This window comes from Ambystoma mexicanum, chromosome 6p, assembly GCF_040938575.1.
Source record: "Ambystoma mexicanum isolate Mex_15411 chromosome 6p, UKY_AmexF1_1, whole genome shotgun sequence".
Taxonomy (NCBI): Eukaryota; Metazoa; Chordata; class Amphibia; order Caudata; family Ambystomatidae; genus Ambystoma; species Ambystoma mexicanum.
Window position 1 is genome coordinate 393,819,800 of NC_090935.1, and position 72,089 is coordinate 393,891,888.

Below are 72,089 nucleotides of genomic sequence, written 5' to 3' on the forward strand. Positions count from 1 at the left end.
ACTGAGTTGGTATCTGATAATGGAGTGCAATTTGTGTCGGAAGTGATGAGGACATTTTTAGTTGGCTATGGCATTGTGCATACCAGGACGGCATTATATCATCCTAAGGCAAACTGCTTGGTAGAAAGGGTAAACAGGTATTTGAAAGGGGGAATCCAAATGGCAATGCGCATGGGACAACCGTGGAGAGAAGTTTTAAACCATCTAACTTGGAGTTATGTGACTATACCACACTCCATTACAGGGGTTTCTCCTTTTGTTTCTCTCAAAGGGAGGGAAACTGGGACAAAACTTTGCCCATGGTGGTTAGGTATGGCGAAAGCATACCTAACCACCTAACCATCTATTGTGGAGACAGGAAGGAGATTATGAGATTGATCAGAGAAGGACAAGAAAGGAATAAGGAACAGTTTGATAGAAGAGAAAGTGTGAAAGTACCTGAGTGGAGTGTAGGGGAATTTGTTTATATCAGAAATCCCAGATCTGTAAACAAATGTACCGAAAGTAGATTTCTTGGTCCTAAGAAGATTGCTGCTGAAAGGAATGGTTTTGTCATTCTTGAGGGCGGTGAGGTATGGTCCAAAGGCAGGTTGGCTAAGGTTACTGAGGTGCAAGGAATGCAGGTAGAAAACCAACTAATGGGAGGTGGAGGTGAGAATGAGAATGATGTGCAGGAAGAAGTGGATGGGGGAGCTAGTGCAAGTGACTCGGTGGTCACCACAAGAGGGAGAATTACCAAACAACCTGCATGGTTGAGAGATTACATACGTTAAATATATATTGCTTTAAATTTATTGTAGTTTTTAGGCATTGTTAATTAGTGGTTTTCATAGTCTTATGTTATCTTGTGTTTTCTGGGTGGGGGAGATATGTATAGAAGTTATGAAGTGCTATTGGAATGTTGTTGTGGTTCTCTGTCCTGCGACTCTGTTGTTCTTTGATGGCCGAGTCGCGAGACAGAGACGAGAGCGAGAGAACCCTTAGTGAGATGGAAGCTGATCGGGCTCCGAGCGGGCCTCCTTGGAATAAAACTTTACACTTACCCATCGCCTCCTTGGATTCTTTGCAAGGCTTGGAGCCAATGTGTGTGCATCGGAATTAGATGTGGGCAGCAATGCTGGCATTGCAGGAAAAAGACGTGGAGCAGATGTTATGCTCTGGCATCTAACTTTGTCCAGGATGTGTATCTGAAAAGTCGCTAATGTTTTTTCTGTCATTTACTCCCTGTTTTAAAACTGGTTCATTTATGTTAATTGGTTGGGGATTGCACACTGATTTGGGGCCTGCTGGCAAATTGTTACTGTTTGGTGTAGTTTTCCAGACTTGCTGTTGGTGTGTATAAGACCTGGATGTGTCACGTTGACACAGTAGTTCCGGGGTATGAGGGAGGCGGGAGGCGGGGACGGGAAGTGACACAGGAGGGCAGGGTAAAAGTAGTAGGTGCTGGAAGTTAAATAAAGATAGACGCTTGTTGCATGAGCTCCCGGCTCCATCTATTTGTTACCGCACAGCAACCTGCGCGATTAAGGGCCCACTGTCGGTGGTCCACCATTTACAATGGTGATGAGGAGGTACACTTCGAGTGCGAGAACCTGGTGGCAGCGGTGGCAAGGAGAGGTTGCCTGCCATATTCCCGGGGCATGACGGTGACCGAGGTGCCCCACCCAGCAGGAGAAAACCGACACAGTGCAGAGTGTTGGGGAGACCAGCCAGGACCGCAACTGAAGAAGCAGTGTCACACCTCAATGGAACGTTCTTATTAAAGCCATCTGAAGAGACTGGCCACAGCGGTGCAGGGAAAGAAGCATCAGGTACGTCAGAAGATGTCACGTGATGGTGCTTGTGCCCAGAGGCGGCCATCCACACACACGCTCACTTACCTGGGGCCCTACTTAATACAAGGAGCAACCACGGTGATCGTGCCTTTAGGTGGCCGTCTAGATTGGATAAAGGAGGTCACATCCTTCATTAAAGGGCTATGAGGAAGCAGGACACCATTTCTTGACAGGATGAGCCCCAGGTGGCAGCCCAAGACGTGCAGGGGCAAGACATAAATGCTTCACAGGTGCAGGCACCGTACAGATCACCTGACTCTCTGGCATTACAAATGCCAGGGGCTTCTAATGTTATGGACACAAGGGGTAGAGGTGGGCCAGACGGATAAGAGACTTTGACCTATAGATGGGGATCATAGGGCCCATAGATGAAAAGAGGCAGAAGTGCCAACTGAAACTGCTAATAGGGCCCACCACACGAGATATCATTGATGAGATGCCTGCCATGACCATTGATGTTATTGAAGACCTAAAAGGGGCACTAGCAGCATATTTCACCCTTCATACCAAAGTGGACTATGAGCGCCACCTCTTCCACAGCACAAAACAAGCGAAGGGCGAGACAATGGACGTCTACATCATGAGACTAAGGATCAAAATGAAACACTGTGACTTTGCAAACTACTCTAACACAGAGGGATTGCATTCCCAAATCATCGCAGGGTGCGAGTCTCAAACATTCCAGTGGAAGTTACTACAAAAAGCCTGCACTCTAGATGAGATCCTGACGCTCGCAAGGGCGGAAAGGGCAGTGGACTTCCAGGTTGAAAGCTTCAATTCAACGGCACCCACAGACTCTGTACACTGCTACAACAAGAAAGATGACTGGAAGAGCCTTTCTGCTTCAGATGCGGGAATGAATATCCCCACAATGGTGCATGTCCCCAGATCAGCCAGAGGTGCTCTTCATGCAGTGAGGATGGACACTTTAAATCAGTGCGCCGAATGACCTGAGAGAGAGAGACATGTACAGAAGAGAATGATGAAAGAGGAGGAGATATGTCACTCGTGTGAGACCCGAGCGCAGATCCATTTGGCACATGCGTTACCTGGTAGAGCAGTGCACTTCGGAATCTGAAGTCAGCTCCTCAGGAAGCGACCAACGAAAAATGGGCTATGTTTATGCCTTGGGCAACTCAGTGACCACTGAGCACAGCCCAACTTTGATAATGAGACTGAATGAAAGACCCACAGAGTTTCTGATACACACTGAAGCTACCGTAAACGTAATTAGTGAGCAAGTATACAAAGAACTGCTGCAAGCCTCAAAGCTGAATCCCGCAATGGTCGACATCTACCCATATAGAGCCACAACGCCTCTCAAGTGCCTCTCAACAATGCCGCTACAAGGGACAAGCAAAGAAAGTGCTACTACATGTGCTGGGGACAGGGAGCTAGAGTGGCCGTCTAATCAGCTTTAAAACAGCCATAGACAAGGGCCTAATATGATATGATATGATATGATATGGTATTTGTAACGCGCCTATACACAAGTGTTTCAAGGCGCGACGAGGCAGGGAGGGAGGGAAACAAGGGGAAGACAGACAAACGATCCTACCAGGCCAGGTGTCATTCAGATCGCGCAAGTGCAGAGGTAGGGGGAAAAGGAGAAAGTGCAGGGGGAGGAGGTGGGGGGGAAAGTGCAGTACACGGTAAGTAGCGTAATAAAATAATAAATAATAAATAATAAATAAAAGGGCCAGCTGGTGGCAAGTGCGAGGTAAGTGCAGAGCAAGTGCTAGGAAGGGGGCTGTAGGGATACAGTGACAGTCCCACAGTGCAGGGGGAGCCAGGGAGGCAGTGCAAGTGGAGAGTGGCTGGGCCCTGGACCGAGGTCGCTGAGAGTGGCCAAGATGCAGGTTTAGTGCAGAATTTCAGTGGGGAGTTAAGCAGGTTTAGCAGGGGAGAGGGAGAGAAAAGGCAGAAGCGAAGAGGAAGGTTTTGAGGTGCTTCCGGAACCGGAGATGGTTCTCCTCAAGTTTCAGGGAGGCAGGAAGGCTGTTCCAGAGGGAGGCCCCTGCTGCGGAGAGAGATCTACCCCCAGCTCGTTGCTTCGAGAAGCGGCTGACCATGAGGGAGTTGGAGACGGATGAGCGAAGGGCTTGTGAAGGAAGATATTTAGGAAGAGAGAGTTGAAGGTATTTAGGCCCCTTTGGCTTATTTAATACACATGCTCTATAAGCTCATGGTACACAAGTACATTGATCCAGTGCACATGATAAAGGAACTATACCCAAACCTATTCAAGGGAATAGGGAAACTCCGAAACAGGCAAGTTAAACGGCACATCGACAAGGGAATTTGCCCAATAGTACAACGCTGCAGGGGCATACCAGTAAATATACAGAAGAAGGTTGAGGATGAGCTACACAAGCCCATGGAAACAGGACATAATTGAACCAGTCATGGGCCATACCACATGGGTTTCACCCATCTTCCCGGTGCCCAAGAAATGGTTCAAAGCAATCAGACTTTGAGTGGCTTGAGGAGACCAAATCAAGCCATCAGAAGGGAAAGGCACATGGCACCATGTATCACTGATATGATTCCCACATTGATATGATTTGTAGCCTACATAGCCCTTTCCAAACATTTACACATTTGTGGCACAACTTTTTTTTAATATGAGCACATGTCCCTGACGAATTTCCCTTGATTATGTGTGTTTAAAATGAGTGAGCAATGAAACATGTTGGGTTGAGTGTGAGTGAAGAAGTGTGAGTTTGGGTGGTGAATCCTGACCTTTTGACATTTTTTGAATTTGGTTTACTATAGGTTGATAACAGACAGTTAATTTATACACATTCATTCAGTTTCCCTCTCTGTCTTTTGTAGTTGTGCCCTACTGTTCTTTTTTTTTTTTTGCAGTTTGTGTAATTTTTTATCATAGTGTGCTGGACTTTTGTAATTCATGTGGAAGGTGCATTGTTGTGCTTTATTAGTAAATTGTTATCATTGTCTTCATATTAACAAAATGAATATGCTTATATTTTGTTTGCTGCATATTAATTTCCAGCAGACTTGGCCACCAGCCCTTCACATGTGCGAGTTTGTCTTCTTCTTAGGTTTCCTCTAGGGGAAGGTGGATTTCCCTCCTGTGAGAATAACTGTTTACTAAACCCATAGTCTATTTTGTTCAGGTGTTCCTAAGGTAGGGGGTTAGTTTGGTCAAGCAGTATAAATCTATTTCTCCTTCACCTCCTTGTTGGTTGGATTGAGAATGAGCTACACAAGCTCATGGAAGGGGACATAATCGAACCAGCCACGGGCCATACCACATGGGTTTCACTCATCTTCCCGGTGCCCAAGAAATGGTTTGATGCAATCAGACTTTGCGTGGATATGAGGAGACCAAATCAAGCTATCAGAAGGGAAAGGCACATGGCTCCATGTATCACTGATATGATTCCCATGCTGAATGGAGCCAAGGTATTCTCCAAACTGGACTTGCAAAAAGGTTATCACCAATTAGTCGTAATTCCCGAGAGCCAGAACATCACAACCTTGGTCATCCACATGGGATTGTGCAGGTATAAGAGGTTGAGCTTCGCGGTATCTTCCGTGGTGGAGATATTTCAGGCGGAATTCCACAATGTCATCAAGCACATTCCAAACTGTATGAACTACAGCAATGTCATTTTGTTGTTCAGGACTGACATGGGAAAATATGATGAGACACTAGCAAGGGTGTGCATGGCCTTGGAGGCTGCCAACCTCACCCTCAACCAGGTGAAGTGTGAGTTCCGAAAAGACAAACTAACATTCTTTGCCCATGGCTTCTTTGAAAACGGCATGACTCCGGACCCCGACAAGGTCACTGCGCTCAACCAGATACCACCACCAACTAACGTTTTGGAACTCAGATCATTCCTGGTGCTCACCAGTTATTGCTCAAGGTGTATCAAAGACTTTGCAACAGTCAATGAGCCACTCAGGGTGCTGACCAAGCAGAATACTGTGTTCAAATGGTCAGAGGACTGCCAACGTGCCTTCACAACCATTCACGAAATAGTGGCGCGAGCTGAAAACATGTCATATGACAACTCCGAAAGGAAAACGGAACTGACCGTGGACGCACGCCCGGTGGGGCTGGGCACCATTCTAGGTCAGATAAATCCTTTGGATCCAACGCAAACCCACATTTTTGCATACGCAAAACGAAGCCTGTCAGACACCGAACAGGCATATTCTCAGGAGGACAAGGAAAGTCTCACAGTGGTGTGGGCGTGTGAACACTTTCACCTCTTTCTGTACGGCAAACCGTTCAAGGTAGTGACTTACCACCAGGCTCGCTTATTCCTCTATGGCAATCCCCAGGTCAAAATGCTGCCCCGCATCGCGAGGTGGGGGCTCCAGCTACAGGACTACTCATTCGAGTGCACAGGCCAGGGAAAGAGGAAAATCCTGCTGGCTTTTTGTCCAGGCATCCAAGGAGTGGATGCGCCCCTGAACCATCAATGGCCAACCATTACCCCAGGTACCTCATCCAGCAGGCAGTATCTGAAGACTTCGAACCAGTACATCTAGCCCAGGAGAAGGAAGCAGACCAGGCTTGCCAGATCCTATGCAAAGCACTCTGATCAGGCCAATGAAGGAGAGCCAATGAAAAGGGTCACCTTGTACTGGAGGTGATACGAAAGGAGGTTATGTTATGTTATGTTATTTTGCACTTATATAGCGCCTTATATACCATTGGTATGGTCTGAAGGCGCTGGTAGGTTGAACGCCCTTGGGAACCGAAGTTCTGGTCAGTAGAGGGAGAAGAGAGGGTCAAACGGTGCGTGTGCGCAACTGGTATGTGTTCAGCTGGTGCGAAATTCCTGTGATAGCTGCTTCCTAGCGGTAGGTGTGGTGGGTGAGGGGTCAGGAGTATGTGTTCAATCTGGCCGGAATTATCCAGACGAGAGTGGCAGCGTTATGCCTGAGGAGGACGCCTGGCTGGGGGTGCGAGACCAGCGATGATTACTTAGAGTGATGGGGAGGGAGCGCAAGATGTTGATATGAGAACAGTTATACCGAATGGTGTCATAGTATCTCTGTGTTCTAGTTGAGTGGTGGTGTAAGGAGAGAGTAAGCGTGGGGTGTGATATGAGGTGTGCTCTTATAAAGGATCCGTGCATTCCAAGGCATAATACGGACGTCATGCAATTCTGCAATTCGTCCGCTCTCCACATTCATCGGCCCTCCACACTCATCCGCCAAGCGCATTAATCCACTCCATTTGTCCCCACTCGTCCGCTCTCCACACTCATCCGCTCTCCACACTCATCCGCTCTCCACACTCATCCGCTCTCCACACTCATCCGCTCTCCACACTCATGGGTCCTTAGCATTCATCCGTTAACCACATTAATCCTCTACGCCCTTCACAATCATTCCCTCTCCACGCTTGTCCGCTCTTCATACTCATCCGTTCTCCAGACTCATCCATTCTCCTCATCCGTTCTCCACACTCACCCGCTCTCCACACTCACCCGCTCTCAGGTGCACAGACTTTTGCAGGTGAAAGAGGAGCTAGCCCTCTTGGAGGATAATCTGTTGTTAAAAGGTCACAAAATGGTGATCCCAGCCTCTTTCAGACAGAAGGTGTTTAAGTTGGCCCATGAAGGACATCGAGGAGTGGGGTCCACGAGGCGCAGGCTGTGCCAAAAAGTATAATTTCTGCAGCTAGATACCATGGTGGAGGAACTACTAAAACAGTGCCCCATGTGCTACCTCATTACACCCAACCGGCATCCAGAACCACTGCGGATGTCTGAGTTACCGCAAGGCATTTGGGACAACATAGCAGCAGATTTCTTTGGACCTATTGAAGGGGGAGATTTGTGTTGGCCGTCATTGATGAATTTTCCAGATGCCCGGAAGCCCAGATCATACCATCAACAGTGGCCCAAACCGTTATCCTGGTATTGGACCGCATATTCACGGCATACGGCATCCCCACGAAAGAGAAGACAGACAATAGCCCTCCATTCAATGGACAAGATATTGCAAAATTTAGCGAATACAAGGGGTTCCACAACCACAAAATTATGCCACTCTGGCCGCAGGCCAATGGCATGATTGAACGCTTTATTGCCATCCTGCAGAGGGCCAGTCAAGTAGCATGGCTCACAGGACAACCCTATGAGCAAGTACTTCACCAGGTATTAAGGGACTATAGAAGTACGCCACACAGCTCCACAGGGTAGAGCCCGGCAGAGGTCATGTTTGGGAGAGACATCAGGACTAGGCTGCCGCAGCCCAGCCCACAAGAAGGTCATTAGGCACCCGATGATGAACTATGGGAACAAGATAAAGCGGCCAAGAGTTGGATGAAGGAATACATGGACACTCGCAGGAAAGCCTGAGACCCCCAACTAGAATTGGGTGACATAGTAGCTGTAAGGCAACCTCAGATGTACCAGCACACTGCAGCTTTTCATGAGGAACTCCTCATCATCACGAAAAAGAATGGCTCCATGATTACAGCTCAAGGGGACAATCGACAGACCACAGGCAATTTGTTGCACATCAAGAAGATTCCTCTCTCGGGATGAAGCAGGTTAAGCGGAAGAATTGAAATACCCGACGATTACATGTCTGATGACTCCTATCATGGCGATCAAGAAGACTCGGATGCTTCTGGTCTGGAGGACCCCGGTGAAAGACCTGAGGCCAGAAGATTCACAGAATGCTTCAACTCCAGGCCCCAGAGAGCCAGGAACAAGCCTTGTTGTCTCATCGAAGAAATTAGTTAATGGACCCCGTGCATGTTGTGCACCACCCCTGTTGGGTAACTATTTAAATTGGGGGGGATGTCACATTCACACAGTAGTTCCAGGATATGAGGAAGGCAGAAGGCTGGGTGGGTAGTGACACAGGAGTGCGGGGTAAAAGTAGTATGTGCTAGAAGTTAAAGAAAGATAGATGTTTGTTGCTTGATCTCCCGGCTCTGTTTATTTGTTTCCACGCAGCGACCTGCGTGATTGAGGGCCTGCTGTTGGCAGTCCACCCTTTTCAGACTGTGGAACTCACTTATGAGGGCAGATTTTGATGCTTGCCAATTACAAACATTGTTTGCTGCAAAAAGAAAAAGATCAAGACTATGGAACCTCCTCAGTGTCAGCATCATACTTGCGTCCATGCTCCTAAAATTCAGAAAATAACTCAAGGAATCTCTCTGCCTCAACACCTAGACCATCACATCGCCCCTCGGGCCACCTGACTGGCTAAACCCTGCCTGCCCCTCTCCTCCACACCAACAGGTGCAGCTCTACCCTCATCTGTATGCAGCCCCCCACTGTACATCTGTTCTGTTGTTACCTCCGAAAATCGTCCATTATGCACCTGTATTGTTTTATACCTCTGAAAAGCGCTGCGTTATGCATCTGTACTGTTGTATACCTTTGTAAAGTGCTCTGTTATGTATCTGTACTGTTGCATGTAAATGCTCCGTTATGTATTTGTACTGTTGCATACCTCTGCAAAGCGCTCCGTTATGTATCTGTATTGTTGTATACCTCTGTAATGCACTCTGTTGCTTCTCGAAGCTAGGGGCACGCTCAATAAATACCATCAAATTTACAATGTTAATAATAAAAATGTGTATTGCTAGCGAAAATCCACTTTAAAGCAGCCTTTAAACGCATCCAGCTTATTGATGTTTTTTGCCCATGTCTTTAGACATGTGCCAGGTGCCACTCATTCCGTAATGAATTCCTGAAAGAAGAACCCCCATATCAATGGGCCTCATTACGACCCAGGCGTTAAGGGGTTAACAGTGCTGCAAAAGGTTGCAGCGCCGTTAACTGCTTAACACCTTACTACAAGGTCCCTTTGCGGCTCCCGACCTTAACGGCTGGTCTGTACCAGCCGTTAAGGTAGGGACCCGCAAAGGGACCTTGAAGGTAAAAACGGTACCGCAATTTGCAGTACCGTAATTACCGCCTTCCTCTTTCCCAGTGAGCCCTATGGGGCAAAAATGGGAATGGAGAAGGGCCAATGGTAAATGGGGAATTACCGCCCTGCCAACCTTGGAATGGGGTTTTAATTCTCCATTTCACCATGGCGGAATCGGTAAGTTAATGGCGTGAACTATGGCGCTAATAGCACCTTTGGTTAACCCCAGGGTCGTAATGAGGCCCAATGTTATTGTTATTGTTATTGTTATTTTGCATTTATATAGCGCCTTATATACCATTGGTATGGTCTGAAGGCGCTGGTAGGTTGAACGCCCTTGGGAACCGAAGTTCATATCAGTAGAGAGAGTAGAGAGAGTCAAAAAGTGCGTGTGAGCACCAGGTATGTGTACAGCTCGTGCAGTATCAGTGTAATAGCTGCTTTCTAGCGGTAGGTGTGGTGGTTGAGAGGTCAGGAGTATGTGTTCGTTCTGGCAGGATTAATGTCTGTAAATGTGATCCAATTTGTACCCTTATATTACTATCCAAGTTGTTTCAGAATAGACAATTTGTCACTTATGTCCGTTTAAGTTACAAGACATACTAATCGCATGAGACATTGGGCCTCATTCCGAATAGGGCGGTAAGGGTTAAGGGTCACCGGTAACGGGACCGGTGCCATGAAACCCTTACCGCCCTACTACGAGTTCCCTTTACGGGTCTTTCCTTAACGCCTGCTTTTAGCAGGCGTTAAGGACAGGACCCGCAAAGGGACTTTAGTGCTAATAACGGTACCGTAGCCCCCTATGGGGGTTCAAATGGGAATGGGGAAGGGCCCTGGTGAATGGGGAATTACCGGTCCCTCCAACCTTGGAATGGACCGGTAATTACTCCATTCACCAGGGCGGAGTCGGAACGATTTTGGAGGCGGCCATGCCGCAAATAGCAGCGTGGTTACCACCAAAGTCGGAATGAGACCCATTATATTCGTATTGTATTCATGTTTCTCAAAGTTACAAGTGTTGAGCTTCAAAACACACAGGGCCTCATTACACGGTAGGCGGTGAGCCATGGCGCTATTAGCGCCATGGCTCATGCCGGTAAAATACCGGCACCGCCTTGGCGGAAAGGGGATTTACCGCCCCATTCCAAGGTTGGATGGGCGGTAAATCCCCCTTCCGCCATTGCCCTTCCCCATTCCCATTTCTGCCCCATAGGGCTCTATGGGAATGGGGAAGGCGCTAATTACGGCACCGCAATTTTGCGGTGCCGTAATTAGCTCCGAGGTCCCTTAGCGGGTTGGTTTTTAACGCCTGCAAAAAGCAGGCGTTAAAGCACCAACCCGCTAAGGGACCTCGTAGTAAGGCGGTAGGGATTTACCGGTACCGGTATTTTACCGGTACCGGTAAATCCCTACCGCCATCCGTGTAATGAGGCCCACAGTTTTCCACTTAGTATTAAAAAGAATTCCTTGTGATGAATCCCACAAAACCGCAAACACTATGTGCCCGCATAGCATTACTTGAATGTCCATCGGTAAACAAGAGTATTAAGGAAGGATGCAGGCACTGAATTGTCGCCATTGCACTTCCCGGGGCACCAAACTTTAACAGTAAAAGGTGGTGGTAAGGGTGAGGCTGAAACATGTCTGTGGATGCTTGTGGTCTCGTTCAGACGGCTTGTGGCCTAGCATTTCGGGCTGGCCTGCCCATTTTGGGGGTGGGACCAAGCCTGATTTGCGCATGGTCTTTCCCTTTCTGTGATGGCTTGGCAGGTGAAGAACGATGGTCTGGAGGGTTGCTCAGAGTAGTGCCAGAGATTAAGATTCATTCTGAACCTTCTAGTCAGTATCACCTGTGTTTTGCTAAAGTCACCCATAGTGGTACAGAAATATCATTTATGGGGATGGAGTGATTGTGGCAAACAATATTTTACACGTATGGTGTGCTCACTGCACCTCAGTGTGGATTTCTCCTAGAGGTAGGGATGCATCTTGTTTGTATCTGCATCTGCATATCCTTGGAAGGAATGCTCAGTCCATATCTCTACTGAGCTAACTGCGGCACTATTAAGGGTCAGTCGGGGTCAGCTGTTCCATAGTGTCACTGAACGTGGAGCTCTACTCTTAGGCCAGGGCTTCTGATTTTCTGTGTACTTTTCACAAGCTGGTCAGATAGCACAATGAGCCTAGCGCTCACCCCTGATATGTGTGCGTAGCCTGCTGTGGGTGGTTTGAATCTGGGCAGTGTCAACTCAGCCTTTCATCCTTTGAATTCGATAAATTGAGTACCACTCTGTGGGATAATAATGCCTTCTGTTATTTCAGCGCTCTGAGACCTATGGGTTTGTAGCGCTATATTATAAATTCATTATCATTGTTATTATTGTAGTCTGTTTGAGCCAGCCCATTGAGCTCCTAAGAGCAGTGAGTTCTTTCGTCCTGGATATGACCTTGACTCTCAAAAGAACTCTTGACAAATCACTCTTCAGGAGGATGGATCATCAATAAAAATGTTTTACCATTCAAACAAATTTTCTAGACAACCCAGCGTCGGCATGGTATTGAATTCTAGAATTACGCATTTAATTAGAGCTCCCTATATGAAAAAATATCTTGCTAAAACTAGAAGGCATAATTCTGAAACTTTATATAATGCAATTATTTCACTTTCCTTATTTCCAGATCGGATATAAGTTCTTGCAGTGACACATGGAAATGAAAGAAACATCAGCACACATTCCCCTTCCAGAAACAGAGCAACGCACACTTCTCATCTCATCACTCGTAGGATAAGCACTGTTTCACACAGATAACCTTGGCTCTAAGGTGCAAAACGTGTGAGCTGAATTTATACTGATGAATACGAGAGCAAAACCTGTGCTCTCGTATTGAAATGATGCTGGAATGTACCCTGCTGGAAAAGCTCAGATGCGTACACTAGCTAAAATGTCACAGTCTTTCCTCCAAGTATGGTACGCTTTCTGCAAGTAAATTCCCCTTAGATGGATGGATCCAGATCCTAAAATGAGCACTTTCTCAAATAGAACAATCAAGAATTGCTGGGATTGGTTGGCCAATATAGCCAAGTGCAATAGTTGTCACAATGGAAGCAGTGATGTCAAAAAATTGCCCTGAACACGTAGTGCTGATGTCCCATCTTATTGATGGTCAGCTGCACAGCCAATAATCATCTGAAATTTCCCGGGCTAACATAATGTGACCTTGCTGTCTCGTGGAGAAAGAGTCTTCTTTTTTAGGCATCTCCCATCATGAGCAAACAGCAGTGAAGGACAACGTCTCAAAAGAAGCAAACATCTATACTTCAAGACAATATTCCATGTCCCAATTGAGCTGAAAGCAAATTTTAATATCATTGAGAGATGAACTTGATCTTCTTATTTCATTTCCAGATGCTGAGCTTCCCCCACATTGATTCAGTCTACATGCTCAATTTACAGACAACCAGCCGTTATTATTTTTCAAAAAATGAAATGTATAACGCATTAATAGCCAATCTTCTCTAACGGTATGGGCACCAGTGTTTCACTGCAAACATTACATCTTCTTTCCTGGTCAATGTAGGCAATTCTCCTCACATGTGTAACCACAGTAGAGGCTATTCTCAAAAGACTATAGGGTTCATTACGAGTTTGGAGGCAGCCATGGTGCTATTAGTCTTTTCCGGGTTCCCTGAATGGGGACTTACCGGGTCATTCCCCATTCCCATTCGAGCCCCCATAGGGCTCAATGGGAATGGGGAGGGAGCTAATAACGAGCCCGTCAATTAAGAGCCAGTTATTAGCTCCCTGGTCCCTTAGCGGCTCCCGCTAAGGACAGCTGGTTTTACCAGCCGGCCTTAGTCGGACCCGCTAAGGGACCTTGTAATGCGGCGGTAAGGGGTTAAGGGCACCGGCCTTCTTACCGCCAGGGTCGGAATGAGGCCCTATGTTCCTCATATTAATTTCATCAAGTCAAGAGGATGCCATGTCTGCAGCGTCAATAGCATCCCACTCACACATCTAAACAGTAACACTAGGTCACTACAAATAAAAATACTCAATACAACATTGTCTTTGCAAGAATATGTTCACTCAAGAAGAGCGCACCCACCTTTGAATTCCTATTTTCCAGCTGCATTACTGTGGAGGGCCCTTCTGCTGATTGGCTGGCCTCCTGGTCTCCAGGAAGGGCGTCCTCAAGCCGTGAAACGTAGTCGGACCTGACGCAAAGCCATGACTTAAGGCCACATAGCATCTATGCCAGTCTCTGCAGGAGAAGCTGCAATACTGCGGCACCACCCTGCTTCCCACAAGATCAACCAAAATGTAAAGGTAAACCTACCGTTATGCCTCACTTCTACGAGAAGGCTATCATCTTTTCCTTCCCGTCCCCAAAACTGCCCAAATTGTTTGATGTCCTCCCACGCCCGACTCCTTTCCTCCCTCTATTACACCTCCTCGGCTCCCACAGCGGCTCCCACAGCCACCTGCACCCCACAACCACCCCTTCCTGCATCTCCATTACCACACCCCCATCCCATCCTTATCCATGCCGCTGGTTCCTTGCAGGCACTCTCTGGCTTCCCACAGAGCCTTGCATTCTCTCATCCGAGCAGGCCCCCGCCCACCTCATCCCGTCATGCTCTGCCAGTACTCCCATGCCAGTCAAATCCCTGCCTCTGCTCAAACCTATGCGGCCTATATCTGCAACTATGAACACCCCTCTCCCACAAGCAATGTTGTTCCTTCCTGGCCTATGACTCACACATCCCCCTAAAGCTATCCCTCCAGCTCCCACTCTGCACCTGAACAACCAGTTGCCTCAGAATTCCGTGCCCACGAACACTCCCACTGTGAACCTACCGCACCTGCCTCCATTGCTGCCCTGCAGCACCCAGCACCCACCCCAACAAACTCCACGCCCACCCACAGCTAACACCACCTCCACTATATGTAACATCACCCATGCTGTACTTAAAATGCCCTTAGCGCCACCCCCTACCACCAGAAGCCACCAACCCACCTATCACGCACATCACCCTGCGCTCATCAGGACCCCCAACTGCCCACCAGCCACAGTGGGCCAAAAATCCATCATCCATTCGCACCACCACCACACCAACATTGAGCAAGTCACCCTCTTGGCCTCACGCATCCCCCATCTCACCATTGATACCTGGCAACCCACTACTTGAGACGCAACATCTGTCTCCGATATCATGCTAGCCCAGGCAATATCCCACTCCTTGACACACCCACCCTCAACACCACATCCCTCTAACTGACACAGCCCTCTGCCTACCCCCCTCTGCTGTGCCCTGCTAAACACCAGATCTCTAACTTCCCATGCCCACAAAATCCTCGACCTTATCACACCAGAACACCTCACTCTCTTGGCCCTAACTGAAACTTGGCTCACCCCAGCTTGTGGTCCTCTTCTATCTATAGGCATCCCTGCTGCGTACACCATAGTTCGCTGTGATAGGACATCCAAAAAAGTTGGCAGAGTCGCCATCATCCACATGGACTCTCTCCCACTGCACACCATCCAACCCAACCCCCTTCCAAATTGTGAACTACTCTCTGCCAATCTGAAATGCTTGCCTACCGCTTTAACCAGCCTTCACCTCATCTACCACCCACCAGGCCCTATTCTCACCTTTGAGGATGACCTGACTTGGATAATCTCATCTAACCTCAAACCTTCCACACAACCTCCTCATAGGCGTTCTCATCCTGGGCTTTAATGACCCAGTTGACACCGTTGCCACCTCATTATCTGTCACATGCCTGCCTTCCTGGCGCTTATGGTCTTCCTAGAGATTGTGCCACCATTGAACATTCCAGCACGTTTTCCTACACTTTCATGTTAACGGTCTAGTGTTTTGTTTTCCCCTTTCTTACTTCCTACTTTAGCTCCGCCTTTTTTTCTTTCTGTGCGTTGCAACCCTGTTGTGTTCGCTTTTCGCTTTGGGTTAACGCTTCCTAGTTTTCTGCTTGCAGTTGCTGCTTCCCTATTTCCTTGCCTTTCCCTCCTTTCTGTCTTTTGTCCTCTGTTGTTTTTCCTTCCACGTTTTTGGTACGCCTGCCTTTTCCTTACCATTTTTGCCTGCCTCGGTACTTCTTGTTTCTATTTTGTCTCCCTCTCTTATCCTCTCTCCCCTTCCTTTCTGGTTGTGCTCACCTGTTATTATTTAGGCTGCCCTATCCACTTCGTACCCTTTGCAGCATTTCCTTTTGACACTCCTCTTTGTTTGCCCTTCTGCTGTTACGTGTGTTCCCCTCGGATTGCTCCTTGCCTCTATTTCACGATGCCTGTTTCTACTAAGACTCAGTGTTTTTCATCGGTCCTACCTCGATATCCAGTGGATCCTCACCGGTCTCATCCAAGAGGTTTTTTTAATCCGTTGGCTTTTTTCCTCTTGCCCCTGGCATTCTTGGAAGGGGGTCCTGTGTTCTCCGACTTTGTCCGGTGACACAGTGGCTTCCTTCCAGGAACGGCCTCACCTCTACAAAAAAAAAAAAGACCAACAGAAGGAAAAGAGACAAGGATCCTGATGTCATGTTAAAAGGATCAGGTGAGGAGGAGGGGGAGTTAACAGATTCAGAGGATATCATTGTCAACAAACTCAACACAGTTGACAGTAAACCCAACACAGTTGCATTATCCAAGACACTAAAAGCACCAGGCTGCACTCAACTCATCAAACAACCTACCCACTCCCATGGTCATATCATTGACTGGCTTGTGAACTGCAACAGCAACATCATTACCATCTTCAACCGCCTATGCCCCTGGTCAGACCACCATTCCATTTCCTATTCCATTCATGTTTCCTTCACACAATCCAAGCCTTTAGCAAACCCAGTCATCATCATTGCTTGTAGGTGTTGAAATCTCACCTGTGAACAGATGATTCCCCCTCCTCGATAGAACCACCCAAACCACACAAGACACCAAAGCCTTTGTGGAGCCCTACAATACCCTGCTACAAAACAACATCAACCACCTAGCCCCGCTCAAAGCCAAGAAAGCCAACAACTTGAAACACCTGAACTCTTGGTTCACCCACAGCTTCTGCTCCATCAGAGCATCCAAAAGAGCAGCAGAATTGGTTTGGCGCAAAGGGCCCTTGGCCGCCAACAACACCCTCCTCTCTAGTGCCTCCTGCCATTACCATCCTGACCTCCAAAGCATGCATATACAATGAACAAATCTCCAAAGCCACTTCTGGCTCCCCAAAACACTTTGCCATACTCAAGGAACTTGAGTCCCCCACTGACCCTCCTGTTTCTATCACAAAAGATGATGCATGGTGTAACAGCATCCAAGATACCCTCTCGGGAAGATCACACCTTTACAAGCAAAAATCAGAGTCAAACAGGTATCTGTACCTGCCCCACCCCCTCCACTCACACCCACAAGACCGCACCGCCATCCCCCCTTCTTGTTCGAACCCGTCACTACCTCCACCCTTGCCAACAATATTAATGGCCTCAAGCCCTCTCTCTGCAAGGGAGATGCTTGCCCAGCCTTGCTGGTCAAAGAATGTGCAGAAATCCTTCTCCCCCTCATAGCCGCCATCATTAATATCTCCTTCACCTCCCGCATGGTCTCATCCTCCCTCAAAGAATCCTGGATTGCCCCTCTGTTAATAAAACACTCTCAACCCAGCAATTCCAACCAATTACCGACCCATCACAACAGTACCCTTTAATCCTAAAAATCATGGACAATCAGGCTTCCGGTCCAAAAATGGGACAGAAACATACCTCCTTGACCTCAAGAACCAGTCGGACATCTCCAATGATCAGGGCTCCAATTGTAATAAAGACGCCATCAATTGACTTTGTTCAATGTAAATTCGTAAGTGCAAAAATGGCAGACAATAAAAACAAGAGTAACCTTTGAAGAAATGATGGGTGCAGGATTTTTCAGGCTTGTCAGTGGGGACCTGGTCCTGCATGTAAACACATGCCATACACGGAAAACCGGAGCCTGTACATGCTTAGGGACGTTGGCATGCAGCAGCCCTTAGCATGCCAATGTCCATAATCATGCATAGCCATAGTCTTTACTGTAGCAGGATTCAATGTCTACATGCAACTGAAATGGCGTGGATGCAGATCAAACGTTATTTGAAGCATGTTCACAAAGCCTTGAGGGTTAAGCTGTTGGATGGCATCGCATTTTCTTGTCAGAGGTATATTCTTAGGGAATTGGCAATGTGAAAAAAAGGGTTTTCAGGGGTCACTAAATAGAAAATGGCTGTGCTTAATATGTGAGACTGTATCCCCATGACTGCACCGTACCATCCAATTGATCTATGTGTACTGTTCACGTGCCTTTTGGATCTTTGTTGAGCAAATATGCTCGCCTCCTGCCTCTTACAGGGCCTTCCACATCCCGAGCCATTTCCGCCTCCTTCAAGCTTTACCTGCCCAGCCTACTCATTCATATTTGCTTTCCTTTTCATCTATTAACTAAACTGCGATTTTTATTTCACGGATTTGTTGCTATATTTGGGTAAAGGTTTTCAAATAGACTGGGCGCATTACCCATCTACCCTTTTGCCTTCAAACAAATGCAGTACACATACTGTAACGGATCTGAACTCCAAATATTTAATTCTCACCCAATATTTTGCCAACTATAAATATAGGGTAAACACAGCAATATGTTGGGCCTTCAGTCAGTAGTAATCATTTAACGTGTCCTTCTCCCTGCCTCCATCAAAGAACAAGAGGATACATGAAACAAATTGGATCCACTAGAAACAAATAGCCATAACCTTACAGCTTACACCTAGAGTCACAGAATAGCTAAAATCACCCATTTCCAAAAGGCAAAGAAAGCAAAGCTTTGGGCTTTCAGCATCCCTGTCTCCTCCTCTAACCTCACAATTACCCCCATGATTAGGCAAAGCGAGATATCAGGGTTATATTTGGGACAGAATAGTGGTGATGTATTTCAATATATGTCGACACATGAACAGTGACTACTGATCGTTGATGGATTACACGAGGTTTCCACTTTGATGTCTGTGAGTTTGGCATGCTGAGGCCATGGTGTGGGATATTGTACATGGTTTATGGGCTGCTGCATATTGTTCCCCCTCATACACACAAGCCAGTCTGTCTGGGAAAAGAGAACTGCACATTATGCAATCTCCCTTTTCTTCACCCTGCCCCCATTCACCAAACTTAAAAAGCTCACGCCACATTGCCCCTAATCTGTGACATCACCCCTATGGTGAATGGCATAAATATGGCCTCATTACGAGTAGGGCGGTAAGGGATACCAGGCACTGTTAAGGAGACCATGCCGGTAATCCCTTGCCGCCCTACTACGAGCTCCCTTAGCTAGTCCCTCCTTCAACGCCTGGTTTTACCAGGCGTTATGGACGAGACCCGCTAAGGGACTTCAGAGCTAATAACGGTACCGCAAATTGCGGTACCATTATTAGCTACTTCCACATTGCCATTGAGCCCTATGGGGGCTCCAAGTGGGAATGGGGAATGGTTTTTTCAATGGGGATTTACCGGTCCCGCAAAGGTCAGACTACACCGGTAAGTCCCCATTGAACGAGACCGGTGCCGGTACCGTTATTGGAGGCAGTCATGGCGCAAATAGTGCCATGACTACCTCCAAACTCGGAATGAGGCCCATAGTCTTTTATGTCTCCTAGAATAGTATTTCTAACACAGTTCCAGGTGTTAAATGACCTTTACCAGGGGCTGCCCTCCCCATTTCACATGAATGCCTTGGATTTCTTTCCCAACCACATCATCCCCCTCTCCCTCCATTCTCCTACTCCCACCCTTACAATCTGCACATTTTTGCCAGTCCAATAAAAGTGTTTTCACCTTCACAGAGTTAACCTTGTTGTATTAATTAACTCACAATAAAAAGGTGCTTAACCGGTTGATGTTCCATTATATATGTATAAAGTGATTGAGGTCTATTTGACAGGTTTTGTGGTTATAAAAGACCAGTGGCCGATAGGTGATTTGGTATGTAAAGGACAGACATATTATCACCAACTATGCCCTGGTGACCGAGCATAGCGTGTCACCCAAACCTATCGAGCAGTTTGCGGGAGTTCTCCTTCCGAGAAACATTTTTACATAATAGGTTAAAATGTTGCATTTTAGAGCACACGTTTCTTGATATAATGGGTTAAAAGTCAAACTGTTTGCAATTGGTTTGTAGGATAACACATGAACAAATCCAATAGATGCAGGTCACCAACACATTTTCAAGAGGTGCCAGTATAAAAACATTTTTTCGCTGGCTGTGCCCATACTTTTCCATGCTGGCTGCACCAATAATAACACTTATCATGTTTGTTGTATCATATATGCACAGTAAAAACCATTACATGCCTACCTCTCTCACACATAAGCACATTCAATATGAATGTGATTATGTGTGTGCACGAGGCACTGTGGGGGCTAGGAGGCAGATACTGTGTTTGAGGTACTGGGTGCCAGGCTACAGCCATGCATTGCTTTACAAGGCATCTGTTGTAGATGACGTTAAAAATGGCATGCCTTCCCCCTTCAATTATGTGTGCAGGTGAGGTGCTACCAAAATGTTTGCCCATGGAACTCCTACGTTATGAGTTAGGTTTGTCCTCCTTAAAGTGTACAGTACATTGGAAAAAATTATCTCTACTTCGTAAGTGTATGATGTCTGAGGATAACACATTGTATTACTTCTAAGGAGTTGACACGCTTGGGGATTTCATTTGTGAGTTAAAAAGAGATTGTGTGAAAATTCTAAGTGACTTAGGCCTCACATTAGAAATTCTAAAAAGGAATCCTCTTAAAGTGAAAGAATTATTAAAAGCCTCAGACTGGCTGGAGAACAATGTGGTAATACTAAACTCCTCGCTATATTCACAAGCTATATCATTTTGGAAATGGAAACCTTATCCTGAGAAATACCTAGAAAAATATCCATCCAGAGTATATAGAAATCAATTCATGAGATTTCGTTTTAACGTCTTAAATACTCATGAAATTCAGAATATAAGGTGCAGGAATATGGTAAAGCAATCCTGCAGACACTGTGCTGGTACCAGGGTTAATGAATCATTAATGCATTTGTTGCTGGTCTGTCCCGCTTTACTGACACAAAGAATAGAATACTTTGCTATGTTTGTTCATGACATATCGAATGTAAATAGATACAACTTGTGGTTCGAAATGCTTCATGGTAATTCGACGGTTTTAAAAATACGTATTAATGAATTTTTGCGAATTATCTGTGAATTATCATGAATTTGATAACGATTGTCTGAGTGTTTAAATACTCAGGAAGCTTTTAAGAAACATCGAGTTGAAGTCTCAGATTACTAATAATGTCTTAGCTACTTGGCACAATTATTATATATACTAAGAAGTACTAGACTCTAAGAGTTTTATTATGTATTGTCTGTTTTTAGCCGTTTATAATGAATTGTTGATTCGTAATTGTATTAGACAAATGTGTTTTAAAAAGTGCTCTTTTTTTCGTTTTTGTATCTTTTTGTAAACTTTTAAAATATTCGATTGTATTATGAAAAGAATTCATTTTGTAAAGGTTTGTATAAACCAAAAACAATAAAGATAATAAAAAAAAAACTAGGCATCTATCAAAGATCCCATATAAAAGGAATGCCATGCTTTCTCTTGTGCCAGCCAGGATTCTCTTATACATCGACACAATGAATGGAATTGTGTGTGTATGCGAGGCTCTGGGGGGCACTAGGGGCAGACATGGCATTTTTTACTGGACATCTTTCATATCCTGTCTCCTGGACCACCCAGCACCTCTGAATGGGAGCTTATTGTGGCCAGTAGGAATGGGCTATGCAAGGCTGGAGAAGCAAAATGGCACAGCCTTGCATGGCTCGTTGCATGCGTGGCTGAGGAACATGACGGTCAAAGGAAGACCATGGTTTCCTTTGCAATTTCAGCCAGCCCAGAAACTCCCTCCAATGCCAAAAGCAGCCAAGACAGCGTTCAGTGTTTACCCTGGGCTGTCTCCAACTTAATGGCCAGGGAATGCTGATGTTTTGGGTGCCGCATCACCCATTAACGAGGAGCCGCCACTGTGAAAGACTACCCAATCTAAGCAGCAAGGGCATTATGGGCATCTGTAGACCTCTCCTTAAGTTATTAATTAAGTTCTTTACTTTAGAAACACCCATGTCTTGAAGTGTCTACAAGGGATGAAATGCCCATCTCTGTTAGAACATTCCATACATCTCTGCAACTGAGAAAGTGCAATCTCCTTCAACATTTGAAATGCCTAGTTGCAACCCTAGTGCATATTTCAATTGTCTGATTGTGGTGGAGGAACTGGGGGTTAACCCAGATCAAAGTCATGGTACAGTCATTCTGCAGCACCAAGCACATATTGTGATCACTGTCATTCTGATTACAACACAGTGAGAGCCTGATTTTCTGTGGCAGGAACTTTAAGTAGTACTTTAGCATATTATAATAATACCTAGACATAATATGGCCAAGGCTAGTGCTGCATGGCTATTAGGTGGAAAAGCTGGGATTGGTGTGGGTACCATGGTATATGGCATCAATGCCTGGCAAATCGCAATTCAATACCTATTCAAAGTCCAGATCTGTTGACTTTGCCAATGTTTCTTACATGTGGTAGGGGTAATGCATTACTTAATGTGTGCGATCACACCACTACACCATTTAGTACTTTGTATTTTGATAGTTCTGAAGCAACATTTTCTTCACTTTTGTAGATATGAAAAATAAAAGCAAAAGTGGTACAGTGCAAAAAGCATACACCACAAAGCAAGTTGTAATTCTTTCAAAAGATTGTTTCCAGCAATCCAAAAAGAAACTCTTCTAAAGACTGGCTTTGCAATTTTAATTTGTACAGACAGGCACATGCAATAGTTCCTCCCTCTTAACTCTGGCAGTGGCCAAAATAAGCTCACTCCAGGAAGAGATTGAAGCAGATAGGCTTCACTACTACATGCTCATATAAGGGGTGCATCAGAGACACCACAAAAGTGTATGTCCCAGTAGAGGCTAGACATACAAACGTTCATGAGTCTTTTAAATGCAAAACGTATATTATATCATTGCAAATGTAAGGGTACAATAAAAACTGAGGAGAGCAGAAGTAATGGACAATGCATTTCTGTTAGCCGAGCATTCTTCATGAGAGTGCATCTAGATAAAAAGAATATAAAAATCGAGAGGGGAAGAGAGGACAATGGAAAAAAAGTAGAGAAATTATCTGGAGAAAAGAAATATATGCATATTGGTACGGTAAAAAAAAAATTATCTACTAATTGTGAAGGCATCATGAAGTAAGACAGACAACAGATTTACATTTTCTAAATAAAATTCCCTGCCTAAAGAAACTATAGTTTGTGTCAGTAAGTTTAAATCAAAAGTCTGTCTGTGTTCAAAACCTATACTTTCCCTCACAACTAATGATATACAATGTGTAGGGGTGTCTGCAACAAAAGAAACAATGTTCCAAATAAAGTTCCAAGCTTCTTCCAGCTCCTGGCTTACGTTCCAGCTTCACTTTTTCCCACAAGTTCAAAACATTTCCAAATGGCATCAGTGTTCACTTCCCCAAGAGTTCAACTTATCTCACCCAGTCTCTGGGTTTCCCTTCCCCAGGAGTTCAACACTGTTAACAAAGTCTCAGGGTTCCCTTCTCGAAAAATTCAACACATTAAACTATTTCAATTCAACTTTGTAATCATTCAGGCTTTTCAATAGGTAGCCAGGCAGGAGGGGTCGGAAGAAGGGTTTTTTAGGAGAGGGTGCACAATGGAGTGCCTGAGAAGAGAGGGTAAAGATCCAGTGACAAAGGAATGATTACAGAAATCAGGCAAGGCTGGAGCAAGGGAAACAATGTTGTACTTAATGGTTCTGGAGGATCAGGGGAATCACCTGATTGGATGGACCTTTCATCGAACGGACCTGTCTAGAAACATCAACAGATGTTAAAGACAAGACACAGGAGACTATGAGGGGAGCAGTAGGGAGGCCAAAAGGGGCTGATAGGCGGGGGGAGAGAGATAAGGAGCATTGTTAAGTGAGGACAGGATGTCCTGGGTTTTAGTAGTGACTTGAGAAGCCATAGCCATGCAGAGAGCCTGGGAGGGTATAGGAGAGGTGGAGAATGCAGTAGGATTGGCCAGTACCTTGCAGATTTTGAAACGTTCACCCGTATTGTTAATGGTCGCAGAAATGCAGGCTTGCATATGGACTCTCCTCTACTAGAAGATGGAGAGTCTGTATAGCCTTCACAGTAGGTGGCAGGCCAGTTTGTCAGAGGATGTACCAGAGCCTGTCCTCTTCCACTCAGCTACTCTGCACTTGCGTTTCAGAGTGGCCAGGTCGGAGTCAAACCAAGAGTTGTACTTGGAGGCCGGTTTCAGACAGATCCTCCTAACAGGGGCAAGGATATCCAGAGTGTTGGAGATAGAAAGATGAAGGTTAGAGAGGGCTTAGTCAAGTACACAGCAATGGTGCAGCCATTGTATCTTCTCCCACTGTTATAGGTGGCTCTTCTGTGAATGCAACCTTTGTCATAGCCCCAGAGAACTCTTATGCATCCATAGATATTTGTGATAATGGACACCCTCCTTTCCTGCCACAAGATCTTGTTGCCCCTCTGTCAACCAAAAGAGAAAATATACTATCCCTTATTGTCACCCCCACCCAGGTTCCTCTTCTGGGTCGGGAGCTACTGATAGCACTGGACACATCAAGCTTCCCTGTGGGCTGTCCTATTGGGGGAACATCTCCTCCCTGTTCCTGTAAAGGGATTCCCTCCCATCACTGTCATACCCCCTGTCGTGGGTACTGGAGTTTGTGGCAATATATTCATGTCCCAGTGTCTGGACTGTTGTATTTGCTTTTGTAATGAATTCAATGATTGTTTTGGTTTCGTAGCTGCTGTATCTTGGGATTCTTCTGCTGTGGTGTCTGGTGCATCTGCAACTTTGTCTGTGGCTGTGTCTATGGCTGCACATTATGTTGTGGGAATGGTTGTTGATGCATGTATTGAAATGTGCCCTGCTCTTGCTTTGTCTTGTGGGCAAAATACAAGCCCCTATCTCAGGTGGGGTTGTTGCCATCCTTCGTCCATTGCCCCTCTGCTACTACACACACGTACATAATGCCCGATCTTCCCACATGTCCAACACTGTGCTCCAAAACCTCCAAGTCGTGGTCCAAAACCTCCTCCATATCCACCTCCAAGCCTGTACCATCTTCCCCTCGGTACATATCCCTTCCCCCTGGGGTAATAGTACCTTCTCCTCTTCCTCCCAAATGTCCGCTCGACCCCTGTTGTTTTCATTGCTCACTCTACTGATATCTTGGACAATTTCTTTTGCACCAACTTAGCCTCCTCTCTTTGCCTGTCTTCTACCTTCATTCGACAATAATGGACAATATCTAACTTTCCTCGGACCATTGTTTTCATCTGAATTCCTAAAAGCTGTGTCTGCACTTCTTTGGAAAGACCCTGGCATAAAATGTGATAAAACACAGATATGTATGTGTCCCAACTCTCCCTTGTTTCTTAATAACACTTCTCTTGTATTTCTGGTATATATTGAAATAATGTAAGTTGGTACACACTTCAGGTGTCACACAAGTCAATTCTTTTTTGCTTTTTGTCAGGTTACATTATGTTATCTCATAGGAGCCCACCGGCACCCATCACCCAGGCTTGTATCCTTCTAACAGCCTAGAGTATAGAACTTCCAACTCTAACATTCGCTCACTCAAGCATCAACATTCTCACTACATTCTCTCTTGCATTATGGGTTCCACACATACAATCCAAACACTATACAACACATCTCCTCTCCTTCACAGTCCACACCACAACCCGTGCCACATTGCTACACATTTAACACACACACATGCACCTGTCACAATTTCACCCATGCACACATATATTTTCTTGCAATGCATCTGTTTAAATAGGGTGCCGCTCTGGAAACACTGTTGGTGGGTACCCCTCTACCAATATGCAACCCTCTAGCGAAGGGAATACATTCCACACCTTTTCTATTGACTACCCCACACCCCAGGAGGGTAGTCCCATACTCTCACCATACAGGCATTTGAGGAGCACGGTGTTACAATTTACCAATCACTGTTCCACTGTGCCACACAATTGAAGCATCAGGCCCTTACTTTCACTATTCACAAGCTCTTTAAAAAGAGTGCAGTGTCGCTGTATACCACTGACTGTGCCACACAGCGGAAGCATCAGTCCCATACTCTCACCATTCACACATTTGCCAATGACTGTCACACACACCAGAAGAATTAGTCCCATACTCTCACCATTCACACATGTACCAATGCCTGTGTCACACACTGGAAGCATCAGTACCATACTCTCACCATTCACAAGATATCCAAAAGTCACTGTGTCGCTCCGTACCACACCCAGTCCTGATAAAATTGCATACACATCAACAACAAATGTCGTTACTTGCACACACATGTTCTCCATATTCAATATACTAATCACAAGTTTCCCAAAGTACCTGAACAATGACATTTTAATGTTAATTGTCCATAGCCATCTCTGCAGCTCTATGCCTTCAAGTCCTCAAAAATGGTTTACTATTTCCCAACTTATTTCACTTTAAATGCCTCATCTTTGCCAGGGATCTGAAAATCCTACTAAGGTTATTATATGTTTTTTTAAAATTGCATTTTTAGTGTTGCGTATTTTGGTAAACATGATACCTTACAGAACATCACCATCAATACAAAAGTACAATAAATATTCTTAATACATTTATATTTTAACAACAACTAAAACCTTAAGTACAAACTATCAAACACCTTATTTCATTCATCTTCATTCTAAAATCAAACTTATATAAAACACCAAATTGAGAATGGAGAAACACAGGAGATGCGGAAAAATACATTAACTATGCAGTACCATCTACAAATGATTCAGACCTTCATGTGATGAGTCATTGGTAATGCAGTCCTTTCTTCAACCCATTCGGCATTCATTTATAACACCTTTCAGGTCTTCATCCTAGGAAAGTTCATACTTTCTCAAGATAGCAAAGGGAAAAAGAAAATAATGAAATATTTTTTTCGTTTGCTACCTAAACTCAATTCAAGAACATATTTCCAATAAGAGTACTCTCTCTTGGATTACCTTAAATAATTGATCAAATATTACCATTAAAAAGTGGACTGTGTTGATAAAAGTAGTGAAATCTGCAACCCTGTCATCAATCTGTTTCACAAATACTCACTTAACCCTCTATTTCAGTCACTCATTACACTCTAATACCAAGTGGTGTCATTTCTCTGGAGATTGTGACTTACAAAATCGGCATTTCCATAACTCCAGGGGAATATTTAATTGAGGACCCAAAATTTCCAAGGGAATTTTTATCATATTTGTTGTCATTTTTTTGTGTGGTGTATACAAATATAGAAAACGTTTCTTTTGCATTTTTCTAACCTTTGGAGGTCTTGGGTATCCCATATCATATCCCATTTCTTAATCGTAGATTTTAAGACTGCTGAATTCACTGTGGTCAAGATCCATCAACTTTCTTCAAATCCATTCATCTTCTTTTGAAGTTTGTAATATATTTATTTGAATTTGATGTCATTACAAGGTTGAGATACTGTAAGATACCACTCTGTCCGCCTTCCAAGATTTCACCCTGCAACGCAATACTTTTATGTTGGTACTATGGCCACCAGGATTGTAGCCGAAGCTCCAATATTAGGATACTAATGGATACATACCTTGGCAGCCCCAACACTTTTCTAGGAACCTTCTATTTTTCAGCTCCCTACAATCAATACCATAAAGAATGATTGGAGTTACCTTCAGCCTATACAATTCCATCAATGGACTAAGCCAGTATTCACAAAATTGGGTCGTAACTCTCTTCATTATGGGTGTACAAGTTCTGACTTTTTCATACATTATCAAATCCTGCTGTTCTTGCATCTTAGAGATTGTGAACAAGAAAGACAAAAAGATAAAGTGTGGGATGTATTTACCCATGCATCCTAGCCCTACCTCAAAACTGTGCAGTACTGACATGGAAAACATCATGATGGCCAGAGCTTCCCAGAAAATGCACAGGGAAATGCATGAAGAATAGGCTGCCACTCATTTTTGCCGATGTTATGGGCACAGAAGGAAACTGCCTAAAACCACCATTGGACTACCCGCACAGTAGTCTGAAACCATTGGGAATGGCAATGCTGATTGCCAAATGCAACCTAGAATTGTGGGGAATTCATTTTCTTAAATCCCAAAAATGGGTGCAGTACCAGTACTCACCACTATCCAAAAGCCGGAAGTTTAAAACCACCCTGTGTTTCTCTGAAGGCAAGCCAAAGTGCCTATTTCAAACATTGCAATATGTGCAAAATATTCACTGAACACCAGCAGACATTTGGTAGAATGGAGTTTTGTGTGCCTACAAAATCTGGGAAATGAAGAGCCCAGAACAATGCTTATAACAAAACTGGCTGAGCTATGGAGTCAGCAGTTTAAGTTGCACTGGATTTAAAGACACTAAAATCGAAAATGTTTAGATTAAATGAGTGACCTATGTTTGGGGTCACATGCCTTTGTAACTGTTTAAATGTCATAGTTTTAAACTTAGAATCAGCCTTCTAGCTGCATATGTGAAAATGTTTAGTTTTATTTGAATGCAGGAACTGGGGAACAAAAAGTAACATTTTATCTGAAACCTGGCTTAAGGAACTGAATTCTGCCTGGCAACTACCCCCATCAGGAGTGAAACTTGAGTCACAGCTGTGTTCCCAGGCCTAGCTGCCCTTTTGCTGCTCACACTAAGGATATGCCATCTATCTGATAATTGAATTACCTGTGCTCTGCAGGAAAGTGAACAAAGCCCTGTCCTGGCTCAGGCAAAGGTTTTATTGGCAGGAGTCGTAAATGGTCGTAAAAAGTGGCTTCCTCCTGAGGAAAGGGGAGGAGCACTGCCTGTGAGAGCAAGCTGGCTTGGCAGAACTGGAAAGACCAGTATTTCTACCTTGTGCTGAGAGGAAACCACACCCCTTTGTAGCCAGAATATTGTTTAGAAAAAGATGAATAACTCATAGTACGGACATGTGAAAATTTTATAAATGACACCATAATTCTTGTGATTTTTCTGCCCACAGTTTAAGAGGTTTTTCGACCCGGTGGCATGTTCAGGGGGGTTTTAGCGGAAAAGTGGGGATAACTCTAAATGTATGCATGTTAAAAATATGAAACTTCATCAGTGAATGTCCGTACTCCCTGCGCACATGTATGTAAAGTTGGGTCAATGTCAGAAATTGCAAAATCAGTTAAAAAGTGAAATATGTGCCATTTCTGAATGCAAGCTCCCAGGAAGAGCAGAGTTTGAACAGGGGATACCTCCTGTAATGCATGATGGGTGCATATGATTTTAAAACAATATGTACCTCTGCAAACATGTATTTGTTTCAAATCTAGATTTGTGTGTAAGTTGACAGGAGGAGTGGACTTTCTGCAGGCTGTAAAATGACATCACTCTGACTCACAGTTCATTCCCCAATCAAATGATAAATGGAAGTTTGACCAATTAGAAGCTGAGAGAGAGGTAGGGTCAGTGATGCTAGAACACACCCACATTCTAAACACATAAAAGCAGACAGACAGGACAGATAGGGACCTTCAATTCCATTTGCTGCAACGCGCTCTGCCGGACCATACAACATCCAGAGATCCAGACTTCAAATTCATCAACCTCCAGAGAGCCAAACTAGAGACTTCAATCTATCCAGAACTAGAGACCAGACCAGAGGGAGAAAGCAGTGCTGTACCCAGAGAGAAAGCAGTGCTGTGCCCAGAGAGAGACCCGAGCCCAGTCCAAAACCCTGACCAGATCCATGGCGAGGCCCATTTCACTCAAGAATATAGTGTGAGTACCTAGAAAACTGTGCAGAACCAATCTCTTAGTTAAAATAATATAATTCAATCTATTTAATCTAAGTAGAACTGCCTCCTAACTGTCACCTGTCATTTGTAAAGCTGTCACTTGTCATTTTCTAGTCGCAAGCTGCACTTGTCTTTTTGAACTTTAAAATTTCAAATCTGAAAAACGACCTTCACAAAATCGCTCATATCTCCGCAACCGTTTGTGCTAGAGACTTGCAATAACTTTTATTTGAAAGCTTAGAATCTTAGCTTTGAATCGCACCTAGAACCGCATTCCTACCCCTTATAGTTTTACCGCAATCGCGGAACACGCATCCGCGAATTTTGCCGCGATTTGCAAATTTCTTCACATGTAAAAACTGCTGCTGCTTGCCTTCCATTTGCCAGAAATTCGTTTATCCTGCTAACTATCCCTGCCTCATTGCTAGTGTGAGCCTGGACTAATATTAACTAGATACCACTCACCCTGAACCTCTGAAAGGGAATTAAAAGTATTTTAGCATATTTTTCAATTCATTGCCAGCACATATCAAAGCAATTTGGGCCTGTGTTTTCAAACTTATGTAGTCTAAGCTTGCTGGATTGAACTGAATTACAGTTGATTGCATTTCTGAGAACTGTGTGCTTCCTTCCATTTCCTTGCCTTGCATCAAGGGGGGAAGGGGATTGCCAGAGAAAAGTGATTACATTGTTTTGCTGAAATCATATCAAGTTGTTTTCTATACTGCATTTCATTCATTCAACCTTGCATTTCCTTGAACCCTATAAAGCATTCTCTACCACATTATACTTCTGTACCTATTTACCAGTGTGCTACCTTATCCATTTCATCTCAACGCCTTAGTAATTATAAAGAAGTGTGCTAGTGCCAGATTCTCTGTTGTTAATCTTCATCATATCAGATTAAGTGTGATATTCAATTATTAATTTATTATAAAGTGTCGTATATATATCTATTGTTTAAATTATCAAATAAACCTTTTAAACTTGCAAAACAGAACTACTTCTTGGCTCAGTGGGGTCAGGGGGATTCCAAGAGAGGGGTGTTATATAGGGGTAGTCATCCAGAACGCATGAACTGGACCTAAAGATATATCAATAAGGGTTTTCATTCAGTATTATAGACTAGGCGTGGACTTAGCTGTAGTGTTGAATTGAATCCCCTTACAAAATAGATTAACCTGATTGATTCTTTTGTCTGAAATTGACCTCAAGTAACATTTCCTCTTCCTTTTATTTGCGAACATTACAATTTTAGATTTAGAGGCCGATTCATGGAATAATTAGCGCGGCGCAAGTGGGCAAAAACGTGCGAATCGCAGTGGAATAGCGAAAATCGCAGTGCAAGTGCGAAAATCGCACGAAAAGCAGCGCACGTCGATTCATGGAAGGCCGTGCGTGAGAAAACCAGCGGATGTGCGATAAAAAAGTGCGCGGCGAACGTTGGCGCACGTTGGCGCACAGGCCATCTAACAGCATGCGCCAGGTCACAGCGAAAATCGCACAGGCCACAGCGAAATTCGCACATAGCGCGGCGCACGCAACAAAAGTAGGCGGAACACGGGCCTAACACTCGGAATGGGGAACAACTTGCCAAAACGTGGGCGTCACGGGGGAAGTACAGGGCACAAGTGCGCGGAACGCCCACACGCTCACCTACAACACGTATTCATGGAATAGAATAGGGGAAAAAAGCGCACGCTCAAACCAGCGCACAGGCACAAACACGACCGGCACAAGAAAGGAGGCGGTAGCGTCTCTGCGGCTGTAAGAAATGTGCGCCAAAAGGTGCGCCAACAAATAGCACCTATATACTGCCATGATGAATGTCCCATACTGTGGCCCTCCAGGAAAAATGACGTGCAAAGGGGTACCCACAAACACGGACACCCGCTGACAAAAAATACGTGTGCATGTATACCGGGGTGCGCGGGAAGTGTCACACGCGATTTGCAGGGTACGTGCATCACAGGGGTTTGCGTGAAGTTATTCACGCGATCGGGCCTGGGGGAGCGGGCTACGTGTATTTCAGGGGTTTGCGTGAAGTTCTTCACGCGATCGGGCCTGGGGGAGCGGGCTACTTGTATTACAGGGGTTCGCGTGAAGTTCCTCACGCGATCGGGCCTGGGGGAGCGTGCTACGTGTATTTCAGGGGTTCGCGTGAAGTTTCACACGCGATCGGGCCTGGGGGAGCGGGCTACGTGTATTACAGGGGTTCGCGTGAAGTTCCTCACGCGATCGGGCCTGGGGGAGCGGGCTACGTGTATTACAGGGGTGCGCGGGAAGTTCCACATGCGAATAGCCTGGGCGCGTGAATTTGAGGGGTGCGCGGGAAGTTCCACACGCGAATAGCCTGGGCGCGTGTATTTCAGGGGTGCGCGGGAAGTTCCACACGCGAATAGCCTGGGCGCGTGTATTTCAGGGGTGCGCGGGGAGTTCCACACGCGAATAGCCTGGGTGCGTGTATTTCAGGGGTGCGCGGGAAGTTCCACACGCGAATAGCCTGGGCGCGTGTATTTCTGGGGTGCGCGGGAAGTTCCACACGCGAATAGCCTGGGCGCGTGTATTTCAGGGGTGCGCAGGAAGTTCCACACGCGAATAGCCTGGGCGCGTGTATTTCAGGGGTGCGCGGGAAGTTCCACACGCGAATAGCCTGGGCGCGTGTATTTCAGGGGTGCGCGGGAAGTTTTGCACCCGAATAGCCTGGGTGCGTGTATTTCAGGGGTGCGCGGGAAGTTTTACACGCGATTTCTGCACGGTACGTGTATTTCAGGGGTGCCGGGGAGTCCCACATGTGATTTGACAGTGTGGGTCCTCCCAGGTGTACCCTGCACAACCTCCACGGCCCCTGCAGGCAGCCCACACCACAGGGGACTACCCTGCATCCCTGGTCATGTCCCGCAGGCAGCCCACCCAACATGGGCATGCCCCCCAACAAAGGCACATGTCTCCTTGAACTAATGAACACCAACTCATGTCCCCTTGCACCCCCACCCCCCAGCTCTGTGGGGCACCTGCCAGCAGGCCCCCACCCATGTCCAACTCATGTCCCCCACCACCCCCACCCCCCAGCACTGTGGGGCACCTGCCAGCAGGCCTCCACCCATGTCCAACTCATGTCTCCCACCACCCCCACCCCCTAGCCACCAGGGTCACCCTCCACCAGGCCCCCACCCATGTCCCCTATCACCCCCATCCCCCAGCCACCAGGGGCACCCTCCACCAGGCCCCCACTCATGTCAACCCAGCCACCAGGGTCACCCTCCACCAGGCCCCCACTCATGTCTCCCACCACCCCCACACCCCAGCAGTGCAGGGGCACCCTCCACCAGGCCCCCACTCATGTCTCCCACCACCCCCACACCCCAGCAGTGCAGGGGCACCCTCCACCAGGCCCCCACTCATGTCTACCACCACCCCCACACCCCAGCAGTGCAGGGGCACCCTCCACCAGGCCCCCACTCATGTCTCCCACCACCCCCACACCCCAGCAGTGCAGGGGCAGCCTCCACCAGGCCCCCACTCATGTCACCCACCACCCCCACCCCCCAGCCACCAGGGGCACCCTCCACCAGGCCCCCACTCATGTCTCCCACCACCCCCACACCCCAGCAGTGCAGGGGCACCCTCCACCAGGCCCCCACTCATGTCTCCCACCACCCCCACACCCCAGCAGTGCAGGGGCACCCTCCACCAGGCCCCCACTCATGACTCCCACCACCCCCACACCCCAGCAGTGCAGGGGCACCCTCCACCAGGCCCCCACTCATGTCTCCCACCACCCCCACACCCCAGCAGTGCAAGGTCACCCTCCACCAGGCCCCCACTCATGTCTCCCACCACCCCCACACCCCAGCAGTGCAGGGGCAGCCTCCACCAGGCCCCCACTCATGTCACCCACCACCCTCACCCCCCAGCCACCAGGGGCACCCTCCACCAGGCCCCCACTCATGTCTCCCACCACCCCCACACCCCAGCCACCAGGGGCACCCTCCACCAGGCCCCCACTCATGTCTCCCACCACCCCCACACCCCAGCAGTGCAGGGGCACCCTCCACCAGGCCCCCACTCATGTCTCCCACCACCCCCACACCCCAGCAGTGCAGGGGCACCCTCCACCAGGCCCCCACTCATGTCTCCCACCAACCCCACACCCCAGCAGTGCAGGGTCACCCTCCACCAGGCCCCCACTCATGTCTCCCACCACCCCCACACCCCAGCAGTGCAGGGGCAGCCTCCACCTGGCCCCCACTCATGTCACCCACCACCCCCACCCCCCAGCCACCAGGGGCACCCTCCACCAGGCCCCCACTCATGTCTCCCACCACCCCCACACCCCAGCCACCAGGGGCACCCTCCACCAGGCCCCCACTCATGTCTCCAACCACCCCCACACCCCAGCAGTGCAGGGGCACCCTCCACCAGGCCCCCACTCATGTCTCCCACCACCCCCACACCCCAGCAGTGCAGGGGCACCCTCCACCAGGCCCCCACTCATGTCTCCCACCACCCCCACACCCCAGCAGTGCAGGGGCACCCTCCACCAGGCCCCCACTCATGTCTCCCACCACCCCCACACCCCAGCAGTGCAGGGGCACCCTCCACCAGGCCCCCACTCATGTCTCCCACCACCCCCACACCCCAGCAGTGCAGGGGCACCCTCCACCAGGCCCCCACTCATGTCTCCCACCACCCCCACACCCCAGCAGTGCAGGGGCAGCCTCCACCAGGCCCCCACTCATGTCACCCACCACCCCCACCCCCCAGCCACCAGGGGCACCCTCCACCAGGCCCCCACTCATGTCTCCCACCACCCCCACACCCCAGCAGTGCAGGGGCACCCTCCACCAGGCCCCCACTCATGTCTCCCACCACCCCCACACCCCAGCAGTGCAGGGGCACCCTCCACCAGGCCCCCACTCATGACTCCCACCACCCCCACACCCCAGCAGTGCAGGGGCACCCTCCACCAGGCCCCCACTCATGTCTCCCACCACCCCCACACCCCAGCAGTGCAGGGTCACCCTCCACCAGGCCCCCACTCATGTCTCCCACCACCCCCACACCCCAGCAGTGCAGGGGCAGCCTCCACCAGGCCCCCACTCATGTCACCCACCACCCTCACCCCCCAGCCACCAGGGGCACCCTCCACCAGGCCCCCACTCATGTCTCCCACCACCCCCACACCCCAGCCACCAGGGGCACCCTCCACCAGGCCCCCACTCATGTCTCCCACCACCCCCACACCCCAGCAGTGCAGGGGCACCCTCCACCAGGCCCCCACTCATGTCTTCCACCACCCCCACACCCCAGCAGTGCAGGGGCACCCACCACCAGGCCCCCACTCATGTCTCCCACCAACCCCACACCCCAGCAGTGCAGGGTCACCCTCCACCAGGCCCCCACTCATGTCTCCCACCACCCCCACACCCCAGCAGTGCAGGGGCAGCCTCCACCTGGCCCCCACTCATGTCACCCACCACCCCCACCCCCCAGCCACCAGGGGCACCCTCCACCAGGCCCCCACTCATGTCTCCCACCACCCCCACACCCCAGCCACCAGGGGCACCCTCCACCAGGCCCCCACTCATGTCTCCAACCACCCCCACACCCCAGCAGTGCAGGGGCACCCTCCACCAGGCCCCCACTCATGTCTCCCACCACCCCCACACCCCAGCAGTGCAGGGGCACCCTCCACCAGGCCCCCACTCATGTCTACCACCACCCCCACACCCCAGCAGTGCAGGGGCACCCTCCACCAGGCCCCCACCCATGTGTCCCACCACCCCGACACCCCAGCCACCAGGGGCACCCTCCACCAGGCCCCCACTCATGTCTCCCACCACCCCACACCCCAGCAGTGCAGGGGCAGCCTCCACCAGGCCCCCACTCATGTCACCCACCACCCCCACCCCCCAGCGACCATGGGCACCCTCCACCAGGCCCCCACTCATGTCTCCCACCACCCCCACACCCCAGCAGTGCAGGGGCACCTTCCACCAGGCCCCCACTCATGTCTCCCACCAACCCCACACCCCAGCAGTGCAGGGGCAGCCTCCACCAGGCCCCCACTCATGTCACCCACCACCCCCACCCCCCAGCCACCAGGGGCACACTCCACCAGGCCCCCACTCATGTCTCCCACCACCCCCACACCCCAGCAGTGCAGGGGCACCCTCCACCAGGCCCCCACTCATGTCTCCCACCACCCCCACCCCCCAGCCACCAGGGGCACCCTCCACCAGGCCCCCACTCATGTCTCCCACCACCCCCACACCCCAGCCACCAGGGGCACCCTCCACCAGGCCCCCACTCATGTCTCCCACCACCCCCACACCCCAGCAGTGCAGGGGCAGCCTCCACCAGGCACCCACACATGTCCCCCTGCCCCCAGGTCCTGACTATACTCAATCATGGCAGTAATGGGCAGCATACCCAGCACAAACACCCAGGCAAGGATTGCATCCACCCACATAGTGAATGCAATTACATGATACAACCCCAATGGCAAGTCTGTAAATGAACACATGTCCGTCACACACACATACACAATGGGTGCAAGTCAATGTCAAAACCCATATCATGACATGTATGAAACCAATGAGAAAATACCACAAGTGAAAGTTAAAAAGAACATGTATTAAAGATGAAAAATAAGTAAAAAAATTCAAACATACAACAATGGCGATAACAAAATAAATGGTCCATATCCGAGAACAAATGTAAAAATAAAATAAACAAAGTAATCCAAAAACAAATGTTGTCCAAAGCAAAATCATGTGGAAGTAAAATAATGAAAAACCATTTCCTCATGGTGAACACAATAATTAATAAAAAAAAAATTTCTTCAAAAAGCAAACTATATACACGAAAATTCCAGGGTCCATGAGCCCAACACCATAAATGAAACCTACTACTACCTAATGAAAATAATATATACAAAAAGTGGCCATTGTCCGAGCGGTCCAAAAAAAAAAATTAATAAAGGAAACCTAACACTAAATAACTAAATAACTATATACAAAGGCAGCGGGCAAGTCCTGCGGCTCACTCGGTGAGGTTGCTGGCCAGGGCATCATCGAACTCCATGTCGATGTCCTGGAGGCGGGACTCTGTCCTGGCCCCGAGGTCTCGCAGGGATAACCCCATGTCCAGCTCAAACTCCCTGCGAGCTTCCTCGAGGCACTCAGCCCGCCTCAACGCCCGACGCATGGAGAACTCCGCCCTGACCATGGTGAGCCGCTCCTCTTCCGCCCGCTGCCGCTCCGCACCTATCCGCTGGACCAACTGCTCCCACACGGAAGACACCACCATCCCAGGGTTGCCCTGCCCTCCGGCCGATGCCTGCCCCTCTGATCTTCAAGGCCCCGAGCCATGATGCCTCCCACGTCGAGCCTGCTGCTGCCTCCGACGCCACTGCCTCTGCCAGCACGACGGCATCCAGGCTGATGGAAACCACCGACGCCGTCGTGCACGTGCCCTGCCTGATGATGCTGTCACATCTTCCACCTGCTGGGGTCCAGTTTTGAAATGCCTAGTTGCAACTCTAGTGCATATTTCAATTGTCTGATTTTGGTGGAGGAACTGGGGGTTAACGCAGATCAAAGTCATGGTACAGTCATTCTGCAGCACCAAGCACATATTGTGATCACTGTCATTCTGATTACAACACAGTGAGAGCCTGATTTTCTGTGGCAGGAACTTTAAATAGTACTTTAGCATATTATAATAATACCTAGACATAATATGGCCAAGGCTAGTGCTGCATGGCTATTAGGTGGAAAAGCTGGGATTGGTGTGGGTACCATGGTATATGGCATCAATGCCTGGCAAATCGCAATTCGATACCTATTCAAAGTCCAGAACTGTTGACTTTGCCAATGTTTCTTACATGTGGTAGGGGTAATGCATTACTTAATGTGTGCGATCACACCACTACACCCTTTAGTACTTTGTATTTTGATAGTTCTGAAGCAACATTTTCTTCACTTTTGTAGATATGAAAAATAAAAGCAAAAGTGGTACAGTGCAAAAAGAATACACCACAAAGCAAGTTGTAATTCTTTCAAAAGATTGTTTCCAGCAATCTAAAAAGAAACTCTTCTAAAGACTGGCTTTGCAATTTTAATTTGTACAGACAGGCACATGCAATAGTTCCTCCCTCTTAACTCTGGCAGTGGCCAAAATAAGCTCACTCCAGGAAGAGATTGAAGCAGATAGGCTTCACTACTACATGCTCATATAAGGGGTGCATCAGAGACACCACAAAAGTGTATGTCCCAGTAGAGGCTAGACATACAAACGTTCATGAGTCTTTTAAATGCAAAACGTATATTATATCATTGCAAATGTAAGGGTACAATAAAAACTGAGGAGAGCAGAAGTAATGGACAATGCATTTCTGTTAGCCGAGCATTCTTCATGAGAGTGCATCTAGATAAAAAGAATATAAAAATCGAGAGGGGAAGAGAGGACAATGGAAAAAAAGTAGAGAAATTATCTGGAGAAAAGAAATATATGCATATTGGTACGGTAAAAAAAAAATTATCTACTAATTGTGAAGGCATCATGAAGTAAGACAGACAACAGATTTACATTTTCTAAATAAAATTCCCTGCCTAAAGAAACTATAGTTTGTGTCAGTAAGTTTAAATCAAAAGTCTGTCTGTGTTCAAAACCTATACTTTCCCTCACAACTAATGATATACAATGTGTAGGGGTGTCTGCAACAAAAGAAACAATGTTCCAAATAAAGTTCCAAGCTTCTTCCAGCTCCTGGCTTACGTTCCAGCTTCACTTTTTCCCACAAGTTCAAAACATTTCCAAATGGCATCAGTGTTCACTTCCCCAAGAGTTCAACTTATCTCACCCAGTCTCTGGGTTTCCCTTCCCCAGGAGTTCAACACTGTTAACAAAGTCTCAGGGTTCCCTTCTCGAAAAATTCAACACATTAAACTATTTCAATTCAACTTTGTAATCATTCAGGCTTTTCAATAGGTAGCCAGGCAGGAGGGGTCGGAAGAAGGGTTTTTTAGGAGAGGGTGCACAATGGAGTGCCTGAGAAGAGAGGGTAAAGATCCAGTGACAAAGGAATGATTACAGAAATCAGGCAAGGCTGGAGCAAGGGAAACAATGTTGTACTTAATGGTTCTGGAGGATCAGGGGAATCACCTGATTGGATGGACCTTTCATCGAACGGACCTGTCTAGAAACATCATCAGATGTTAAAGACAAGACACAGGAGACTATGAGGGGAGCAGTAGGGAGGCCAAAAGGGGCTGATAGGCGGGGGGAGAGAGATAAGGAGCATTGTTAAGTGAGGACAGGATGTCCTGGGTTTTAGTAGTGACTTGAGAAGCCATAGCCATGCAGAGAGCCTGGGAGGGTATAGGAGAGGTGCAGAATGCAGTAGGATTGGCCAGTACTTTGCAGATTTTGAAACGTTCACCCGTATTGTTAATGGTCGCAGAAATGCAGGCTTGCATATGGACTCTCCTCTACTAGAAGATGGAGAGTCTGTATAGCCTTCACAGTAGGTGGCAGGCCAGTTTGTCAGAGGATGTGCCAGAGCCTGTCCTCTTCCACTCAGCTACTCTGCACTTGCGTTTCAGAGTGGCCAGGTCGGAGTCAAACCAAGAGTTGTACTTGGAGGCCGGTTTCAGACAGATCCTCCTAACAGGGGCAAGGATATCCAGAGTGTTGGAGATAGAAAGATGAAGGTTAGAGAGGGCTTAGTCAAGTACACAGCAATGGTGCAGCCATTGTATCTTCTCCCACTGTTATAGGTGGCTCTTCTGTGAATGCAACCTTTGTCATAGCCCCAGAGAACTCTTATGCATCCATAGATATTTGTGATAATGGACACCCTCCTTTCCTGCCACAAGATCTTGTTGCCCCTCTGTCAACCAAAAGAGAAAATATACTATCCCTTATTGTCACCCCCACCCAGGTTCCTCTTCTGGGTCGGGAGCTACTGATAGCACTGGACACATCAAGCTTCCCTGTGGGCTGTCCTATTGGGGGAACATCTCCTCCCTGTTCCTGTAAAGGGATTCCCTCCCATCACTGTCATACCCCCTGTCGTGGGTACTGGAGTTTGTGGCAATATATTCATGTCCCAGTGTCTGGACTGTTGTATTTGCTTTTGTAATGAATTCAATGATTGTTTTGGTTTCGTAGCTGCTGTATCTTGGGATTCTTCTGCTGTGGGGTCTGGTGCATCTGCAACTTTGTCTGTGGCTGTGTCTATGGCTGCACATTATGTTGTGGGAATGGTTGCTGATGCATGTATTGAAATGTGCCCTGCTCTTGCTTTGTCTTGTGGGCAAAATACAAGCCCCTATCTCAGGTGGGGTTGTTGCCATCCTTCGTCCATTGCCCCTCTGCTACTACACACCCGTACATAATGCCCGATCTTCCCACATGTCCAACACTGTGCTCCAAAACCTCCAAGTCGTGGTCCAAAACCTCCTCCATATCCACCTCCAAGCCTGTACCATCTTCCCCTCGGTACATATCCCTTCCCCCTGGGGTAATAGTACCTTCTCCTCTTCCTCCCAAATGTCCGCTCGACCCCTGTTGTTTTCATTGCTCACTCTACTGATATCTTGGACAATTTCTTTTGCACCAACTTAGCCTCCTCTCTTTGCCTGTCTTCTACCTTCATTCGACAATAATGGACAATATCTAACTTTCCTCGGACCATTGTTTTAATCTGAATTCCTAAAAGCTGTGTCTGCACTTCTTTGGAAAGACCCTGGCATAAAATGTGATAAAACACAGATATGTATGTGTCCCAACTCTCCCTTGTTTCTTAATAACACTTCTCTTGTATTTCTGGTATATATTGAAATAATGTAAGTTGGTACACACTTCAGGTGTCACACAAGTCAATTCTTTTTTGCTTTTTGTCAGGTTACATTATGTTATCTCATAGGAGCCCACCGGCACCCATCACCCAGGCTTGTATCCTTCTAACAGCCTAGAGTATAGAACTTCCACCTCTAACATTCGCTCACTCAAGCATCAACATTCTCACTACATTCTCTCTTGCATTATGGGTTCCACACATACAATCCAAACACTATACAACACATCTCCTCTCCTTCACAGTCCACACCACAACCCGTGCCACATTGCTACACATTTAACACACACACATGGACCTGTCACAATTTCACCCATGCACACATATATTTTCTTGCAATGCATCTGTTTAAATAGGGTGCCGCTCTGGAAACACTGTTGGTGGGTACCCCTCTACCAATATGCAACCCTCTAGCGAAGGGAATACATTCCACACCTTTTCTATTGACTACCCCACACCCCAGGAGGGTAGTCCCATACTCTCACCATACAGGCATTTGAGGAGCACTGTGTTACAATTTACCAATCACTGTTCCACTGTGCCACACAATTGAAGCATCAGGCCCTTACTTTCACTATTCACAAGCTCTTTAAAAAGAGTGCAGTGTCGCTGTCTACCACTGACTGTGCCACACAGCGGAAGCATCAGTCCCATACTCTCACCATTCACACATTTGCCAATGACTGTCACACACACCAGAAGAATTAGTCCCATACTCTCACCATTCACACATGTACCAATGCCTGTGTCACACACTGGAAGCATCAGTACCATACTCTCACCATTCACAAGATATCCAAAAGTCACTGTGTCGCTCCGTACCACACCCAGTCCTGATAAAATTGCAAACACATCAACAACAAATGTTGTTACTTGCACACACATGTTCTCCATATTCAATATACTAATCACAAGTTTCCCAAAGTACCTGAACAATGACATTTTAATGTTAATTGTCCATAGCCATCTCTGCAGCTCTATGCCTTCAAGTCCTCAAAAATGGTTTACTATTTCCCAACTTATTTCACTTTAAATGCCTCATCTTTGCCATGGATCTGAAAATCCTACTAAGGTTATTATATGTTTTTTTAAAATTGCATTTTTAGTGTTGCGTATTTTGGTAAACATGATACCTTACAGAACATCACCATCAATACAAAAGTACAATAAATATTCTTAATACATTTATATTTTAACAACAACTAAAACCTTAAGTACAAACTATCAAACACCTTATTTCATTCATCTTCATTCTAAAATCAAACTTATATAAAACACCAAATTGAGAATGGAGAAACACAGGAGATGCGGAAAAATACATTAACTATGCAGTACCATCTACAAATGATTCAGACCTTCATGTGATGAGTCATTGGTAATGCAGTCCTTTCTTCAACCCATTCGGCATTCATTTATAACACCTTTCAGGTCTTCATCCTAGGAAAGTTCATACTTTCTCAAGATAGCAAAGGGAAAAAGAAAATAATGAAATATTTTTTTCGTTTGCTACCTAAACTCAATTCAAGAACATATTTCCAATACGAGTACTCTCTCTTGGATTACCTTAAATAATTGATCAAATATTACCATTAAAAAGTGGACTGTGTTGATAAAAGGAGTGAAATCTGCAACCCTGTCATCAATCTGTTTCACAAATACTCACTTAACCCTCTATTTCAGTCACTCATTACACTCTAATACCAAGTGGTGTCATTTCTCTGGAGATTGTGACTTACAAAATCGGCATTTCCATAACTCCAGGGGAATATTTAATTGAGGACCCAAAATTTCCAAGGGAATTTTTATCATATTTGTTGTCATTTTTTTGTGTGGTGTATACAAATATAGAAAACGTTTCTTTTGCATTTTTCTAACCTTTGGAGGTCTTGGGTATCCCATATCATATCCCATTTCTTAATCGTAGATTTTAAGACTGCTGAATTCACTGTGGTCAAGATCCATCAACTTTCTTCAAATCCATTCATCTTCTTTTGAAGTTTGTAATATATTTATTTGAATTTGATGTCATTACAAGGTTGAGATACTGTAAGATACCACTCTGTCCGCCTTCCAAGATTTCACCCTGCAACGCAATACTTTTATGTTGGTACTATGGCCACCAGGATTGTAGCCGAAGCTCCAATATTAGGATACTAATGGATACATACCTTGGCAGCCCCAACACTTTTCTAGGAACCTTCTATTTTTCAGCTCCCTACAATCAATACCATAAAGAATGATTGGAGTTACCTTCAGCCTATACAATTCCATCAATGGACTAAGCCAGTATTCACAAAATTGGGTCGTAACTCTCTTCATTATGGGTGTACAAGTTCTGACTTTTTCATACATTCTCAAATCCTGCTGTTCTTGCATCTTAGAGATTGTGAACAAGAAAGACAAAAAGATAAAGAGATTAACCTGATTGATTCTTTTGTCTGAAATTGACCTCAAGTAACATTTCCTCTTCCTTTTATTTGCGAACATTACAATTTTAGATTTAGAGGCCGATTCATGGAATAATTAGCGCGGCGCAAGTGGGCAAAAACGTGCGAATCGCAGTGGAATAGCGAAAATCGCAGTGCAAGTGCGAAAATCGCACGAAAAGCAGCGCACGTCGATTCATGGAAGGCCGTGCGTGAGAAAACCAGCGGATGTGCGATAAAAAAGTGCGCGGCGCACGTTGGCGCACGTTGGCGCACAGGCCATCTAACAGCGTGCGCCAGGTCACAGCGAAAATCGCACAGGCCACAGCGAAATTCGCACATAGCGCGGCGCACGCAACAAAAGTAGGCGGAACACGGGCGTAACACTTGGAATGGGGAACAACTTGCCAAAACGTGGGCGTCACGGGGGAAGTACAGGGCACAAGTGCGCGGAACGCCCACACGCTCGCCTACAACACGTATTCATGGAATAGAATAGGGGAAAAAAGCGCACGCTCAAACCAGCGCACAGGCACAAACACGACCGCCACAAGAAAGGAGGCGGTAGCGTCTCTGCGGCTGTAAGAAATGTGCGCCAAAAGGTGCGCCAACAAATAGCACCTATATACTGCCATGATGAATGTCCCATACTGTGGCCCTCCAGGAAAAATGACGTGCAAAGGGGTACCCACAAACACGGACACCCGCTGACAAAAAATATGTGTGCATGTATACCGGGGTGCGCGGGAAGTGTCACACGCGATTTGCAGGGAACGTGCATCACAGGGGTTTGCGTGAAGTTATTCACGCGATTGGGCCTGGGGGAGCGGGCTACGTGTATTTCAGGGGTTCGCGTGAAGTTCCTCACGCGATCGGGCCTGGGGGAGCGTGCTACGTGTATTTCAGGGGTTCGCGTGAAGTTTCACACGCGATCAGGCCTGGGGGAGCGGGCTATGTGTATTACAGGGGTTCGCGTGAAGTTTCTCACGCGATCGGGCCTGGGGGAGCGGGCTACGTGTATTACAGGGGTGCGCGGGAAGTTCCACACGCAAATAGCCTGGGCGCGTGAATTTGAGGGGTGCGCGGGAAGTTCCACACGCGAATAGCCTGGGCGCGTGTATTTCAGGGGTGCGCGGGAAGTTCCACACGCGAATAGCCTGGGCGCGTGTATTTCAGGGGTGCGCGGGGAGTTCCACACGCGAATAGCCTGGGTGCGTGTATTTCAGGGGTGCGCGGGAAGTTCCACACGCGAATAGCCTGGGCGCGTGTATTTCTGGGGTGCGCGGGAAGTTCCACACGCGAATGGCCTGGGCGCGTGTATTTCAGGGGTGCGCGGGAAGTTCCACACGCGAATAGCCTGGGCGCGTGTATTTCAGGGGTGCGCGGGAAGTTTTACACGCGAATAGCCTGGGCGCGTGTATTTCAGGGGTGCGCGGGAAGTTTTACACGCGATTTCTGCACGGTACGTGTATTTCACGGGTGCCGGGGAGTCCCACATGTGATTTGACAGTGTGGGTCCTCCCAGGTGTACCCTGTACACCCTCCACGGCCCCTGCAGGCAGCCCACACCACAGGGGACTACCCTGCATCCCTGGTCATGTCCCGCAGGCAGCCAACCCAACATGGGCATGCCCCCCAGCAAAGGCACATGTCTCCTTGAACTAATGAACACCAACTCATGTCCCCTTGCACCCCCACCCCCCAGCACTGTGGGGCACCTGCCAGCAGGCCCCCACCCATGTCCAACTCATGTCCCCCACCACCCCCACCCCCCAGCACTGTGGGGCACCTGCCAGCAGGCCCCCACCCATGTCCAACTCATGTCTCCCACCACCCCCACCCCCCAGCCACCAGGGTCAACCTCCACCAGGCCCCCACCCATGTCCCCTATCACCCCCACCCCCCAGCCACCAGGGGCACCCTCCACCAGGCCCCCACTCATGTCACCCACCACCCCCAGCCCCCAGCCACCAGGGTCACCCTCCACCAGGCCCCCACTCATGTCTCCCACCACCCCCACACCCCAGCAGTGCAGGGGCACCCTCCACCAGGCCCCCACTCATGTCTCCCACCACCCCCACACCCCAGCAGTGCAGGGGCACCCTCCACCAGGCCCCCACTCATGTCTCCCACCACCCCCACACCCCAGCAGTGCAGGGGCACCCTCCACCAGGCCCCCACTCATGTCTCCCACCACCCCCACACCCCAGCAGTGCAGGATCACCCTTCACCAGTCCCCCACTCATGTCTCCCACCACCCCCACACCCCAGCAGTGCAGGGGCAGCCTCCACCAGGCCCCCACTCATGTCAGCCACCACCCCCACCCCCCAGCCACCAGGGGCACCCTCCACCAGGCCCCCACTCATGTCTCCCACCACCCCCACACCCCAGCAGTGCAGGGGCACCCTCCACCAGGCCCCCACTCATGTCTCCCACCACCCCCACACCCCAGCAGTGCAGGGGCACCCTCCACCAGGCCCCCACTCATGTCTCCCACCACCCCCACACCCCAGCAGTGCAGGGTCACCCTCCACCAGGCCCCCACTCATGTCTCCCACCACCCCCACACCCCAGCAGTGCAGGGGCAGCCTCCACCAGGCCCCCACTCATGTCACCCACCACCCCCACCCCCCAGCCACCAGGGGCACCCTCCACCAGGCCCCCACTCATGTCTCCCACCACCCCCACACCCCAGCAGTGCAGGGTCACCCTCCACCAGGCCCCCACCCATGTCTCCCACAACCCCCACACCCCAGCAGTGCAGGGGCACCCTCCACCAGGCCCCCACTCATGTCTCCCACCACCCCCACACCCCAGCAGTGCAGGGGCACCCTCCACCAGGCCCCCACTCATGTCTCCCACCACCCCCACACCCCAGCAGTGCAGGGTCACCCTCCACCAGGCCCCCACTCATGTCTCCCACCACCCCCACACCCCAGCAGTGCAGGGGCAGCCTCCACCAGGCCCCCACTCATGTCACCCACCACCCCCACCCCCCAGCCACCAGGGGCACCCTCCACCAGGCCCCCACTCATGTCTCCCTCCACCCCCACACCCCAGCAGTGCAGGGGAACCCTCCACCAGGCCCCCACTCATGTCTCCCACCACCCCCACACCCCAGCAGTGCAGGGGCACCCTCCACCAGGCCCCCACTCATGTCTCCCACCACCCCCACACCCCAGCAGTGCAGGGGCACCCTTCACCAGGCCCCCACTCATGTCTCCCACCACCCCCACACCCCAGCAGTGCAGGGTCACCCTCCACCAGGCCCCCACTCATGTCTCCCACCACCCCCACACCCCAGCAGTGCAGGGGCAGCCTCCGCCAGGCCCCCACTCATGTCACCCACCACCCCCACCCCCCAGCCACCAGGGGCACCCTCCACCAGGCCCCCACTCATGTCTCCCACCACCCCCACACCCCAGCCACCAGGGGCACCCTCCACCAGGCCCCCACTCATGTCTCCCACCACCCCCACACCCCAGCAGTGCAGGGGCACCCTCCACCAGGCCCCCACTCATGTCTCCCACCACCCCCACACCCCAGCAGTGCAGGGGCACCCTCCACCAGGCCCCCACTCATGTCTCCCACCACCCCCACACCCCAGCAGTGCAGGGTCACCCTCCACCAGGCCCCCACTCATGTCTTCCTCCACCCCCACACCCCAGCCACCAGGGGCACCCTCCACCAGGCCCCCACTCATGTCTCCCACCACCCCCACACCCCAGCAGTGCAGGGTCACCCTCCACCAGGCCCCCACTCATGTCTTCCTCCACCCCCACACCCCAGCCACCAGGGGCACCCTCCACCAGGCCCCCACTCATGTCTCCCACCACCCCCACACCCCAGCAGTGCACGGGCACCCTCCACCAGGCCCCCACTCATGTCTCCCACCACCCCCACACCCCAGCAGTGCAGGGGCACCCTCCACCAGGCCCCCACTCATGTCTCCCACCACCCCGACACCCCAGCAGTGCAGGGGCACCCTCCACCAGGCCCCCACTCATGTCTCCCACCACCCCCACACCCCAGCAGTGCAGGGTCACCCTCCACCAGGCCCCCACTCATGTCTCCCACCACCCCCACACCCCAGCAGTGCAGGGTCACCCTCCACCAGGCCCCCACTCATGTCTTCCACCACCCCCACACCCCAGCCACCAGGGGCACCCTCCACCAGGCCCCCACTCATGTCTCCCACCACCCCCACACCCCAGCAGTGCACGGGCACCCTCCACCAGGCCCCCACTCATGTCTCCCACCACCCCCACACCCCAGCAGTGCAGGGGCACCCTCCACCAGGCCCCCACCCATGTCTCCCACCACCCCCACACCCCAGCCACCAGGGGCACCCTCCACCAGGCCCCCACTCATGTCTCCCACCACCCCCACACCCCAGCAGTGCAGGGGCAGCCTCCACCAGGCCCCCACTCATGTCATCCACCACCCCCACCCCCCAGCGACCAGGGGCACCCTCCACCAGGCCCCCACTCATGTCTCCCACCACCCCCACACCCCAGCAGTGCAGGGGCACCCTCCACCAGGCCCCCACTCATGTCTCCCACCACCCCCACACCCCAGCAGTGCAGGGGCAGCCTCCACCAGGCCCCCACTCATGTCACCCACCACACCCACCCCCCAGCCACCAGGGGCACCCTCCACCAGGCCCCCACTCATGTCTCCCACCACCCCCACACCCCAGCAGTGCAGGGGCACCCTCCACCAGGCCCCCACTCATGTCTCCCACCACCCCCACCCCCAAGCCACCAGGGGCACCCTCCACCAGGCCCCCACTCATGTCTTCCACCACCCCCACACCCCAGCAGTGCAGGGGCACCCTCCTCCAGGCCCCCACTCATGTCTCCCACCACCCCCACACCCCAGCAGTGCAGGGGCAGCCTCCACCAGGCCCCCACTCATGTCACCCACCACCCCCACCCCCCAGCCACCAGGGGCACCCTCCACCAGGCCCCCACTCATGTCTCCCACCACCCCCACACCCCAGCAGTGCAGGGGCACCCTCCACCAGGCCCCCACTCATGTCTCCCACCACCCCCACCCCCCAGCCACCAGGGGCACCCTCCACCAGGCCCCCACTCATGTCTCCCACCACCCCCACACCCCAGCAGTGCAGGGGCACCCTCCACCAGGCCCCCACTCATGTCTCCCACCACCCCCACACTCCAGCAGTGCAGGGGCAGCCTCCACCAGGCCCCCACTCATGTCACCCACCACCCCCACACCCCAGCCACCAGGGGCACCCTCCACCAGTCCCCCACTCATGTCTCCCACCACCCCCACACCCCAGCAGTGCAGGGTCACCCTCCACCAGGCCCCCACTCATGTCTCCCACCACCCCCACACCCCAGCAGTGCAAGGGCAGCCTCCACCAGGCCCCCACTCATGTCACCCACCACCCCCACCCCCCAGCCACCAGGGGCACCCTCCACCAGGCCCCCACTCATGTCTCCCACCACCCCCACACCCCAGCCACCAGGGGCACCCTCCACCAGGCCCCCACTCATGTCTCCCACCACCCCCACACCCCAGCAGTGCAGGGGCACCCTCCACCAGGCCCCCACTCATGTCTCCCACCACCCCCACACCCCAGCAGTGCAGGAGCACCCTCCACCAGGCCCCCACTCATGTCTCCCACCACCCCCACACCCCAGCAGTGCAGGGTCACCCTCCACCAGACCCCCACTCATGTCTCCCACCACCCCCACACCTTAGCAGTGCAGGGGCAGCCTCCACCAGGCCCCCACTCATGTCACCCACCACCCCCACCCCCCAGCCACCAGGGGCACCCTCCACCAGGCCCCCACTCATGTCTCCCACCACCCCCACACCCCAGCCACCAGGGGCACCCTCCACCAGGCCCCCACTCATGTCTCCCACCACCCCCACACCCCAGCAGTGCAGGGGCACCCTCCACCAGGCCCCCACTCATGTCTCCCACCACCCCCACACCCCAGCAGTGCAGGGGCAGGCTCCACCAGGCCCCCACTCATGTCTACCACCACCCCCACACCCCAGCAGTGTAGGGGCAGCCTCCACCAGGCCCCCACTCATGTCACCCACCACCCCCACCCCCCAGCCACCGGGGGCACCCTCCACCAGGCCCCCACTCATGTCTCCCACCACCCCACACCCCAGCCACCAGGGGCACCCTCCACCAGGCCCCCACTCATGTCTCCCACCACCCCCACACCCCAGCAGTGCAGGGGCACCCTCCACCAGGCCCCCACTCATGTCTCCCACCACCCCCACACCCCAGCAGTGCAGGGTCACCCTCCACCAGGCCCCCACTCATGTCTCCCAGCACCCCCACACCCCAGCAGTGCAGGGGCAGCCTCCACCAGGCCCCCACTCATGTCTCCCACCACCCCCACACCCCAGCAGTGCAGGGGCAGCCTCCACCAGGCCCCCACTCATGTCACCCACCACCCCCACACCCCAGCCACCAGGGGCACCCTCCACCAGGCCCCCACTCATGTCTCCCACCACCCCCACACCCCAGCAGTGCAGGGGCAGCCTCCACCAGGCACCCACACATGTCCCCCTGCCCCCAGGTCCTGACTATACTCAATCATGGCAGTAATGGGCAGCATACCCAGCACAAACACCCAGGCAAGGATTGCATCCACCCACATAGTGAATGCAATTACATGATACAACCCCAATGGCAAGTCTGTAAATGAACACATGTCCGTCACACACACATACACAATGGGTGCAAGTCAATGTCAAAACCCATATCATGACATGTATGAAACCAATGAGAAAATACCACAAGTGAAAGTTAAAAATAACATGTATTAAAGATGAAAAATAAGTAAAAAAATTCAAACATACAACAATGGCGATAACAAAATAAATGGTCCATGTCCGAGAACAAATGTAAAAATAAAATAAACAAAGTAATCCAAAAACAAATGTTGTCCAAAGCAAAATCATGTGGAAGTAAAATAATGAAAAACCATTTCCTCATGGTGAACACAATAATTAATAAAAAAACATTTTCTTCAAAAAGCAAACTATATACACGAAAATTCCAGGGTCCATGAGCCCAACACCATAAATGAAACCTACTACTACCTAATGAAAATAATATATACAAAAAAGTGGCCATTGTCCGAGCGGTCCAAAAAAAAAAAATTAATAAAGGAAACCTAACACTAAATAACTAAATAACTATATACAAAGGCAGCGGGCAAGTCCTGCGGCTCACTCGGTGAGGTTGCTGGCCAGGGCATCATCGAACTCCATGTTGATGTCCTGGAGGCGGGACTCTGTCCTGGCCCCGAGGTCTCGCAGGGATAACCCCATGTCCAGCTCAAACTCCCTGCGAGCTTCCTCGAGGCACTCAGCCCGCCTCAACGCCCGACGCATGGAGAACTCCGCCCTGACCATGGTGAGCCGCTCCTCTTCCGCCCGCTGCCGCTCCGCACCTATCCGCTGGACCAACTGCTCCCACACGGAAGACTCCACCATCCCAGGGTTGCCCTGCCCTCCGGCCGATGCCTGCCCCTCTGATCTTGAAGGCCCCGAGCCATGATGCCTCCCACGTCGAGCCTGCTGCTGCCTCCGACGCCACTGCCTCTGCCAGCACTACGGCATCCAGGCTGATGGAAACCACCAACGCCGTCGTGCACGTGCCCTGCCTGATGATGCTGTCACATCTTCCACCTGCTGGGGTCCAGTTGCTGTGTTGTCCACCCCTGCTGGACCTCCGACTCCCAACTGTGGCAGGGATGGGATCCTCACCGAGCTGGCTGCATTGGTCGGGGCAGGTCCACAGGGGGCCCTGGTGGCATCTGGGCCGGAAGACGGCAAGGAGAACGACTGGTGTATAGCCTGCACAGAGGAGGAGAGGGCCGCCAGATTGGACAGCACATGCAGAAAACCCCCGAACATGGCCGATCCCAATTGGGCCACGTCGGCACGGTGCACTTCGTGATGACGTGCGTCGTCCTCCCGGGAAGCACGCACGGCATCACGAATCACAGCCGTGCGCATCGCGACCCCAATCAGGACCTTCTCCACATGGCCAGGGGTTCCCACGTCCGCAGGTGGAGGGGAGTCAGGTGACATGGACATCCCCTCTACCTGCGGACGGGCCTGGGACGGGGCATCCCTGCTGGTGCATGGTGGTGCACTCACAGGGTCAGGGACAGCGACATGCACAGGCCCCTCCACGGTGACCTGTGCTGCCTCCTGCCCCTGGCCCTGGACTGCACCACTTGCACCAGCAGGGATGCCCCCACCAGGCCCCATGTGTGCCCCAGTGGCGGCCTCCTCCTCCTCTGTGCAAACCACCAACCTGGATGGCTCCTCACCGTCTCCCACCGTAGCAGGCCCCTGTGGGGGCTCACCCACCCCTTCCGCTGCAGCCGTGGGGGCATCCCCGCCGCCTTGCTCCACAGCGCCGTCTCCGCCCTCTTCTTCACTAGCCGCTGCGTAGAGGGAGACAAAGAACACAAGCATCAGGGCACTGTACAATGGTCCCCTAGACAGGAAGCAATAGCAGATGAGCACCACTGTCAAAGTACACTTCCATCATGTCCCTCCACAACACATGGGTCAGTCCAGGCAAAACACACACAGTAACAGGCATGGTGCATGCCATGGACATTTCCATGCATGTCCAATGGACTCTTGAAACATTCAATGATATGTAACTCACATGCATCATGGCTCATGCCTATCACATGCACACACTTCACCTCAGTCACATCCATCTGGCCCCAAACACACCAAACACAGCGGATACAAGGGTATTTTGGCTGCTTCACTGAATCTGTGCATTGTCACACACATGTGTCATGCATCCATGGCATGCACAAGTCACAGACACGCAGGTCAGGCACACAGACATGGCTACCATATATGTACCTGGCATCAGCACCCATCCCTCACCCCCACCCATGTCCAGGTACAGAGACTGGCATGCTCTCATGTTCAAAATCTGCATAGGGCTCCCCATGCGGCATTTGAACACATGCAACAACCATGTGGGTCACACATCACTGGTCGCACATGCATTACCATGATGTCCCTGCACACATACATGCATACATGGCCTATGGCACACATACAGGCAAGTATCATAGAACCAGCACACCGCAACATGCCCTGTCTCACACAGTAATGCTTGGACACTTACCGCTCAACTCCAGACGGGCCTCCCTCTCAAGGATCTGGGCGTGGAGCGCTGGGCATACGCGTTCCAGGACCCTCATCTGGATGGAACTCATGCGGCCCCGGCCCCCCTCCACGAGGCGCCGGGCCTTCACAAGGGTCCTGGACCTCAAGTCCTCCCAGCGCTTCTTGATCTTCAGGACGTCGCGGGTTGCCACCCCCTCCGCGTTGATGGCAACCACACAGTCGGCCCAGATCCTCTGCCGTCCTTCCTTGCTGGCGCGAGACGATCCAAAGAGGGCATCATACTGCCCCAGGACACCAACTTCGGTGTCAGTGAAGCTGGTGCCCCTCTGCCCCTCTGGCCTGGGGTTGCCACTGGTGCCAGATGTGGAAGTGCCCGACATGGCAACCCCAGAGGCAGGTGTGGGTGGGCAACTGGGTCCTGGGGCTGGGCTGTGGAGCGATGTAATCCCAGTCGGGAGTCTTCAGTTCCAGCAGGGGTGGACACAGCAACTGGACCCCTGCAGATGGCTGATGTGCAGGCACCAAATGGCAGGGCACGGTGGCAGCAGGCAGGCAGGCAGGCAGGCAGGCAGCAGCAGATGGCACGTGGGAGGCTGCTCGGGGCACTGGGGGGCAGTAACTCGGCCTTCTGGGCAGGAGCGTGGTCTTCCGTGTGTTTTCGCGTGGCCAGCTTGATACGGAGTGATTTGGCACGTGAAAATCCTGCACGTCAGCGTGTAATCCGAGGAAAGGCCCTTAGCGCGTAAGCGCGTCAGCACGCATACGCGATTCTATTGGACCAGAGTCCCTCAGCGCGTAAGCGCGTCTGTGACGTGACCCGCACGGGTGTTCCCCACTCAGCACGTGATGACGGGGCACACGTGGAAATACTGCACGTCAGAGTGTCATCGCGTGTAATTGGACAAAAGTGCGCGTACACGCGATTGGCCTATGTACGTGTATTTAATGGGTGCGCGGGCACTTACACACGCAAGTACGTCAGCGAACCTGTATCCCGTGGTGCGTGTGAATTTCCACACGCTATTGGACTGGGAACTGGATTCCAGGGGTGCGCGGGTCACACGCTGTATCCCGTGGTGCGTGTGAATTTCCACACGCTATTGGACTGGGAACTGGATTCCAGGGGTGCGCGGGTCACACGCTGTATCCCGTGGTGCGTGTGAATTTCCACACGCTATTGGACTGGGAACAAGATTCCAGGGGTGCGCGGGTCACACGCTGTATCCCGTGGTGCGTGTGAATTTCCACACGCTATTGGACTGGGAACTGGATTCCAGGGGTGCGCGGGTCACACGCTCGCCTAGAACACGCGCAAAGCATAAATTTGTGCACTTTAACAATAACAAGCTCAGACGCCAGGATGAACATACCGTTCCTAGCAGCAGTGGCAGTGGGCTACCAAAGGAGGAGGAGGAGGATAGTCAGGGCCAGAATATTCACACCCAGAACCAGCCTTTTCGGGATGCCTGATGACCAGGTGTATGGGAGGTACAGGTTTCCACCACACATTATACTGGACCTGGTGAGTGAGTGGGAGGATGACCTCACATCACCCACCCTGTGCTCCCAAGCACTCAGCCCCCTGGAGAAGGTCCTCAATGTACTGCACTTCTTAGCCACTGGATCATTTCAGCGGACAAGTGCCATAGTGGGTGGGGTGTCACAGGCCACCCAGTCACGCTGCCTACACCAGGTCTTGAACATCATGACTGCACGCCCATCAGTCCGCAGGCACATATACCTGCCCAGAACACCTGCAGAAAGGCATGCTGCCGCCCTGGATTTTTACGGTGTGGCACGATTCCCCAAAGTGCTAGGTGCCATCGACTGCACCCATGTGGAGTGAGTTCCATGTCTACTACTGGAGACCCACCTCCAGTCACTAGAGTTGCGGCATGACTTGAGGCCAGCTTACTCTTTGCCCTGCGCTTTAGGTCATTCCAGCGCTTATAGCAATCATTGGCTGTGCGCCTCACGATTCCAAGGGCACTTACGATGTCCGCAACGGTCTGCCAGTGTGCCTGGCATTGTGCAGGTGTGGTCTTGGATCCTGCTACAATGACCATCTCGTTGTCATGTCCGGACACATACTCGACAAGTGCATTCAGTTCGTCATCCGTGAAGCTGGGCTTCCTGGATGGGCCGGACTGTGTAGCCGTGTCTGGGGCATCAGCCTGTGCCGGACGAGCACTCTTCCTCTTCCGCTTGGAAGGTGGTGGTGATCCTGAGTGTCCTGCGCCGCTCTGGACACTAGGGGCAGGAGCCCTGGTGGACTCTGTATCAGGAGTGTGGGATTGCACACTCAGCATGGGAGTTGGTGCAGGCATTGGCTCTAGTGTGATGGTGTCAGGGGGAATGTCAGCAGCATGGACTAGGACCGACACTGTCCTGGCTGGGTGTGTGAGGGCTGGGGTGGATGGAGCCGCAGCTGCCCCTGCAGCCTCTCCGCCCTGCCTCGTTGGTGCAGCAGATGACCTTGCTGGCCCAGATGCACGTGGCATGGTGACATCAACGTGCACCAGCGCACGTGTCATAGGCCTGCTGACCTGGAAGTCAGCCATGGAGTCAGCCAGATCTGGTGCCACAATGGGCTGGTCCAACAAGGGCTGAGCATGGATGGTGTCAGCCACATCAGCCTCAACGGGAGGGGGGGGGATTATGGGTGCCCTTGACTGGTCCTCCACACATGGGGGGACAGGCTCACCCTGCAAGTAACGACCACGTCCCCTACCGGATCCACCACGGCCACCACTTGTGGCTCTTCCACCTTTGCCACCCTTACGGAATCCTCGCCTCCCAGCCATGGCACTGATGTAAATGTGCGTATGGGAGTGGCTGGAAACTATTGTCCTGGGCAATAGGGGGTCAAAGGGGTTGGGTACCAGATGGTAATTGTACCCTAGTGCTCTTGCAAGGCTGATTGTAACCCCTGGGGAAAGATGACGGGTCACGCTACGCACAGGAGCCCCAAAAAAGGGAGATGATGTGCACGCAACCCCTCCTAGACCACGTGTGCAGAAAGTAAAACCTGCACTACGCTGTGGCACCCAGTAACACAAGAATGAACGTATGCGTGTCACACGCAGCCTAGAATGACCTCTGAAGGGGTAGGCTACACACGGGGCAAGCACAGATGTTAGATACGTGCGTGACTCACCGTCTGCCTGGTAAACGAGCGTGTAAAAGGAGCACGTTTGGTTGGCAACACCCCCGCCAAAAGAAGATTTGTACGCTGTCTGAGGAGACAGGACAACAGTAGAAGGGAACACTGTTTGAGGGAACAGGCCCAGGTAAACCAGTAAAAGTGAAAAAAGAGAAAAAGCTGTCAGACGTAACAGGGAATACGAACTTGAAACGCCGTGAAGTAAATTGAGTGTGAAACGACAAGAAGTACAGAATTCACCCACTTGCTCTCCACGAAAAGCACGTACAAGGAAAACGTGTTCTACACATACCTTTTATACAGGGCCACACGTCCAGCGTCACTTACGCGGCGTGTACGCGCTAGGGCCAATTACACGCTTTGTCACTTCTGCGTGTAGGGCCATTTCCACCAATTACACGCTTTGTCACTTCTGCGTGTAGGGCCATTTCCACCAATCACACGCGATGAGACTCTGACGTGCAGTCTTTCCACGTGTGCTCTGTCATCACGTGCTGTGTGGGAAACACCCGTGCGGGTCACGTCACAGACGCGCTTACGCGCTGAGGGCCTTTGGTCCAATAGAATCGTGTATGCGTGCTGACGCGCTTACGCGCTAATGGCCTTTCCTCGATTTTCACGCTGACGTGCAGGATTTTCACGTGCCAAATCACTCCGTACCAAGCTGGCCACGCGTAAGCACACGGAAGACCACACTCCTGCCCAGAAGGCCGAACTACTGCCCCCAGAGCCCCGAGCACGCTCCCACCTACCATCTGCTGCTGCCTGACTGCCTGCTGCCCACGTGCACTGCCATTTGCTGCCTGCACATCAGCCAGGGGTGCTGTTGCTGTGACCACCCCTGCTGGAACCGAAGACTCCCGACTGGGATTCCATCGCTCCACAGCCCAGCCCCAGGGCCCAGTTGCCCACCCACTCCTGCCTCTGGGGTTGTCATGTCGGGGCAAACACCATCTGGGACCACTGACAACCCCCGGCCAGAGAGGCAGAGGGGCACCAGCTTCAGTGCCACCGAAGTTGGTGTCCTGGTGGAGCAAGTCCTGGGGCAGTATGATGCCCTCTTCGGAAGTTCCTGCGCCGCCAAGGAAGGACGGACTCGGATCTGGACTGACATCGTGACTGCCATCAACGCGGAGGGGGTGGCAGTCCGGGACTTACAACATGTCAGGAAGCGCTGGGAGGACTTCAGGTCCAGGACCCTGAACAAGGCCCGGCGCCTCTTGAAGGCAGCGGATGCCAAGGGGCGCCGGGGCCACTTGTTGGAAGAACAGATGGGGGTCCTGGAACGCATATCTCCAGCGCTCCACGTCCAGGTCCTGGAGAAGCAGACCCGTCTGGAGTCGAGCGGTGAGTGTACATGCATCCTGATTGTGAGCAGTGCGTGTGGTGATTATTCGGTATTGTGCAGGTTGCACATCTGTTTGTATGGGGTCGAGTATGGGTGGGGGTGTACATGGCCGTGGGGCTGACACATGCGAGGGCTGTAATGTGTGAGACATGGATGGTGCTTGTGTGTGTAGGCTTGCATGGCAAATGCAGTTGTGCGTGCACACATGTTTGTATGTATGTGTATGTAAGTAGACATGTCCGTGATGTCACGCATGTATGTTGTTTTGGGCTGTATGTATGAGCACTGTGTACATGTGCATGTGTGTGTATTTGACAAGGGTGCAACAGTGATGCAACATGGATGCATGTGACTGCCGTATGTGTAAGCCTGATTGGCAGATGTGACATGGATGCCCGTCTGAACAGTGCGACACTTGGCAGAGGTGTACACATGCATGCAAGTGTGGTGGTGTGTGTACATGTGTGGTGCACTTCCTGTGTTGCATGTGATGTCTGGGTCACCTTTGGCTGCTCATGCTGTTGTATGTGTATGGATGGTGGTGGCAGTTGCGATATGGCTGTGGTATGGCTCATGTGTGCGAGTTGCAATGACATGTGTGTTGGGGATTGTGATGACATGTCTGAGGTTTGCCAATGCCACTCATGTGCAACTGTCATGTGTGTATGTGTCCATTGTACAGTGCCCTGATGCCTGTGTTTTGTTTCTCCCTGTCTGCAGCGTCAACTGATGAAGAGGGCGGAGAAGGTGCTGTGGAGCACAGCGGCGGGGATCCGACCGCTAGCCGGAGACGCAAGGCCCGGCTCCCCTCCCGTGTTGTCATCTCGTCGGGGAGTGAGGAGTCCGGTGCCGCGTCTCAGGCCGCAGCTGCCGGGGGGAGGTCCAAGAGGCGGAGGTTGCAGTTGGACTCCTCGGCAGCAGAAGGGGCAGCTGGGACCCCACAGGGCCCAACAGGGGAAGATGGCACGGAGTCATCCAGGTTGGTGGGGGGTCTGGTGGAGGAGGAGGCCGTGCAAGCACCAGAGACGGGGTCTGGAGGTGGGGATCCCACTGGTGCTAGTGGTGCAGTCCAGGACCAGGGACAGGAGGCAGCACAGGCCGCCGCGGAGGTGCCTGTGTGCAATCCTGTCCCCGATCCTGTCCCTGCATCATCTTGCACCAGCAGGGATGCCTACGTCCAGACCCGTTTCCAGGCAGGGGATGAGCTGACGTCAACTGGCCTTCCTCTGCCTGCGGACGTGGCTATCCAGGTCCGGGTTGAGCCTGTCCTGGCTGGTGTGGCGTTGCGTCAACGGGCCATGTGAGGTGACCTGCAGTCTTTTCATGGAGAGACTGCACGTCATCTCGAATGGCTCGTTGACCACGTCAGCCTGCTGGGACAGGTCACCCAGACCGGATTCCTCCGTCTGATGGGGCTTGTTCCGACCCCCTCCTCAACTGGACCCCCTACGCGCCAGTCGTCCTCTATGCCATCTTCCCACCCATCAGTCACCTGGGTGCCCTGTGGAGCTGCCTCTGACAGTGCGGCCAGGCTGGTGGAGGAGGCATCCCTGCCACAGTCGGGAGTCGGACGTCCAGCAGGGATGGCCACATCAACAACTGCACCCCAGCCGGCGGAGGATGTGCAGGCAGCAGGAGGCAGTGCACGGGCAGAGGCAGAGCAGCAGCAGCAACATGGTGGGAGCCATGAAGGCTCGGGGCCTTCGACATCGGAGGGGCAGGCATCGGCCGGAGGGCAGGAGGACCCAGGACAGAGAGTGTCTTCCGTGTGGCAGCGGTTGGGCCACGCCATAGGTGCGGAGCGGCGACGGACGGAAGAGGCGCGGCTCACAATGGTCAGGGCGGAGAACTCCATGCGGAGGGCCCTGAGGCGGGCCGAGTGCCTCGAGGCAATCCGCAGGGGGTTGGAGGAGGACACGGCGTCGTCCCTGCGGACCCTCGGGGCCATGGAACTGGACCGCCTCCAGGACATCGAACAGGAGTTCGATGATGCCCTGGCCCGGAACACCACGGAGTGAGCCGCTGGACTTGCCCGCCGCCTTTGTATATAGTTCTTTAGTTTTAGGTTTCCTTTGTTTTTTCTTATGATTTGGAGTCGACGGACACTGCTCCACTTTTTGTATATAGTTGATATTTAGGTAGGTTTTTTAGGAGATTTCCTTAGTTCAGTTGTGATGATGGACCCTTGTTATTTTTGTACATAGTTCTTTGTTGCATGGAGAGTTTTTACATTTCACTTTGGACAACATTTTTTGGATTTGATTTTCTACTTTTGTGTTTTTATGCGGACATGCAGCTTATTTTTTCACATTTACATTGTAGTTAGTTTTCTTTCTTTAGCATTCGTATTTTTGTCCAATACATTTTTTTTCCATTGTTCACTGTGTGGTTTCATCTCATTGCTTTCATGCATGTCATGTTGTGTGTTTTCCCATTCAATTGGAAAATATTTGTGTGACGGACATGGGTTAATTTGCTTCATGAACATTGGGGGTGTAACATGTGTTTTCATTTCCATGTGGGTGAATGGGTTACTTGGTAGGGCTTTTTGGCTGTGGAGGCTGACCATTACGCACATGATTGGGGTTTGTGAGGACCTGGTAGGGGCTGCACATGGTGGCAGGGAGGTGGGGGTGTTGGGAGACATGAGTGGGGGCCTGGTGGAGGGTGACCCTGGTGGCGGGGGGTGGGGGTGATAGGGGACATGAGTGGGGGCCTGGTGGAGGCTGCCCCTGCACTGCTGGGGGGTGGGGGTGGTGGGAGACATGGGTGGGGGCCTGGTGGAGGCTGCCCCTGCACTGCTGGGGGGTGGGGGTGGTGGGAGACATGGATGGGGGCCTGGTGGAGGGTGCCCCTGGTGGCGGGGGGGTGATAGGGGACATGAGTGGGGGCCTGGTGGAGGGTGCCCCTGCACTGCTGGGGTGTAGGGGTGGTGGGAGACATGAGTGGGGGCCTGGTGGAGGCTGCCCCTGCACTGCTGGGGGGTGGGGGTGGTGGGAGACATGAGTGGGTGCCTGGTGGAGGCTGCCCCTGCACTGCTGGGGGGTGGGGGTGGTGGGAGACATGGGTGGGGGCCTGGTGGAGGGTGCCCCTGCACTGCTGGGGGGTGGGGGTGGTGGGAGACATGGGTGGGTGCCTGGTGGAGGGTGCCCCTGCACTGCTGGGGGGTGGGGGTGGTGGGAGACATGAGTGGGGGCCTGGTGGGGGCTGCCCATGGTGGCAGGGGGGTGGGGGTGGTGGGAGACATGAGTGGGGGCCTGGTGGAGGCTGCCCCTGCACTGCTGGGGGTGTGGGGGTGGTGGGAGACATGAGTGGGGGCCTGGTGGAGGGTGCCCCTGCACTACTGGGGTGTGGGGGTGGTGGGAGACATGAGTGGGGGCCTGGTGGAGGGTGACCCTGGTGGCTGGGGGGTGGGGGTGGTGGGAGACATGAGTGGGGGCCTGGTGGAGGCTGCCCCTGCACTGCTGGGGGGTGGGGGTGGTGGGAGACATGGATGGGGGCCTGGTGGAGGGTGCCCCTGGTGGCGGGGGGGTGGGGGTTGTGGAAATCGATATAATATTGTGACCCCAATCGCATTGTTTGAATGTATGTTGGCCTACGCCAAGCTGTCTAAAGAATAGCATGTACATAGGTTCCGCGGCAAGGTCTTGACCTTAATGTATTGTGTAAGCCGCCATCTTGGATCTAGCCGCCATTTTAGGTACTCTTGCAGTGTGGAAGTCACCCTGAATCACAAAATGGAGGCCGAATGACATTTTGAGTAAGACTCCGGCCATGGTGACCTCCGCGCACGTGAATAAATAATATGTCCGCAGGCCACTTGTTAGGGTCACGAACTAAGACCTTGTCCTCTAACCTGTGTGTAAATATGTAACTGTATCAGCGGAACTGATCAAATTATGTAAATTGTGTGTTCGACCTGGCTACGAACCCTAGCCACAGTTCCAAGAATGGTTAACTTGCGAGAGGGCTGGCCAATGCAGGACAAAACGTATAAAAACCCAAGCATCCCGATGATCGATCTCTCCCACTTTCAGTGCGAACCTTACGTTGAAGGTTTGCGTGTTAGTCAGAGGGCCGAATAGCTATCCGTATGTCAATTGACTTTGGTAACTTTGTAACTTTGAAATAAAGCGCTTTGTATGTCCTTTGTAACCTGTGTTGGTGTGTTTCCTTTTGGGCTTCCCGGCCTCATATCAATTTCTCTGTTTCCACAGTTGGCGCCCGAATAGGGACCCTCAAGATTGATGCCGGATCATTGAAGGTTGACGCAGACTATCGAATCGGGATCGGACGGTGTGATTCTGCGGGCCCGACCGATCGAGACGCGATACCTCGGCAGCGCTGCACGATCCGATCCTTGGGCGATCGTCGTGCGGTCTGACACGGCATCTTGACGAGGGTCCAAATCCGAGGCGGGCAGATTTGCCGAAACCACCGAACGCAGGTAAAAATTTGTTAGTTGAAGTCCTTTGTAAACCGTACGGTCCTCCTTAGGTTTGGTCAGGTGCAGTCGTGACCCGGCTCTTAATTTAACCCTGACAATTTGAATTTGGCGTATTGTATCTGCAGACACAATTATTGGACCAGGTAACACCAATTCTTTGAGAAATGCCTGGGAAATTGTCTAGCTGCTTTAGGGCTCTGTTCCGCAGCGATCGACAATCTTTGGAATTTAGCCGTCCGGCACCACAGGAGGGGTCGCCGGCGTGTACTATGTACTGTAAGTATGGCATTGGTAGTATTGTATTTAATGACATTTGGCACAGACAGACCAGAAATGCCTCCGAATTTCAGTGGCCAATCAATGGTAGTTTTGAGATCCCCCGTATTGAATACTTAGAATCGATCTTGCTTAAGAAAAAGGCTAGGCCAGCAGCCTTTGATGTGTTACAAAATTGGAAAAAGGAAGCATTGCAGCAGCTTAAAAGTAGGGATAAACATGCACGTCGTCATAAAACGAATGCCGAAAAGGCATTGTTGTATGACAAGGAAAAACGATTAGAAGAAGCCCAGAAAATGGATAGAGCTTTCTCGCTCGAGGTCGAGAAAATGTACCCCTCTAAAGATTTCCATGTTTCCGAGGAGTTTATTGAGAAAATATTGAACGAACGGAGGCCTGATTCTTCAGCGCCACCTCCGTATGCTCCTGTTGTGGGCACCTTGCCCGTTCCTGCTATTGTTCCCGTTGCTATTCCTACTCCCCCTGCACAGCCTACTGCTCCTAGTTCTTTGGTAGTCGCTCCTCTGTCTATTTCACTGCCTCTCTCCCCTGCACCCTTGTTAAGTCCACCTACACTTTCGATTCCGGGGAGTCCCGTGCTCGTTAAAACAGATCCCGGTGCAGGGTCAACAATTGTGACTCGTAGTACTGTTCCTGCGGGCAGGAAACAGGAACTATTTGCTTGGGCTAAGCATTGCATGGAAAAAGGTGATCAAACTGATGCATTTTCAACATTATCTAATTTGCTCGATTTTCCCGAGAAAAATGTTTTTATTGAAGGACTGGGGATTCACTTAGGTGTAATGTGGGGTAGATTGCAGACTTCGGATCTCCCACAAGGGGTGAGAGATCTGAATGCTTTGGCACTTTCGAGGGATACAGAGCAGAAAGTATGTGGACATGTTGATAGGTTGTTTGAGTTTAGGAGGGATTTTGAAAGGTTACAAAATGAGGATGATGGGGACGATAGGATATATGTACAGAAACGGTTCCTTTCGTGCCGAAGATCAGCACCTGAGGAAGTACGAATTTGTACCAAAGACGCGATTCGATGGATCTCGGATTCATCGATACCACCAGATGAGGTGTATGACACATACAGTCAATACACGGTAGAGATGCAAAGAAAGGTAATCCAAGTGATGGTACAGCACTTACAGGAGGAATGTATAAGGAAGAAGGTTGGTTGCCCCATAGAGTTATTGGGTATTTGTAAAAGAGCTTTTTCGCCCGACACTTCTATAGCTGCTTTAGCGCTCGATTTGGCCCTATTGCTCAGTAAGCGGTCGGAGGTCCCTATATCTCAGTTGCCTATGAGAGAGGTCCCTCCGACCCTTGTCCCAAAAGTAGAAATCCGCGCCGACGCGGCGACTGGTACTCCCGCGACGGATATCCCTGCACATTACGTATCGCAGTTTGTTCACATCCCGTTCTCTCGACAGGAAGTGAACACGATTAGACAATCAGTCCCTGATATTAGGAAAAACCCGACAGGGTTTTATAAAGAGATAGAATCCGTCTTACAGTCTTCTGTGTTCACCTTAAGTGACATGGACTTATTGTTTCCAGTGCTTTTGCCAGTTGATGTATGGAAACAGATACGGACAGTAGATGATGTGCCGGGGCTAGGGGATACATGGGTAAATCTGATTAGAATAGATGGGGAACGACCAGCTGGTGAGAAACCACCCCAGGTAATACTTACCTTACCCGATAGAATAGTTGCTAAACTAAAAACTATAATCCCAGAAAAAAGGATTATTTGGGACAAGCTTACGGCCTGCGTCCAAGGGAAAACTGAAGGTACTACTGAATTCTTTAATAGATTAGAACAGGTGTTCTCTGACTTCAGTGGACAGGATTTAGGCACAGAGTCGGGGAAGAGGTTGTTTGTGGACAAATTTGTACGTGGATTGTTGCCCGACATCCAGTCACAAATTATGTCCTCAGAGAGCGCTTGGCAGGCAAAATCTCAGTCAGAGGTTTTGCATATGGCTCAGTATTATGAGAATCGGGTTAATAATGAAAAAGAGAAAATCGAAAAAAGAAGGGGCGACTTGAAGACTAAGGTATTGTTGCAGCAAATTGTCAGAAACCCCAGAAGAGGTACGACACAGACTAGAGGTCAGTACATTCCAAGAGGAAATACTCCTCCGAATTCTATAAATATTAATCAGTGTGCTTATTGCCGCCAGGAAGGTCACTGGCGAGCACAGTGCCCTGCCCTTCGTCAGAGGTCAGGAGGCACATTTGGAGGTATGGGTAGGCGACCAAGGGGCCGCCCCGGAGCAGGGGGCCCTGATAGGGGTCAGCTTCTACAAGATCCACAACAACCTTTTTCACGGGAAAATCAGACTCCGAGTATGGACTCGAGAAATATATTTGATCACCCTTCTGCTGCCTATCTTTGTGAAGAACTTCCCTTTGACGAAGTTCTGCCTTACTAGGATTGGCCGAAGCAGCGTTTGGAACCTTTACCTATTCCCGTTATTCAGAAGGGCCCCTACGTTGAATTATTGGTGGGGAATAGGAAACACCAGTTCTTGATTGACACTGGAGCACAAAAGTGCTCCATTGACCATTCTAGGGTTCCAAACATCCCACTGTCAGGGCAAACAAACGTTTCTATAGGGTTCTCTGGTATACCAACTGTTTGTCCGGTTTCTGCGCCGGTATCTGTTTCTTTGGGTCCTTTCACAGACCAGTGCCCTTTTCTTCTTACTTCAAACTGCGGAGAAAATTTGCTAGGGTTGAATTTGTTAAAGGAACTGAATGCAGTGATTCATTGTTCCCCTGACGGAATAAGATTAACAGTTTCACCACAGCAACCCTTTAACTCCCAGTACTTGACCCGACCTCTACCTCCCGAGTTTGACATTGTCCCGGAATGTTTGTGGGCAATAGACGACAATGATGTCGGGATATTGCACATCGAGCCTGTTAAGATAGTCTTGAAACATGGGGTTAAGCTACCGCGCATTCCGCAATATAAAATTTCAATTGAAGGTGAGCGTGCTCTGAAATGCATTGTCTCCGATTTTGTACATCGTGGAGTGATCGAAGAGATAACAGGTAGCTTATGTAATAGCCCGATCTTGCCAGTATATAAGAAAGGCGACAATGCAATTCCGTACCGGTTTATAATAGATCTTCGTGCTATTAACCGGGTGGTAGCCCCGCAATTTCCAATCGTGCCTGATGTAACAACGATCTTAACAATGATCCCTGCTACGGCTACACACTTTAGTGTTGTAGATTTGAAAAACGCCTTCTTTAGTATTCCGATACATGAGGAGAGCAGGTATTTGTTCGCGTTCACCTTGGGGGGACGCTCGTTTACATTCACAAGGGCACCTCAAGGGTATACTGAAAGTCCTAGTATCTATAGTAGAGCCTTAAAGGAGCAGCTCGACACCCTTGAATTGCCACCTACTTGCACGCTGCTTCAATATGTAGACGATTTGCTCTTGGCTGCAGACTCTGAGAAAGCTTGTAAGGAAGGCACTATATTGTTGCTTGTTCATTTAGCTGAAAATGGTCACAAAGCTTCACTTAAAAAATTTCAATATTGTTGCCAGGAGGTTGCCTATTTAGGCTACCTCCTGTCAAAGGAGGGGAGAAGATTGACACCTGAACGAATAAAACACATTTCTGGCATGTCTGCCCCAAAAACACAGAAGGAAGTCAGAGTCCTGATAGGGATGGCGTCCTACTGTAGACTGTGGATCCCAAATTTTGCCCTAGTGGTAAAACCGATGTTGGCTTTGGCGAAGAAGGGCATTTCTCTGCCACTGCCATGGGAATCGGAACATCAACGATCATTTGAGCTTCTCAAAACCGCGCTATGTTCAGCACCGCTTCTGGGTACACCAAATTACGATAAGGCCTTTGTGTTGTTTGTGCATGAATGTGATGGATGTGCTTTGTCTGTGTTAACACAGGAACATGGAGGGAAGAATAGGCCGTGCGGCTATTATTCCTCCGCCCTCGATCCTGTTGCATGCGCTTTGCCGCGATGTCTGCGCGCTGTTGCTGCTGCCGCTGCGTCTGTAAAACAGAGTGAGGGGATGGTCCTAGGCCACGATTTAATTCTGATGGTACCTCACTCTGTTGATATTCTATTGAATAAAACTCAAACGCAACACCTTACCTCTGCCCGGTTGACAAGGTACGAATTAGTCCTATTTGCTCCTCATATCCAAATTAAAAGGTGTTGTGTTCTCAATCCGGCTGAACTCTTACCTCTCCCGCAAAATATTGTTTGCGGTGATGAAGGATTACATGACTGCCTGTATCCCACCGAACAAGAAACAAAGGGCAGGATAGACCTCTCAGATACTCCTTTGGAGAATGCGGAAGGGGAGCTGTTTTGCGATGGCTCCTGCTTCAAACTTCCGAATGGCACATCTACAGCTGCTTATGCAGTTACTACTTTGAACAAGATTGTTGAAACTAAAAGGATTCTGCATAACTCCGCGCAGGCCGCGGAGATTATAGCGTTGACCCGCGCTTGTGAGCTCTCCCAAGGGCATAGAGTCAATATTTATACGGATAGCCAGTACGCCTTTGGGGTGGCTCACAACTTCGGAAAACTGTGGTCGGAAAGAGGGTTTCTGACCTCACATGGGACCAGGATTCAGCATGGTCCCTTAATAGTACAACTACTTTCAGCGCTCTCACTCCCTGAACAATTAGCGATCATGAAATGTGCAGCACATCGCAAGGTCATAGACAATGTGGGCAGAGGAAATGCTTTTGCAGATTTGATAGCTAGACAAACAGCCACAGACCTTAGCACAGACATGTACACCTCGAGGGAAGTGAGAGATGTTTGTATAATAGATGAAGGCATTGGGTCTGTGCGAGACATGCAGACTGATGCCTCAGTTGAAGAGTCTAGGAAGTGGGCTGAAGGCATGGGAAAATTGGATGATGAAGGGTGTTGGGTGGACGCATCCAACGGGAAATGGTTGCTTCCTGATTCTTATGTGTTAGCAATGGTTACAATGGCACACGATCCAACGCATGTGTGTGCCCAGCAAATTACGAAGATATAACAGCAGGTTTGGGTGAATGATAAAATTTTGGAAACTGCAAAGAGACATGTTCAGAATTGCATGATTTGCCTGCAGCACAATGTGGGTAAAGGGACAGTGACTCCAAGGGGAAGTTTCGGGCCCCCCTCTGTCCCCTTTGAAACCATTCACCTTGATTTTATTGAAATGGAGCGATGTAATAACTTGAAATATGTTCTTGTCATCATTTGTGCTTTTAGCAAATGGGTCGAGGCTTTCCCTGTCAAAGATGCTACCGCCATGACCACCGCAAAGATCCTGGTGAAAGAGTACTTCCCTCGATTTGGGCTCCCGAGGATAATTTGGTCGGACAACGGCCCCCATTTCATCGCAGCCGTAATGTTGCAAATATGTGTTGCCCTAGGGATTGAGAAACGTTTTCATTCAGCTAGGCACCCTCAAAGTGCGGGGTTGGTAGAGAGACACAACGGTATTCTGAAAAACAAACTTGCAAAAACATGTGCCGACACTAAGCTAAAATGGCCCGACGCTTTACCTATTGTGTTGTTAGCTATGCGCACCACACCCCAGACTAGAACTGGGCTCTCTCCGTTCGAGGTGGTAATGGGAAGGCCTGCTAATATCTGGGGTCTCCCTAAACCTAAAGCCCTGAGTGATGTGGATAATGTATTGCTCATAGATTACTGTAATCAATTGACTAAAAATCTGTATTTCATTTACCACCAGGTGAATGCTGCCTTACCTGTACGGTTTACGGGCCCAGGACACGATATACTGCCCGGTAGCTGGATCCTGGTGAAGGCCTACGAGAGGTCTTCCTGTCTTGCGCCCCGCTGGCGCGGACCCTACCAGGTATTATTGGTCACCAGGACGGCAGTGCGGGTGGCAGGAAAGAAGAACTGGATACATGCAACACACGTTAAGAAGATCCCTCACCCGACGCCACACGCTACAGAAGAAACAGAACCCCTCGCTGGTGCTACAATCTCTGATCTCGGAGTAGCAGGCAGCATTGTGAGTGCGTCGGAGAAGTTCTCTGAGCCTGAGGAGCTCGGGGAGCCGTCCATTTTGTCTCCGCACTCCCTTGATCAATCACTTCCGGAAAATCTTGTTTCGAGCTTTGCGACTTCCGTCGCCACTGACACGGCGCTCCCCTCAGGGAGCGACGATACTTTGCTTTTGGATTCAACAAACTTGGGTACCATCAGGTACAACCTTCGACCACGGAAATAGAACTACCGCACGAGTGTCGTGCATCTGGAAGGAAAAGAGTGATTGAAGTACTGTTGTCTTTCTTTTTTCGAACAAAGAAAAGGAGGGTTCTGTTGGCTAGGGTTGGGAAGGACTAAGAAATCGCGCGGCCGAAGTGCCGCCAGCAACGAACATTGGGGCCGTCGATCGGGATGACCATGATGCCTGCCGCCTTCACCGCTGCTCCCCGTATTGAACTATTAGATAAGGAGGTGACCAAATCGAACAATGAACAATGTGCCTGGGCCCCGAAAACGTACTGTTGTGTTCTCATTCTGATTATTGTTACTTTTGCAACTGCTGCCGTGGGACTTTGGTATTTTGAAGAAATTTATCCTTTGAAGCCTCTGTTACCGACCAAAATCGTACCAACTGTTTACACTCCCTCTGTACACCTTCACACTCTGTCCCCTAGGGACTCTCGGCATAGACAGAAATATCATAATAACACTTTGATGATAGTGATGAATGCTACGCATGCTATTTTTAATAAGAGTAATTGTTGGATCTGCACTCACTTACCACAACATGGGAACAAGGGACTGGGATGGTATATACATCCCTTACCTTTAACAACTTCTTGCTATGCCTCTCTTAGAGCACTCTCCTTTGGCCGATGGAATGATAGCATCTCAGGGAACTTCGATGGGACTAATTTGAATGAATTTGAAAAACGTGAATTGACTCCCCTGGGATGCTCGCTTTTCGCAAATAGAAGTAAACCTAACGTCGCTTCTATTAGGCCGTCTGATAAACTATCTTTTCCTTCCCAAAATCTAGTTTCTTTTAAGATGGCTCCGATAGGCAATAAGGATGCCATGCCTCCTTCTTATTCTGTGAATCATAGTCCTGATTCAGTTCCTTTCTGTGTACAAAGAAATGGCACTAGGCCAATGGGAGACTTCGAGCCTTGTGTAAATACTGTAAATTTGACTGGGGAAAATAGGCCTTTGTATGTAGGGGGACCCGTTTATTTTGTTTGTGGTAGTTTAGCTTTTCCCTGGTTGCCCAAGGATTGGCAGGGGACTTGTTATTTAGGGATATTGTTACCAGGTGTATTTATAGCCAGTACCTTAGAGGTATCTAAGGCTCGCCCGCGACGGGATAGTAATGGAGACACCCCTGGACAAGTGTTCGGGGATATAGCCAAATCAGTAGTGCCCTTTTGGGGACAAATAGCAAATTCAGAAAACATTAGGGGATTAGCGAGGGTGTTGGAGAAAACGATCAACCGGACCACGGACATACTTTACAATATGACCTTAGAGCAAAAGGCGATAAGATTGGTAGCACTTCAAAATCGAATGGCATTAGATGTCATTTTAGCCGAACGAGGTGGAGTATGTAAATTAGTGGGGTCCGCTTGTTGTGTCTTCGTACCAGATTCTTCGCCAACAATTTTTAAAGCAATTCAGAATTTACACACTCTCAGTTCTGAAGTTCATATCCCTGTAGGAGACTGGAACCTTAGTACTTGGTTTTGGGATTCTTTACGATCTTGGGGGTGGAAGGTGCTTTCTGTCATTTTAGGTATTTTAGGGATTCTGTTAGTTCTTTGCTGTTGTTTTCAATGCCTCCCGAGTATATGTGGAATGATGGGGGGATGTTGTGCTCAGGTAATGAGCGCAATAGGGCATAAGATATACACCCCGAAGACAGCATCTAAAGAGTTCATGTTGCAGGAAGTTCTTATGAACAACTTTATGGCTATTGACATTTCGGACAATGATGCGGAACCTATGGATGATAATGCCTTCAGTTATTTTCGAAAGTATTAGGAAATGATGTATTAGCACTTGGCATAGGCCAAAAAGGAGGGTCTGTGGAAATCGATATAATATTGTGACCCCAATCGCATTGTTTGAATGTATGTTGGCCTACGCCAAGCTGTCTAAAGAATACCATGTACATAGATTCCGCGGCAAGGTCTTGACCTTAATGTATTGTGTAAGCCGCCATCTTGGATCTAGCCGCCATTTTAGGTACTCTTGCAGTGTGGAAGTCACCCTGAATCACAAAATGGAGGCCGAATGACATTTTGAGTAAGACTCCGGCCATGGTGACCTCCGCGCACGTGAATAAATAATATGTCCGCAGGCCACTTGTTAGGGTCACGAACTAAGACCTTGTCCTCTCTTTAACCTGTGTGTAAATATGTAACTGTATCAGCGGAACTGATCAAATTATGTAAATTGTGTGTTCGACCTGGCTACGAACCCTAGCCACAGTTCCAAGAATGCTTAACTTGCGAGAGGGCTGGCCAATGCAGGACAAAACGTATAAAAACTCAAGCATCCCGATGATCGGTCTCTCCCACTTTCAGTGCGAACCTTACGTTGAAGGTTCGCGTGTTAGTCAGAGGGCCGAATAGCTATCCGTATGTCAATTGACTTTGGTAACTTTGTAACTTTGAAATAAAGCGCTTTGTATGTCCTTTGTAACCTGTGTTGGTGTGTTTCCTTTTGGGCTTCCCGGCCTCATATCAATTTCTCTGTTTCCACAGGGTGATAGGGGACATGAGTGGGGGCCTGGTGGAGGGTGCCCCTGCACTGCTGGGGGGTGGGGGTGGTGGGAGACATGAGTGGGGGCCTGGTGGAGGCTGCCCCTGCACTGCTGGGGAGTGGGGGTGGTGTGAGACATGGGTGGGTGCCTGGTGGAGGCTGCCCCTGCACTGCTGGGGGGTGGGGGTGGTGGGAGACATGGATGGGGCCTGGTGGAGGGTGCCCCTGGTGGCGGTGGGGTGGGGGTGATAGGGGACATGAGTGGGGGCCTGGTGGAGGGTGCCCCTGCACTGCTGGGGGGTGGGGGTGGTGGGAGACATGAGTGGGGGCCTGGTGGAGGCTGCCCCTGCACTGCTGGGGGGTGGGGGTGGTGGGAGACATGGGTGGGTGCCTGGTGGAGGCTGCCCCTGCACTGCTGGGGGGTGGGGGTGGTGGGAGACATGAGTGGGGGCCTGGTGGAGGGTGCCCCTGCACTGCTGGGGGGTGGGGGTGGTGGGAGACATGAGTGGGGGCCTGGTGGGGGCTGCCCATGGTGGCAGGGGGCTGGGGGTGGTGGGAGACATGAGTGGGGGCCTGGTGGAGGCTGCCCCTGCACTGCTGGGGGTGTGGGGGTGGTGGGAGACATGAGTGGGGGCCTGGTGGAGGGTGCCCCTGCACTGCTGGGGTGTGGGGGTGGTGGGAGACATGAGTGGGGGCCTGGTGGAGGGTGACCCTGGTGGCTGGGGGGTGGGGGTTTGTTTGTTTGTTTGTTTGTTTGTTTGTTTTATTTCTAATGCGCTCCAGACCCGTAGGTAGAAGGGCGCAGCAGGTAGGATAATGGGTGGTGGGAGGCATGAGTGGGGGCCTGGTGGAGGCTGCCCCTGCACTGCTGGGGGGTGGGGGTGGTGGGAGACATGAGTGGGGGCCTGGTGGAGGCTGCCCCTGCACTGCTGGGGGGTGGGGGTGGTGGGAGACATGAGTGGGGGCCTGGTGGGGGCTGCCCATCGTGGCAGGGGGGTGGGGGTGGTGGGAGACATGAGTGGGGGCCTGGTGGAGACTGCGCCTGCACTGCTGGGGGGTGGGGGTGGTGGGAGACATGAGTGGGGGCCTGGTGGAGGGTGCCCCTGGTGGCGGGGGGGTGGGGGTGATAGGGGACATGAGTGGGGGCCTGGTGAAGGCTGCCCCTGCACTGCTGGGGGGTGGGGGTGGTGGGAGACATGGGTGGGGGCCTGGTGGAGGCTGCCCCTGCACTGCTGGGGGGTGGTGGGAGACATGGATGGGGGCCTGGTGGAGGGTGCCCCTGGTGGCGGGGGGGTGGGGGTGATAGGGGACATGAGTGGGGGCCTGGTGGAGGGTGCCCCTGCACTGCTGGGGGGTGGGGGTGGTGGGAGACATGGGTGGGGGCCTGGTGGAGGCTGCCCCTGCACTGCTGGGGGGTGGGGGTGCAGGGGGACATGAGCAGGTGTGCAGGGTAGTCCCCTGTTTTGTGGGCTGCCTGCAGGGGCCGTGGAGGGTGTACAGGGAACACCTGTGAGGACCCACCCAGCCTAATTGCGTGTGATAATTCCCACACACCCCTGTAATACACGTACCTGGCCAAATCGCATGTGAGAATTCCCGCGCACCCCTGTAATACACGTACCCAGCCGAATCGCGTGTAGAACTTCCCGTGTACCCCTGTAATACACGTACCCAGCCAAATCGCGTGTGATAATTCCCACGTACCCCTGTAATACACGTACCCTGGCCAATCGCGTGTACAACTTCCCACGCACCCCTTTAATACACGTACCAAGCCAAATCGCGTCTGATAATTCCTGCGCACCCCTGTAATACACGTACCTGGCCAAATCGCATGTGAGAATTCCCGCGCACCCCTGTAATACACGTACCCAGCCGAATCGCGTGTAGAACTTCCTGTGTACCCCTGTAATAC